At 45.5% G+C, this 72,089-nt stretch overlaps 2 long non-coding RNA genes across 2 annotated transcripts in view; both read left to right on the top strand.

The window, feature by feature from the left end:
• The window catches only part of LOC124240018 (uncharacterized), a 15,745-nt gene extending 1,790 nt beyond the window's left edge, over window positions 1–13,955 (top strand). Inside the window, exons 2-6 of the long non-coding RNA XR_006888752.1 lie at window positions 466–618; window positions 1,183–1,257; window positions 2,342–2,486; window positions 3,129–3,281; window positions 13,629–13,955. This is a non-coding gene — a long non-coding RNA (uncharacterized LOC124240018). The remainder of the gene's footprint in view (window positions 1–465; window positions 619–1,182; window positions 1,258–2,341; window positions 2,487–3,128; window positions 3,282–13,628) is intronic.
• Window positions 13,956–41,552: 27,597 nt separating this feature from the next.
• Window positions 41,553–47,480, top strand: LOC124240317 (uncharacterized). The gene is made up of 4 exons (XR_006888835.1): window positions 41,553–41,629; window positions 43,732–43,936; window positions 44,488–44,773; window positions 45,770–47,480. It is a non-coding gene; the product is annotated as an uncharacterized LOC124240317 (long non-coding RNA).
• The last annotated feature ends 24,609 nt before the right edge of the window (window positions 47,481–72,089 follow it).

The following is a 72,089-nucleotide window of genomic DNA, read 5'->3' as shown; positions in this document are numbered from 1 at the left end:
ATAAACAAACCTTTAAAAAGCATAAGAAAATATAGATACTTAGGGGGAAGCCATAGTGGTTGAGTTCACGCACTCTGCTTTGGGGGCCCAGGGTTCACAGGTTCCCATCCCCGGCCCAGACCTAGCACCGCTCGTCAAGCCACACTGTGGTGGCCTCCCACATAAAACAGAGGAAGATGGGCACAGATGTTAGCTCAGGGCCAATCTTCCTCACAAAAAATCAAAAAATAAAAAAAAATTCAATTCAATCAATCACGTTGGCCTTCTTCCACAACCTTTCCATCTTTTCCCCATGCAGCTCCCTCACCCTTCGCAACCTTTCTAACTTCCACAGTGAGAAACCCAGCAACTGTGAATGCCTGCCTGTGACAGGGGCTGGGTAAACTATGGTCCTTGGGCCAGTTCTGGCCTGGGGCCTGTTTTTGTACGGCCAGTCAGCTAAGAATGGTTTTTACGTTGTTAAAGGGCTGTAAAACAAGCAAACACACAAAGAAGACTCTGCGACAGAAACTAGATGTCCACTCGCCAGCCAGGTCTGATGTGTGAACCACCTCTACGGTAGGCTGGCTGGAGCCCTGCTGAAAGGTGGCTCTTCCATCCAGGCCACAGTGACGAGAGGTACAGCCGGCTGGGAAGTTGCCATGCCGACAGGGAATTCAGTTCTTAAAATAGTCGACTGTGCTTAGGCATTCTCAGGGTGGGTGGGTTTGGAGGGGAGGGGGTTAGGGAGAGGGGTGGGAGAGATGATAAACTAATGAGTCAGACCCAACTGGTGACAGCTGTTCCGTCATCCCTCTGGCAAAGCGAGGTGGGGAGGGGATAACTCTAAAACAAGGTATGAAAGAGACATTTTCCATTCAAAGAGTGGGGATGGCTCCATTTCCTCTCACTGTTTTCCTGCCTGACAGAAGGAAATCCCGGCTGCACCCCTCCTCCTCCCACCACCCTGCAGCCTCCTCCGTGCCGAGAACAGGGTGCCTGCCGTGATTCCGAGGGATCGGGTGTGCTGGGGATTGGTCTGTGCAGGGGCTGGGAGGAGCTCGTTCTCACACGCGGCTGCCTCGGGGCTTCACCCACGGGGTCGGGGATGGGGTGGGGGTGAGTCTCACCATCATCGTTATCAGCATCAGCATCATGGGGCCAAAATGAAAGTGTATCACGAAAAGTGTGTCTTTTATCCAGATAGACCAGTCAGTCAACAATCATTCTCTGAGAATCTCCTGTCACCTCTTTGTTGTGCCCTCAGTGCCTGGACAGGTGAGCTAAGTCCATTGTTTTTAATTGTGGTAAAATATATATAAATAAAATTTACCATTTTGACCATTTTTTAACTGTACGATTCAGTGGCATGAAGCACATTCACACTGTTGTGCAACCATCACCACCGTCCATCTCCAGAACCGATTTATTGTCCCATATTCTGAAACTCTACGCAGAGCTCCCCATTTTGTACTCCCCCCTCACCCCGCCCTGCCCCTGGCAACCACTACTCTTTCTGTCTCTACAAATTTGGCTATTCTAGGAATCTTATATAAGTGGGATTATACAATATTTGTTCTTTTGTGTTTGGCTTATTTCACTTAGTATATTTTCAGGGTTCCTCCATGTTGAAACGTATGTCAGAAGTTCATTCCTTTTTAAGACTGGATAATATTCCATCATATGTGTATACCACATTTTACTTATCCATTCATCCATCAATGGGCATTTGGGTTGTTTCCACCTTTTGGCTACTGTGGATAATGCTGCTAAGAACTTTGGTGTATAAATAGCTGCTTGACTCCCTCCTTTCAATTCTTTTGGTGGCTAAGTCCATTTTCAGAAAGAAGACAGATTGAGATCCCATCCAGGCTGCAGACAATGCTACAGCAACATTTTCTTATCTTTTCCATCCCATCTGTTCAGAATCCATCTCCTAGGAGGCCAGCAAGCCCCTTGTCTCCTGTCTTCCTCCTTCTTCCATGCTCCTGCCCTCTGCTATAACTGTCCATTACCATGAGGTCAAGGCCCTGGGGATCTCTGGCCTCAAATTTTTATCAAGGACGGTGGGGAGCTTTAAGCATGATAGTTCTTTCATGTTTTTCAGAGTTGAGCATCATTAAAGCAAAATTTTCTGGGTTTAATACAAATTATACCTTTTAACATGATTTTACTGTATTTTCATACTAAAGGACCCATTTCCCACCAGAGGCAGGGAAGGGAAGGACTCAGTGGATGGCATATCACTAGGAATTTTCTGGCTGGGAGTGAACACATGGCCTCAGTTGGCTCACTCAGGCTGAAGGGAAGGAATTTTATTTCATGGCTGGGTAAGATGTTCTTTTTTCTTTTTCTCTTGAAGTGTTCCACTTGATGCTGATCAAAAGGAAGATGAGCTGTGGATAAAGCTGACACCTGGAGAGGAAGGCAGAGCTGAGAGAACAGCAGAATATGATGCTGGAGCCCAGATCATGCAATGCCTGAAACTTACCCTACTCCAGTTATCCGTAAGGGAGCTAATAAATTGCCTTGGATTTTAAGCCCATTTGAAGGGGCTTTCTGATCCTCAGGGCTGGAAACAATCTCAGTGACTCAGTCTGCTTGGTGTTAGATTTTGGTAACAGGGGAAAGTCATCATGAGGTATAAGCGAGGCGAGTTGGGGGAGAGGGGGACGTGATCAGATCTGCATTTCAGAGCATCCCTCTGCTGCAGGGTGGGAATAGGCTAGTGGGGAGCCGGGGTGGTTGCAGTTAGGGGGACACTGGGCCGGCTCTGGTGAAAGGTTATGGAGAAGAGAGGGGAACAGATGCAGGAGATTTTAAGGAAGTTGGATAAGTTTGACAGAAGTTAGTAAGTTAGTAAAGTTGACCAGCCTTGATGGTTTGTGGGGAGGAGAGGGAGGTGTCACCAGGGACCTCAAGGTTTGTGGCTGAGCAGCTGGATGAATAGGGGTGCTACCCACCACGACACGGTTGTCATTGAGGGGAAGAGATTGAACACTGACAGAGTCAGGCTCCTGCAGCAACTGGACTCTGGTGGGAGAAACAACAGGCGACGTTATCTTGGTGCTAGCCGCGAACCAAACATGATTCAAGGTGCTTTACAGGTGCAAACTCGTTGACACAGTGACCTTTGTCTCATTTTACAGATGAGGAAACTGAGGCAGTGAGAGGTTAAGTAATTTGCCCAAGGCCACACAACGAGCCAAGAAATGATATTTGAACCCAAGTTGTTTGTGGCCATGAGGTTTCCAAGGAATGTATGTACCCAAGAAGGCTCTGACAAGCAAATGGCAGAGAAGGTAATGCTTTTATCCGGGGCCCGGCCTCCAACTCCAATGCAGAGAACTCTAGGAAGCTGGATTTTCACTCCTGACCCAGCTCCCCTTTCCTAAGTCACTTAACACCTAGATGGCTTCTGACTGAGCGCCTGGGAGGTGTGCTCCATTTCACGGCCCCTGTGCCCCAACAGCAGTCTCTGATCTTACCACTGCCATCAGTGGAACCTGACCCAGTGGATCCCTAGCAGGGCCAGGGTGAGAGGCTGCGTCTTTCTCCAGTGCCCGGGGCCAATCTGGCCCAGGCCTAGCCTGCCGCCAGCAGGGAGGAGGAGAGCCACTCAGAAAGGAAGGCATGGGTGAGTCTGCTCAGAGGGAAGGGCCAGGCTTTACTGGTCACCTGGAAAGAGGAGCAAGAAGAGAGAGCCACCCTCGTGCGCTCCATCTCCTTGGAAAGCACGTGAGCCCTGGAGTCAGATTAGTTCTCATCTGCACGTATGGGGTTGTAATTCTTCACCATGGCTTCCCTTAGTCAACACACAGGGCTAAGCAATGTCCTCAACAACATCCTTCCAGTCATACAGAGAGGAGTTTCCTAGAGCATTCCTCAGCATAGGGGACTGCAGGGGTCAAGTCAGCACTAAGTCTATGGGGGCACGAAGAAGGGCAGGACATAGCTCTGTGTGTGTGTGTGTCTTTGTCATCACCACCATCATCATCTTCCTCATCACCATCATCATAGCAGTTTCAGTTTACTAAGTGAATATACTGAGGGAGGCACTTCATATTTATCTTACTGTTTTATCTTGTAACCCAAATGTCAGATGGGGGTGTCTTTTCCCTGAGAGCTATGTGACATCACATGGATGCCACTGCCCACCCCAGACACATAGACTCCAAAGCCAGTGATATCCAAAAGCACCCCCCCCGATTTCTGCTAATTTTGGGGAGCAGGGAAGAGGTTTTCGTTTCTCATGGACGCCTCTGCGTCGTGGGCTCCCACTTGTAAGAGCAGTTTTGTTTGTTCTGCCATGTCATGGCTGGTATGAAACTCAGTGCTGCACTCGTTTCCGCAAAAACAGCCCCTCACGCAGACAGTTGTGGTGAGGTGGGCTCTGCTGTGATGTGAGCGTCAAGGGGGCGCATACTGCAGTCTTCTGCCCCTTTGTCGCATTGCTTTCCTTCCCCTCTTCCCAGCTCTGTACTTGATCCCCTCCCACTGGGTTACTGGGGGAGCGCCAATTTTTTTGCCCTTGGTGATGGAGAAAAATTCAACTTTCCCAGCTCCTTCTCTCAAACTCACACATCTGGCTCGAGAACAAAGGGCCTCCATGGAGTACAATCTACTCTCCTTACGAGGCAGGTGGGTTATAAACAGCCAGCTTTCCCTCCTTGCCATCCTAGGGCTACAGATCCTTGTCTTGTCTCCCACTACTGGATTATACATTCCTTGAAGGCGGGGACCACCTTGTCTTGTTCTCTGTGATGTCCTTGCACAGCTCTTGGCACGTGTGGGCACTTGTGAAAAAGTGATCAAAGTCTCTTCCTGTTCAGAAGCAGCGCAGCCACAAGCCATAAGCCAGATAAATCTAAAGTGCCTTCAGGAGGACAAGAGGTTTAAGAAACACTGATTCATTGATGGCTCCTTCGAGTAGGAGAGACTTGAAATGATATCATTAAGCAAATATTTGTTGAGCGTTTCCTGTGTCCAGCATGCTGTGTGTGGTGCTGGGGCGTGGCACTGGGACAAAGATGAAATCATCACTCTGCCCTCGAGGGTCTCACCATAAAGGGGAAGACACACACACACCCCACTGATTGCCAAGCAGTGGACCAAAGCGATTATCACTGAGTGTGGACCAAGGGATCCCAGAAGGAATGGATTCTGTTTTGGGGTAGGAGGGTGAGTTGAGTGATTTGGGATGGGAAGGTGGGTAGAGAGGGCTTTCCAGAGGATATGACACTACTGTGGGCATTTGAGGCAAAAGTGGAGAGGTGTGGGAGTGCCTGGATGCCTCCAAGAGTAAGGAGTGGACAGCACAGGCAGTGTGCCTGGAGCTGGGACGGAGTCGGGCACCAACCTGCACAGGACTGCCCTGCTTTGCCCAGGAGCCGTGCCGCTTTCCTGGAGGTGATGGTTGGGCAGCCAGCAAGCGTTGTAACTTGATTCCCTGTGTCCGTTCCTCCCTCCCTCCACGCCAGGGAAGAGCAGGGGGCGCGGGATGGGTGAAAATCTTTAAGATGTTTGCTTCCCTTAATCAGCCCCCCAGGCAGCTGACATTCTTCTTCCCTTGGAATCTAAGAGGGAGGAAGAGTGGACTGAAAATGAGAAAATGCTCATGTGAAGGAGTAGAAAGCAGCTGGAAGTACAACACTCATCTGGAGATGGAATGAATAAATGAGATAAAATCCTAAATAAATATCTTTCATGGTACTAATTGCGTTTTAAAACTGCCACCGGAGAACAGATAAAATGATGCTGTATTTCATTAGTGGCTCCCTTAATTCTATGCTATTTGCCAGCAAGTCCTATTAAAGTACTCTGTAATTAAAGAGCAGTTCTGGGTCCTGTAATTTAGAGCATTATTAAAATATGGCAAGGGACTGGAGGCAAGGAGATGGAAACAAACACCACTTTCATAAGGTCCTTGTGGGTCACACAGAATGTGACTTTCAAAGCTCAGCCTTTGGACTGCCCCTGCCAGAGGGAGCATCCACATCAGTTTTCCACCTGGGCGACCAGTTACGTTTTTATCCCACAGGAGAGTAGACGGAGAAGTGAATCAGTCCTTTTTCAAAAATGATTCTTTTATTGCAATATAATTCTCATAACATAAAATTACCACTTTAAAGGGTAGAATTCAGCGGTTTTGGTATATTCACAATGTTGTACAGCCATCACCTCTATTTAATTCCGGAAGATTTTCATCACCCCCAAAAGAAACCCGTACCTGTTAGCAGTCCGTCCCCATTCCCACCCACCCAGCCCCTAGGCAGCCACTAATTACTTTCTGCCTCTATGGATTTGCCTATTCTGGACATTTCATATAAAAGGAATCCTACAGTGTGTGGTCTTTTGTGACTGACTTTTATTTTTAATAATTTTTTTGTCCTTTCATTTTTTTTTAATTTGAGTTCATAATAGTTTACATCATTGTGAAATTTCATTTGTACATTGTTTCTTGTCTGTCACCACGTAGGTGCTCCCCTTCACCCCCTGTACCCACCCCCCTCCCCTCTTCCCCTGGTAACCACTGAACTGTTTTCATTGTCCATGTGTTTGTTTATATTCTACTCTGATTGAAATCATCTGGTGTTTGTCTTTCTCAGTCTGACTTATTTCACTTAGCATAATTCCCTCCAGGTCCATCCATGTTGTTGCAAATGGGATGATTTTTGTCTTTTTTTCTGGCTGAGTAGTATTCCATTGTATATGTATATACCACATCTTCTTTATCCAATCATCAGTCAATGGGCACTTGGGTTGCTTCCATGTCTTGGCTGTTGTGAATAGTGCTGCCATGAACATAGGGGTGCATGTGCTACTTTGGATTGTTGATTGCAAGTTGTTTCGGTTGATACCCAGTAGTGGAATAGCTGGGTCATATGGTATTTCTATTTTTAGTTTTTTGAGGAATCTCCATACTGTTTTCCATAGTGGCTGCACCAGTTCGAGTTCCCACCAGCAGTGTATGGGGGTTCCCTTCTCTCCACACCCTCTCCAACATTTGTTATTTTTAGTCTTAGTGATTATAGCCATTTTAACAGGCATAAGGTGGTATCTTAGTGTAGTTTTGATTTGCATTTCCCTGATGATTAGTGATGTTGAACATCTTTTCATGTGTTTATTGACCATCTGTATATCTTCTTTGGAAAAATGTCTGTTCATCTCCTCTGCCCATTTTTTGATCAGGCTGTTTGGTTTTTTTGTTGTTCAGTTGTGTGATTCCTTGTATATTATGGAGATTAACCTCTTATCAGATAAATGATTTGCAAATATTTTCTCCCACTTGGTGGGTTGTCTTTTTGTTTTGATCCTAGTTTCTTTCGCCTTGCAGAAGCTCTTTAGTCTGATGAACTCCCACTTGTTTATTTTTCTTTTGTTTCTCTTGTCTGAGAAGACATGGTATTCGAAAAGATCCTTTTTAGTTTGATGTCACAGAGTGTACCACCTATATTATCTTCCTGGAGTTCTATGGTTTCAGGACTTATCTTCAAGTCTTTGATCCATTTTGAGTTTATTTTTGTGCATGGCGTGAGATAATGGTCTGCTTTCATTCTTTTGCATGTGGCTGTCCAGTTTTCCTAACACCATTTATTGAAGAGACTGTCTTTTCTCCATTATGTCCTTGGCACCTTTGTCAAAGATTAGCTGTCTGTATGTGTGGTTTTATTTCTGGGCTTTCAGTTCTGTTCCATTGATCTATGTGCCTATTTTTGTGCCAGTACCATGCTGTTTTGATTACTGTAGCTTTGTAGCATATTTTGAAGTCAGGGATTGTGATGCCTCCAGCTTTGTTCTTTTTTCTCAGGATTGCTTTAGCAATTCGAGGTCTTTGGTTTCCCCATATGAATTTTAGGATTCTTTGTTCTGTTTCAGTGAAGAATGTCATTGGGATTCTGATTGAGATTGCACTGAATCTGTAGATTGCTTTAGGTAGTATGGACATTTTAACTATGTTTATTCTTCCAACTCGTGCATGGAATCTCTTTCCATCTCTTTATGTCATTATATATTTCTTTCAATAATGTCTTATAGTTTTCATTGTATAAGTCCTTCACTTCCTTAGTTAAATTTATTCCTAGGTACTTTATTCTTTTTGTTGCGATTGTTAGTGGAGTTGTATTCTTGAGTTCTCTTCCTGTAAGTTCGTTATTAGAGTACAGAAATGCAACTGATTTTTGTAAGTTTATTTTGTACCCCGCATCTTTACTGTAGTTGTTAATTAATTCTAATAGTTTTCCAATGGATTCTTTAGAATTTTCTATATATAAGATCGTGTCATCTGCAAACAGTGAGAGTTTCACTTCTTCACTCCCTATTTGGGTTACTTTTATTCCTTTCTCTTGCTTAATTGCTCTGGGCAAAACCTCCAGTACTATGTTGAATAAGAGTGGTGATAGTGGACATCCTTGTCTTATTACTGTTCTCAGAGGGATGGCGTTCAGTTTTTCCCCTTTGAATATGATGTCAGCTGTGGGTTTGTCATATATGGCCTTTATTATGTTGAGGTAATTTCCTTCTATCCCCATTTTCTTAAGAGTTTTTATCATAAATGGCTGTTGGATCTTGTCAAATGCTTCTCTGCATCTATTGAGATGATCGTGTGGTTTTTGTTCCTCATTTTGTTAATGTGGTTTATCACATTGATTGATTTGTGGATGTTGAACCATCCCTGTGTCCTTGGTATAAATCCCACTTGATCATGATGTATGATCCTTTTTATACATTGCTGTATTCGAGTTGCCAATATTTTGTTGAGGATTTTTGTATCTATGTTCATCAGCAATATTGGCCTGCAGTTTTCCTTTTTTGTGTTGTCCTTGTCAGGCTTTGGGATCAGAGTGGTGCTGGCCTCGTAGAATGTGTTAGGAAACATTCCATCTTCCCTGATTTTTTTGGAATAGTTTGAGAAGGATAGGTATTAAATCCTCTCTGAAAGCTTGGTAGCGTTCCCCAGGGAAGCCCTCTGGTCCTGGGCTTTTATTCTTTGGGATGCTTTTGATTACTGTTTCAATCTCTTTACCTGTGATTGGTCTATTCAGATTCTCTATTTCTTCTTGATTAAGCTTTGGGAGGTTGTAAGAGTCTAAGAATTTATTCATTTCCTCTAGATTGTCCATTTCGTTAGCATATAGTTTTTTGTAGTATTCTCTTATAATCCGTTGTGTTTCTGTGGTATCCATTGTTATTTCTCCTCTGTCATTTCTAATTTTATTTATCTGAGCTTTCTCTTCTTTTTTTCTTTGTAAGTGTGGCTAGGGGTTTTTCTATTTTATTTATCTTCTCAAAGAACCAGCTCTTTGTTTCATTGATCCTTTCTACTGCCTTTTTTGTTTCAATAGCTCTGATTTTTCTTTTGTTTCTCCTCTGGTTTTTATTATTTCTCTCCTTCTGCTACCTTTGGGCTTTGTTTGTTCTTCTTTTTCTGATTCAGTTAGTTGTAGTTTGAGATTGCTTATTTGGGATTTTTCTTGTTTGTTAAGGTAAGCATGTATTGTGATGAATTTCCCTCTTAATACAGCTTTTGCTGCATCCCATATGAGTTGGTATGGTATGTTTTTATTTTCATTTGTCTCCAGATATTTTTTTATTTCTCCTTTAATGTCTTCAATGACCCATTGCTTATTCAGTAGCATGTTGTTCAGTCTCCACATCTTTGTCCCTTTCTCAGCTTTTTTCTTGTAATTAATTTCTAGCTTTATAGCATTGTGATCAGAAAAGATGCTTGTTATTATTTTAATCTTCTTAAATTTATTGAGGCTTGCCTCGTTTCCCAACATATTGTCTATCCTTGAGAATGTTTCGTGTGCACTTGAGAAGAATGTGTATTCTGCTGTCTTTGGATGTAGTGTTCCATATATGTCTATTAAGTCCAACTGGTCTAGCTTTTCATTTAATTCCACAGTTTCCTTGTTGATTTTCTGTCTGGATGATCTATCCATTGAAGTGAGTGGAGCGTTGAGGTCCCCTACTATTATTGTGTTATTATTAACATCTTCTTTTAGGTTTGTTAATAGTTGCTTTATGTACTTTGTTGCTCCTGTGTTGGATGCATAGATATTTATAATTGTTATTTCTTCTTGGTGGAGTGTCCCTTTGATCATTATACACTGCCCCTCTTTGTCTCTCTTTACCTGTCTTACCTTGAAGTCTACTTTGTCTGATATAAGTATTGCATCACCTGCTTTCTTTTGTTTGCCATTAGCTTGCAGTATCTTCTATCCCTTCACTCTGAGCCTGTGTTTGTCATTGGAGCTGAGATGTGTTTCCTGGAGGCAGCATATTGTTGGGTCTTGTTCTTTAATCCATCTCACCACTCTGTGTCTTTTTATTGGAGAATTCAATCCATGTACGTTTAGGGTGATTATTGATATATGAGGGCTTAAAGCTGCCATTTTATCACTCGTTTTCTGGTTTTCCTACATTTCCTTTGTTTCTCGTCCTGTGTATTTTGGTCTACCAGTCAAGTTATGTAGATTTTTATGTTGTGTTTCTTTGTTTCTCCTTATTTATTATTCATGTCTCTGTTCTGCTTTTTTGTTTAGTGGTTACCCTGAGGTTTGTATTCAAAATCTCTTGGATAAGATAGTCCCTTTTCTGATGGCTTCTTATTTTCTTAGACTTAAACTGATTCAGTCCCTTTCCTCTTCCCCCCAAGCTGTTTTTCTCACATCTTATTCCATCTTGTGTTATGAGTTTGTGGTTAGAATGACAATATTATCTTTGTTTTTGGTGTTTTCCTTCTCTTTGTCTTTAATGGTATATTTGAATATTTGCTATCCTCCTCTGATTCTGACTACCTATTTATGTCCTTACTCCATGCTTTGTAACCCCTTTCTCCCTTTTTTTTCCTTCAAGTATGAGGGCCTTCTTGAGGATTTCTTGTGTGTGTGGGTGGTGGGTTCTCATGGCTACAAACTTCCTTAGCTTATGTTTGTCTTGGAAATTTTTTATTTCTGCATCATATCTGAAAAATATTTTCTCTGGATAGAGTATACTTGGCTGAAAGTTTTTTTCCTTCAAAGATTTGAATATGTCATTCCAGTCTCTCTGATCCTGTAAGATTTCTGCAGAGAAATCTGCTGAAACCTTGATGGAGTTTCCTTTGTAGGTCATTTTCTTCTGCCTTGCTGCCCTTAGTATTCTTTCTTTGTCATTCACTTTTACCAGTTTCACTACTACATGCCTTGCAATAGGTCTTTTTACATTGACATATTTAGGATATCTGATACCTCTTCCACATGGATTTCCTTCTCCTTCCCTAGGTTTGGGAAGTTCTCTGCTATTATTTCTTTGAGCAAGCTTTCTGCTCCATTGTCCTTCTCTTCTCCCTCTGGAATACCTATAATTCTTATGTTGCATTTCCTCATTGAGTCAGATATTTCTTGGAGACTTTCTTCATTTCTTTTTAGTCTTGGTTCTCTGTCCTGCTCTATCTGGAGCATTTCAACATGTCTATCTTTGATTATGCTGGAACACTCCTCTATGATGTCCACCCGAGTGTTCAGGGAATCCATATTTTGTTTTATTTCTTCCATTGTGTCTTTCATCGCTAATATTTCTGATTGGTTCTTCTTTATAGTTTCAATCTCTTTTGTGAAGTAGCCCCTGAACTTGTTGAATTGTTGTTCTACATTCTCTTAACTCATTGAGTTTTGTGGTGATATCTATTTTGAATTCTTTGTCATTTAGATTACATATTTCTGTGTCCTCAGGACTGATTTCTGGGTACTTGTCATTTTCTCTCTGGTCTGGAGATCTAATGTGATGTTCGACATTATATTATATTGCTAGAGGGGAGTGGCTCTGTTTTTTCGCATCCTGGTGTTGTTTGGTCAAAGTTATCACCTTTTGCCACTGGGTGGGGGTGAAGAGCTGCATATTCTGAGCTTTCTGCCTTCAGCAGAAATTCCAGAGGCTGGAGCTGCATTGGCTGCTGAGGGGAGGGGCACTATTTCCTGTGTGCTCTTGGGGTTTTCTCACTATCTGCTCTCCTGGGGTGTTGGCTTGATAAGGTCACCCCCCACGAAAGCTTTTGCCCTGGTAGAGGGCTTCCCTCTAGGCTGCAAGGGCCCTTGGGAGTCCTTGATGTTCTCGCAAATGAACATCCCCTCCCCCATTCCTTCCCTCTTGGAGGCCTCCTGTGGTCCCAGATTGCAGTCTTTGGGGGTGGGCAAAGTTTTCTCTTACCCCTTCCACCTCCTGTGAGGGGGGCTCCAGCCTCTCCGCCCTCTGTCATGTGGCTGTGTGGGTCTCTCTGACATTTTTTGTGTTGTGTTTGGATGTCCTCTGTTGGAGTATGGATGACCTTTTCATTGTATGTTGGAGGGGAGAGATTACTAGGAAAGGAAAGCTTGCCCCACCATGATGCTGATGTCACTCTCTGACTGACTTCTTTTACTTAGAATAATAGTTTCAAGGTTCATCCATGTTATAGCATGTATCAGTACTTCATTCTTTCTTTTTGGCTGAATAATGTTTCGTTGTCTGGATAGACCACTTTTGTTTTTCCATTCATCTGTTGATGGACATTTGGGTTATTTCCACTTTTTAGCTATTGTGAATAATTCTGCTGCGAACATTCATGTACAAGCTTTTGTGTGAACCTATGTTTTCAATTCTCTCAGGTACAGACCTAGGAGTAGAATTGCTGGGTCATATGGCAACTCCACATTTAACCTTCTGAGGAACCGCGAGACCATTTTCCACAGTACCTGCACCATTTTACATTCCCAAAATAACGCATGAGGGTTCCAGTTTCTCCACATCCTCACCAACACTTGTTATTGTCTGTTGCTTTTTAGTATGGCCATCCTAAAGGTGAGGAGTGGTATCTCATTGTGGCTAAATCTATCCTTTAGCCATGAAAATAGCCACCCTTTACCATTGCTCCTTGTGGTAAAGCATGCGGATTCTCTCTGCGTTAGGCCAGCAGGAGACAGGCTGTGGTCCTGCTTCCCCTGTTCCCTCTATCGGGAACTGGCCTGGAGACCTCCTCCTGACTGAGGACACTACAGCGGGTGGTATGTATGAGCCAAGTGGATCAAGTCCAAACCTGACTTCTGTCCCTTAGTAGCAAGCGTGACCCCAGGCAAGTTACTAAGACTTCCTACACCTCATCTCTGAAATGGGAATCATTTAAGGGGGTGCTACCATCTTTTGAGGACTCTAAGATACACTTCTTTCATGTCTCACCACCTCTGAAACGAGGATGTTTCCTCAAATGTGAGTCAGGCTGGCTGCAGTTGTGACATAGTTGTCACGGCCTGGGCCTACACATCAAAACTCGCCCAGCAGGCGTCAGCTGCCTGGGAGAAAACTCCAGACACAGTAGTGGAGCCTCTTTTTAGCAATGCTGCATCCCCAGTGCTCCTGGCGCACAGGACAATACTGTGGGGACAAACAGGGGCCTCGATGACTCTGAGTCAAAGGGTGATCAGAAGAGCAGACCCCAAATGTGAGGAAGTTTGGGGATACTATAGCCAATCTATTTCACTTTTTTTCTTTTTATCTATGCACAAGAGTGATGTGTGGCAAACATCTCTGTTTAAGTAAATCTGAAAGAGCTCTTTCAGTAAGTATAAAATAAAAATTCTAAGTGCTAAGAAACTCTTATGTCAATTAATTGGCACTTTTTTCTTTTTTAGGGGAGCATAAAATTATGACACGTGTTACAATCAGCGATGAAATACAGGCACCTACTTCCCATAATGAGAGGCTGTGAGAAGACCAGATGGGACAATGGGTCTGAAACACTCACCACAGGGCCTGGCAGAGAGCAGTGATGGTATCGATGTCGATGGTTAAAAATCTGATTAATAATAATGGACCTACTTGGCTGGTATTACGACATGTAACTGTTGCCCAGCTTTCTACGAGTAACCCCTCTTCTGACCCTTCACTGAATGATCCTGGAGGAGGAGAAACCATAATAAGTGCTTATTTCTTTTATAGCTCTCAGAAAGATCAATAAAATCAGCTGACCAATGAATGCAAAAATTTTTAAATGTTAATCAAAGACTCTTGGGGAAAAGGCTTGTTGTGTGCTATTTGCAAGACTGGAAGGTAACACACAGATGTTGGCCTCCTGGGGGACATTTACTCTGCATCATACAGGTCATTTGATGGTTTCTGGGCCCCCACGGGTCCATGTGGTTCAGCAGCTCTCCCTTCGAAGTCCAATAACTCTGCCCCTTGTTGTGTGGCCCTCTTCCCAACCCTGGGGTCAGTCACTTCATGTTGGTAGCTTGAAATTGGCCATGTCATGAATATTTACACCACAGAAATTGGCAAATACTATAAATCAGGACTTTTTTTTTTTTTTTTTTTTGGTGAGGAAGATTAGCCCTGAGCTAAAATCCATTGTCAATCTTCCTGTTTTTGCTTGAGGAAGATTGTGGCTGAGCTAACATCTGTGCCAATCTTCCTCTATTTTGTATGTGGGCTGCTGCCACAGCATGGCATCTTGATGAGCAGTTTGTAGGTCCGTGCCTGGATCTGAATCCGTGAACCCCGGGGCCGAAGAAGCAGAGTGTGCGAACTTAACCACTACACCACCAGGCTGGCCCCAGGACTTTTTTCTTTTTAGTTAATTTACTAGCACGTCACTGCATCAAATGTACTGAATTCCTGGGTACAAGGTTGTGTCTGTAAGCTCAGTCCCAAACCACAAGCCGAGGGCCACTCGCTGGATCAGCAGGATGTTTGGGCCTTTGAGGAGTTGTGGCACCACAGGCATCTGCCCCTCCTTCCCTGGACACATGTCCTGGCCATACTGGGGTGTCAGTGACCTGCTAGGAGGTTCTTCTTGCAGCAGTTTCAGCTGCAGTAACATCTGCCAGACAAGGGACAAACCGCTCCCTGGTTCCTATGTGGCTGGAGTCAGGCTGGCTGAGAGTTCAGCTTCTGAGGGCTGAGTTAGGGTGAGAGTGGGGCAGGAACAAAGGCACAGCAAAAGAGGAAAACGCTGCATATTTGACAACCGAAAAGAGGATGGAGACAGGCTTTCTCTTAATTCCTCAGGATAGGTGGACCATGGTGGGATTCCTAGACTTCCTGCTGCCCCAGCTCCCCAGGGAGAGCTCAGCAACTGCCAGCCCAGTTTCTCTCCCCTGCCCCTCAACTCTCCTTCAGAGGCTTAGCTGATGAGTAATAATGACCAAGCAAGAGAAGAATGGGGAAGGGGAAAGAAGAGCCAGGCTGCCCAGGGGAGAGAAGGCAGAGAGGAGGGAGGTGTGGGAGCAGCTATGGAGCAGGAGAGAAGATGGGAGGACGAAACGGCAGTACACCTCGTTTTTTTTTTTTGAGGAAGATTAGCCATGAACTCACATCTGTGCCCATCCCCATCTTCCTCCACTTTATATGTGGGACGCCTACCACAGCATGGCTTGCCAAGCGGTGCCATGTCCGCACCCGGGATCCGAACCAGCCAACTCCAGGCTGCCGAAGCAGAATGTGCGCACTTAACCACTGCGCCACCGGGCCAGCCCCCAGTACACCTCTTATTTGATTGTTTTTTGAATATATGCACAAGGTACACAATTGCAAAAATCTCCTTTGGTTTCCAGCACCCCGATCTTTTCCCTAGAAGTAACCTCTCTTCTCAGTTCTTCGCATATCCTTCCAGAAAGACTCCACGGCAGAGGTTCTCAAACTTCCCTGTGGATGAGGACCACCTGGAGAGCTTGTTAAAACAAGAATGTAACTGATTTCTGGAGTCTCTGTTCTGGTTCAGAGGGTCTGAGGATTTGCATTTCTAACAGGTTGTGCAGTGATGCTCATGTTGCTGGTCCAGGAGCCACACTTTGAGAACCACTGTTCTGGAGGTATTCATAGGAACCCTTTCTATCCGTCTCCCTTTTTCTCTGAATTAACTTAGTATCTGTTCCTGGCAATGGAAATGTCCCTCAGACACTATTGATATGGCACAATTCCTGCCTGTGGGCCTCCTCTCTGCTGGTTTCTTTACCTGGAATACCCTCATCCCTGACCTCCACATATCCAAGGCCCAGTTCAAAGGCTGCTTCCTCCAGGCAGTCCTTCTTTGTCCTTTCCCTATATGGAAGAAGTCTTCTGCTCCTTTAAACGCCCATAGGAGTGTTGTCTGTATCCCTCTAAGGACACTTGTTATTTATTAGAAAAGGATGTTAAAGGGCCAGCCCGTGGCATAGCAGTTAAGTTCGCATGTTCTGCTTCAGTGGCCTGGGGTTCGCTCGCTGGTTTAGATCGTGGTTGTGGACCTACACACTGTTCATCAAACCATGCTTTGGTGGGCATCCCACATAAAATAGAGGAAGATGGGCATGGATATGAGCTCAGGGCCATTCTTCCTCAGCAAAAAGAGGAGGATTGGCAGCAGATGTTAGCTCATGGCTAATCTTCCTCAAAACAAAAAAACCCAACAGGATGTTAAATGGGGCTCTTTCTGCTTTATTTTTTTATAATTTTTGTTAAAGAGACATCAGGCCCTAAAGTGAGTCTGAGAGATCATCAAATGAAGAATTCAGGTTTCAAGACCTTTGGACTTCCCCTGGCCATCTTGGGAGTGTGAAATGGTTGAGAGGATTTTTGGAGGGTTTCTCGGGAGAGGGCTGTGCTGTAAGCCTAGATCGGGGAAGGTAAGATTAAATGCTGGTGTCACTTCCTTTCCCTTGAGCCCAGAGGGACTGTGCTCCAATGGCCACTAGAGCCTAATGTGGGCTGTCTGCACTGGGGGCCCCTAGGGACTCACGACCCCCTGCGAGAGCTGAAGCGGCTTGGGGCCAGGCAGAGAGAGCCAAGGATCTACCCTCCACACAGAGCAGAGCAAGGGGACTGTCACTGTTTCTTGGGGACCAAGGAACGTCTCCAAGGCAGCCATTTTGAGGACATCTTAAATCCCATCCAATATGACAGGGTGGTAGGGGGCTGCGAGGCGATCTCAGCCGAAAGGAAGTGGAGGGTGACCCTGCAGATGCCATGGCTGCACCGTGGCAGAGTCCCAGGAACTGCGGGGAGGCCCCCGGCTTGGGCGCTCCCTCAGGAATGTTCAGAGCGCCCATGAGCACGAGTCACCCTACCCACCTGCCATCCAGAGGGCCCCAAGGTCTAGGGACAAGGGCACCGCCTTGAATTTTACCCTTTCTCCCTGTGGGCAGGGACTGTCAGCCTGCTGGTGGGAAAGTGGGGTGGGGAGGGGGGAAAAGTCACCCACCTCCTTCTCAGGCAGCCGGGGAGATAGAGGAAAATGTAATGCCAAATCAAATTCAAGGTTTCCATTATTCTATAGGACTGGACTTTCCACTGACAGGAGAATGTGGTTGTGCCTTAAAGGTGCTAAGGACGGTAAGACAGCCATTCCCCAGGGATGGCGAGACCATCCATAGCCCTGCCGGAGTTCTCAGCAGGGGCAGGCCAAATTGTCCCTCTGACTGTGTATGCATCACATTTGCTTAAAATGAGCCCCCCCCCCCATGTAATCATCTCTCTCACTATGACGCAAACTCTTTGATATCACAGCTTATAACATCTTTGTGGTCCTGTGGTGTCTAGCACCATCCCTGGCACATAGTGGGCACACACAGTGGCTATCTGCCCATTGATTCCTTTGTTCTTTCATTCAACATTTATTGAGAACCGATGCTCAGTGCTCGCCATGAGCGGGAGATGAAATGGATGTGCCCCTTGTCCAGGATGTCGCTGTCTGCAGAGGTGGCGGAAGAGAAGCTTCTGTAGAGCTCACACCCCTCCAGCGAGTCTGGGCAGGCAACACAAGCAAAGCAGTGAGCAAGTTTAAGACAAGAAGGGTGCTGGCAACTCTGGCAGAATGGGAAACGCACGGTGCCCTTCGGAGGGCACAGTGGCTCTTTATTGCTTTCTGAAAATGCAAGCCCGCTCTTGCCACATTGCCCACTTGTACAAAAGGGGGAAGAAATCTGGATTTTCATGTGAAATGTCCCCAACAAAACACGTCTGTGGGCTGGTTCAGGCCGAGGGTCGCCATTTGGGGCCCCTGTGCTGCTGTTGGCTCTCTCTCCCTGGAGTCTCGGGTAGAAAGAGGGGCTGCCGATCATTGAGAGCCACGTGCTCCTTCTTTAGGAATTAATTAGCCAGGGTTTGGAGAAGCTTTATACAAAGAACTTAGCTTTATTAAAATACTCCTTTGGACCAAAGAATAAATATTTTAAAAATCCCAACCCTAAGTGCTTAATCTGCAACAAATAAAAAGAACCCTCTGAAAAGAGCTTGCTTCCTGTTTCAGAAGAGTCCCCGTGGCCTCTGCAATCTGATTACAGAGCAGTGGCCTTGCCTGCCAGGGACGGGACAAGAAGCCACAGACAAACCAAGTCACAGTTTGAGAAGGATCAACCAGCAAGTTGCATCAACAATTTCATCACCTTGAAAATGCCTCCATCAGCTGGAGCTTCCGGGGCTGATTCCTCCTCCTGGGGCTGTCTGTGGTGCCCTGCCCACTGCTGGGACCGCGAGGCCCAGGAGCCAGGCTGTGCATGGAGCTGGAGAAGTTCTAGGAGACAGCACACAACAAGGCAGCCCAGGGGAGGCAGCTACCGGAAACACTTTCTCTCCAAGTTCCCTGTCCTGTTCTGGGGACAGACCCATGGATGGCACGCCATACAAGTATGATGTATGACTCCCTCTGGGTACAGATACAGTCACATTTCTTATTTCTACCATTAATAACTCCTTTAATAACACTACCTTTATTAGCAGGAAGTCTAGTCATCTACCTCTTGAGCTGTCCCTTTAAACTTTCCAAGAAGCGTAAATTCTTAGTCCAAGGAGGTCGATATTGCGTCTCAAGCCTACTCACCAGCACTGTTGTTTCAGTTGCCGCCACGAGGTGTCGCTGTTGGAAACTGTTTTTGCTCAGGTCAGCGTGCACTTGCCCTGTCTGTTGGGGATGCCCTTGCTGGTACAGGTCCTTTCCAGCCCACAGTAGTGCCACATGCCAGGCTTTAGGTTGGCAATGCTTTTAATCAATACACATACGCATTCCCAGAGTTGACACTGTGCCAGGGTGGCTGCCTCTGGATTGCCTCTATGCGCCTGTGTGGAGGTCACCATCCCAGATTCCCTATAACCTTTTGTGGCCTGGGGTGTCCTTTTCTTGCCATCAGACTTTAGTCAATGACACCCCAACAAGTTTTTGTAAGTTTAAATCTCAGGGAGCCAGGGGTAGGGGTCTTAGTTCCTTTCCTCCCCCCCACCCCTTCAGAACATTGCCTATCAAGGGGTCTTGGTGAGGGTCCCCCTAGCTAAGTCAAGCAAAAAGTCCTGTTATTCCTTTATTTGACAAAGACAGTGATCTGATACCTCGGGCAAGGGGCCTGTTTGCAAAATAGATACACAGTTTTAAGTAAAAGGTGGCAAACAGCAGCTCTTCATAAGAAAAAGGCTTGCCCCAACATGACTCTCCTTCTATCTCTCCAGAGGGGCGGCTGGTAGCTTCTCCTTCAGAATTAATCCAGACCTTGCCTCACTCTGTTCCCTGTTCCAAGTTGTCAAAGTGAAGAAGGGACAACTGAGACTCAAGGAAGAGAAGTAAATTGCCCAAGATCACCCGGGGAGTGGGAGAAGAGCCAAGACTGGACCCACGTCCATCTGGCTCTAAAGTGTGGGCATTTTCCACCGCTCTGCTTCCTGTTCCAGGAGGTTCTGTGGAAAGAAGGAAGATAGATCACCAGAAGTCAGGATGGTCCGGAAAGGCTTAAGAGAAGTGGAGGTGTGACCTGAGCACAGAAATAGGGCTTGGGCTTCTCCCCGGGGACTGGAGGGCGTCCCCCTGCATGGATCGTGTTTAGAAGGCACAGACAGCTTCCACCAGACAGCTGGAGAGGGTTCCCAGGGAGGCACTTAGTGATGGGGCAGCTCGAGAAGCACCAGAGGCTGCTGGTGGCCTATCCCTGTATCCATTCCACCCTATTCCTTAGTTAAAGGCTTCCCAGAATAACACTTCCTTGTCCCAGTCTCCCTTTCAGCTATGTGTGATCGTGTGACTTGGTTTGGGCCAATGAGATCTAAGTAGAAGTGTTTTATAGAAACTTCTGGAAAACCTTCTCAAAATAGAACAAGTTCCCCTTTGACCCTTCTTCCTCCCTTCCTCCATCCTGGTGCCTGGGAGATGTATGTAATGGCTGGTTCTCTAGCCATCATCTGAGACCATGAGGACAAGGGCCACACTTTGGAAAATGATGTAGTGATGAGCCTGTAACTCCTATAACAATGTGGACCTGCCATACCATCCCTGAACTGCCAATCTGTGATCTTCGTTTACGTACTAGGGAGGAACTTCTATCTTGTTTACATCATGGTTATTTGGGGTTTTCTATCACATGCAGCCAAGGCTGTTCCTAACTGCTGTAGCTTGCCTAAATCATTGGAGGATCCTTTTTTTTTTTTTAAAGATTTTATTTTTTTCCTTTTTCTCCCCAAAGCCCCGTGGTACATAGTTGTGTATGTTTTTAGTTGCGGATCCTTCTAGTTGTGGCATGTGGGACGCCGCCTCAGCATGGCTTGATGAGAGGTGCCATGTCCACGCCCAGGATTCGAACTGGTGAAACCCTGGACTGCTGAAGCAGAGTGCGTGAACTTAACCACTCAGCCACGGGGCCGGCCCCATGGAGGATCCTTGAATGCCAGGCCAAGGAGTCAGGTCTTTATCCTATGGGCCAGTGGGGAGCAGGAGAGTGACATGACAGATGCTGTTTTAGTAACATTCATTTGGCCACTAGGTACAGCATCCACTGGGGTGAAGAAAGTGCAGGGCTGCAGACGAGCTGGAAGATGTTTTTGTAGCACAGTTGTTGGGATGGTGAGGGAGTGGATGATATGTCCAATCTGGTTTCTCAGTTGGTCACTCTGAGATACCAGGCCGACCCCAAAAGTTCTGCTTCCTCAAAGACGCCATAGCTTTCTAGAAGGGCAGCAAAACCTTGGCACTGAAAGTCAGGTCCTGGCACAGCGGGTGAGCCGTCTTGGGCCAAGAGAAGGCAGTGGGCAGTGGCTAAGAGCACGTTTGGAGTCAGAGCTACATTGGTTCAAATTTTGGCCCTCTGCTTTAGTAATTGTACAAGTTAGGGCAAATTATTTAATCATTCTGGGCTTTAGTTTTCTCATCTATAAACTAAGGATAAAAAGATCTAGGATTGAGAGCTAAGCCATGTGCAAAGCTTAGCATGGTGTCTGACTGTGGCTGATTCACAGCTGAAATGGCCACACTTACGTGTTTATTTGGGTCTCAGTTATCCCAGTATTTTCATCAAAATGCACCTATTACAATTTGATGACTATAGACAATGAATACATTTTGGCTTGAAATTTTTGGGTAAGTTGGATATATTGGATAAGGTTGTCAATCTTTTATGTTCTTATTTTTAAAACAATAAATCATAGAAAAAAGTTCTTACTCTCTGGTCCTGTTCAGGGTTGGCCTTGTGTGGTATTTGACACAGCGAGTTGAATCGCCAGCGTGCAGTTTTCAGCTCTTGTGCTTTTAGACGACACAAGCACGGACGGCCCTGGGAGGATGCGCAGCCCCTCCTGGACACTTACAGAAACTCCTGCAGCTCCACTTTCTTGCTTCTCTCCCGACAGAGAACCTGATCTCCTGCTTCGCTGAGAAAACAGAAGCCATTAGGAAGGAACAACCTCAACTTTCTGCTTCCAAATCTCAAATCTCCTGCGCCCAAACCCTCCTCTGCCGTCCCCTTGTCCAAGTGGAGCAGGGTCCCTCCTGCCGCCAAGGCCAGGCCCCCCCAGCTGGGGCCTTCTCCTCTGCCTTCTCAGGACCCTTCACTAAACCATCGGCCCGGGTCACTCTTTGTTTTCAACCCCTTTCTCCCAGCTTCTTCCAACCGACCTTGGAAAAAGTTAAAAATTTGTTAAAAACAAAAAAGTGAAGAGTCTTTTTTCCACCTGTCTTAATGAGGAAGTAGATTTGACTGCTATAAAGACCTGACATACCGGGAGTTTAAACAATGAAAGTTTACTTGTCTCTCACATCAGCATGCGGGCCTAAGCAGCCCAGGGTTGGCATGGTAGCAGGCACCGTGGTGTCAGGGACCTCAGCCTCCTTGCTCGACCAGTCCCAGGGTGTGTCCCTTGTCTGCACATCCTGTGATAACTCACATTCCTGCCAGCAGAATGGGCGAGGAGCAACTGGGAGGACAAGGAGCCCTTCCTTACAAGGGTATGACTTCCATTCACATCCCCGTGGGCCAGTACTCAGCGACATGGCCACGCCTAGCTGCAAGGCAGGCTGGGAAATGGAGCTATTATTCTGCTTCTGAGATAAACACAGAGGCTCTATTACTACAGAAGAAGGGAGGATGGATACTGGGGTACGGTGAGCATCTTCTGCCACCACATGCCACATCCCCTCCAAGCATAGGGGATTTTCTCGTTCTCCGTCTAACTTTTCAAAGGAGTTGTCTGCACACATTCTCTCTCTTTCCTCCCTGTGTTGTCGTCCATAGGGATGAGGGTTTGCAAAAGTGTTTTAGATAAAGAAAGAGAGAATATTACACAAGTCCATTCCTTGAAGGTGGGCCATATTAGTGGTGGGGTGCACTACTTGAGAAGACCGTGCTTGGGAAAGCGAGGTCGGGGGAGCCGGGTCAAGCCATGACACAATTGTCCAGGAATGTGCTGAGCCAAAGAGCAGACTGGAAATCACCAGCAGGAGGGAAACCAGGCTGGAGGTCGAGAGAGAGGAGATCTTGTGTCACACTGAAGGAAAGATGCCAGGGCACAAATGGTGGCAAGACAACAAGGCTGGCAGCCAAGAGTGGCTGGGAGAAGAGCTGGGGAGGTCAGACAGGAGGCAGTGAGGGCGCACCTTTCAAATTCCTGATCTTCCAGTTCTTTGAGTATGTGGGTGATGGAGGTGTCCTTTTCATGTGGTACCAGCTGTGCTTTCCCAGAATGGAGTAGCTCCTTAAAGGAGTCACACAAAGTAGGGCAAAAGTCCTATGTAGAGTGATTCCTCTCTGCTTACATCTGCTGATACGTATGGTGTTTACAGGGTAACACATGCTTGGAGAGGTGAGATAAAATTTGTGAAAACATAGCATTTGATATCAATGTAAAACTACGTTGGGATTAACCTGGATAATTTTTAGAGTCTCACTCACCACCTAGGATCAAATCCTCCTCCTATAGTAATTAGCTCTGTGACTGTGGCCAAGCGACCTGCCTCTCTGTTCCGAATTTATAAAGTGAGGATAATAGCAGTACATTTAGTTTCAGGGAGGTTGGTTAAATGCAGCAGAAAGCCCAATCCAAACTGGCTTTAACTGTAAAAGGGGATTTGCAGGCTACGTAACTCAAAAAACCCTCCTCCAAGTCGGAGGCTGTGGAAGGGAAGAGGCAAGCTCAGGAAACGAGCTGGAGGAATCTGCTCTCTCCATGTGCACTGTTTTGATCCAGGACCCTCCCCCGGCAGTTGTGGCTTTCTGGGTGTCCTGAGATAACCTTCAAAGACAAAGACAGAGCCAGTCTGTTGTAACTCTGGAAGTTTGAACATACTCATAAAGGAAAAAGACACTATAGGTGACAGCAATGCCATGTCCATACTCATCTCCAAGAGGTACATCGTAACCCAGATTGGCAGCGGTTAAGAAACCCTTTCTCAGGGCTACAGAACGATTATTCATGGGTCCCAGTCACTTTTGCTTTCGTGGTCCCCTTCCTCCATAAAAAACGTTAAAAATTATATCTTATTACTGAGTTGGTGTAAAGGTGACAACACTAGTATTAAATTACTAATATTAAAACGTTTTATCCATCTTCAAAGTTTATTTTTTCCTCCTAATTAAAAAAAAGAAATTAAAGCATTCTTGTGGGCCCCTAAAAGTTTCATGGGCACTGGGCACTCACCCATTAGGCACCTTGCCTATTGTGCCTAATGGGCAAATTGGCCTGGCCTTTATCCCCAGTGCACAACAGGAGGAAAACTTTTGATATCCATCTTTCCGGGAATTTTGTCTTCTTTATGTCACCCATCTCAGCCCTTCTGGAGCTCAGTCTGCCACCTCACTTTTGAAAACTCCAAGTTGTCCAATGTTTCCATGGCTGAATGGGGAATCCAGATCCCCACCAGGGCCATAAAATTTTACAGGCAAAATGGAGGCCTGGCAGAGATGTCCTGAAACTGATTAGCTGGACTCCCACAAGGGTGGAAAGGAAAGTGTCTGGACAATGTCCAGACATTGAAGCTGTTCTGTCTTAAGGCAACTGTAACCCCCTGTCAGTGAATGCGGAATAGAGAGACCCCGAAAATGGTCCCAACTGCTTGCATACTTTCCTCCTTTTTGTCTTGATGTTAAGATTCTATAACTTTGAGTAGGTTCATTCTTTTTAAAAAATTTAAGCCATCAGTATAGGTTAGGTTATGCTGTGGTAACAAACGAGGCCCAAATCTCAGTACTTAAAGCAACAATGATTTGTTTCCTATTCATCCTACATGTCCCTCTTGGGGTGACTGGGGGCTCTCCTCCCTGGTCCTCTCTCAGGGGACCAAGCTGATGGAGTAGCCACCATGTGGAATGGTGACAGCAGCAGTGGCAGGAAGAAAGAAAATGACAAATTGTGAGTTGGCCCATAGAGTCTGTCACTTGGAAGTGACCCATTGTCACTTGCACTCTCTTTTCTTTGACCACCAAAACTCACATGGCCTCATTAGGAGAGGGGGGAAGTGCAATTCTATCGTGTTTCCAGAAGGGGGAGAATGAGAACATGGGTGGCCAGCCTTAGTGATCAGCTCAATACTTTAATCCTTTCATTTTCTATTGAATTCTCACAAAACCCATGCTCTGTTTTAGGGTTGAGGAAACAGCCTGGGTCCCTGCCATCCTTAGGGACAAGACATGCATCCACCTGCCAAGCTGCTGGTGACATCTTGTGGCCGCCAAGGAGCAGCTGACTCCTGGGGAGGAGCAGGTGACCCTCTCTCTCACCTCCAGGTGACAGTTACCAGGACTGGCCCAGCCTGCTGGGCTGAGGAAGCACCTGGGTTTGGGGAGGTAAGGTTATGATAGGTTTTATAACAGGGCCGAGGGCCCCCAGGGAGGGAGGAGAGAGACACGGGGTCTTTGAGGAGTGAAGGGAATGCGACCTCACTTTGCACTCCCAGCACGAAGCAGGACATGTGACGAGTGGCCCTCCACATGATGGGCTACTTTGTGGATGTGGTTGCGAGGTACAGATGATGACATTGCATCGTGTCCATAACACAAGCTTAGTGAACAAAGCAGGATACAAAAAGTGTGACTGGACTACAGTTTTAAACGAATGTGTGTGTAGCAGGTATGAATCTCAGCCCATATGAGCAAGAAATATTTAAGTCCTTTATTGCCTTTTAATCACTTTAATTCTGCCTCGGAGCCCTCGCTCGTCCTGGTGGGAATTTTCGCTCAGGGATTCTCAGGTTCCCCATTACCACAGTTGTGCTGGGGTCCCTTGTCCATAGCAGCAGAACACCGGCAATGCTTCTCTGAGTTTTGGTCGTATATAAGCACAGATCCCACTGCAGCCTCCCCCATCCACTCGGTCCCTGTGGGCTTTGGTGCCTGGCCTGGTGCAGGAATCTTGGAGACCCTGGAGACTTGCTCTTTAGACGCCCCCTGTGAAGCATCACCTCTGAAGTCTCGCCACCTCCCTCCTCACATACTCGGTTCTCCTTTCTCCCTTCGTTCCTAATTCTCTGCCGCCTCAAGACCTCTCTCCTCCTGCCCCTTCACGACACATCATCTCTTCTCTGGGTGTGTATGTTTTTCTGAAGGGAGTATGTTAGCTCTGCTATAATACTTGAATGAAGGGATTACTAGCAACACGGAAACTAGATGATTTGAAAATTTCCTGGCTACAAACTCCTGAAAATGCTAAGCTTTCAAGAAAAAAAAAAAAAAAAGGGAGGAAACCTCCACTGCTAAGTCTAAAGCCAAGACTTCATGTTGCTTCAGGATGCGAGAGGCACAGCGAGTGATGAAACCTGCAAACCAGCGGGTAAGTCTAGAAATAATAATAATTTATAAAACTAATTTAGGATATACAAAAATGAGATGAGACTAAAATACTAGATAACAATAATATATTAAATGGAGTATGGATGATCTGATTTAATGTTTCAATGTCACTGAATTGTTTAGGAGGGGAATACAGACATTTTGTAACATCAAATATGCATGTTCAAAAGTTGGAGTATCCAGGGGCTGGCTCCGTGGCTGAGTGGTTAAGTTTGCGCGCTCCATTTCGGCGGCCCAGGGTTTCGCAGGTTCAGATCCCGGGTGCGGACATGGCACCGCTCATCAGGCCACGCTGAGGTGGCGTCCCACATAGCACAACCAGAGGCACTCACAACTAGGATATGCAACTATGTACTGGGGGGCTTTGGGGAGAAGAAGAAGAAAAACCAAAAAAAAAAAAGAAGATTGGCAACAGTTGTTAGCTCAGGTGCCAATCTTGTACAAGAAAAACCCATATGTTAAAAAAAAAAAAAGAGTATCCGGTAAAATAACAAAAATTGAATGTACGTCTTCCATGGGGGATGGAAGTTAAACAAAGCCTGGATTTCCATCTGAAAAGGGAGATGGAGGAAAAATACAGGAATAATATATGAGTTAAGAGTCAGAAAAAAAAATCTGCCATATATATACAAGACATAAAGATATCCCCTCCCAGCGCCACAGTGATCATTTATGGGGAGTGAGGGTCCGGGTGAGTTATATCTTCTTTTTCATTCCAGTGATAATGGGAAGGCTCCAAAATGGCCTCCAATGGCCCCCACCTCCTGGTACTCACACATGTGTGGTCCTTCCCACAATGCAGCAGGGTCACTCTGTGTAACCAACAGATTGCAGCAAAAGTGATGGTACGGCACTGCATGTTGAGGTTACAAAAGGCTGCAGCTTCCATCTTGGGCTCTCTCTCTTGCTCTCTCCTCATTTGCTCTTGGGGGAAACCTTTGTCATGAGAAGCCATGTCAAGAGGCCCACGTGTGGCCTCCTGCCAGTAGCCACGTGCATAAGCTTGGAGGCGGATCCTTCCACCTCAGTCAAGCCCCCAGATAATGGCAGCCCAGCCGACTTCTTGGCTGCCACCTCCTTAGAGTCCCTGAGCCAGAGCTGCCTGGCTAACGGCTCCGGATAACTGTGAGATAACAACTGTTTGTGGTTTGAGCGGCTAGGTTTGACAGATAACTAGTGATGCAGAAATAGATAAGTAATACAATACTTTTTGTGCAGTTTTCAAATTCTATATAACATACATATATTGCTTTCCAAACAGAAAGTTTTTTAAATGATCAATCAAGTAAATCCTTCATTCCAGTGTGATAAAGGACAACCTGTTGAGTCGTATGGTTAACACGGGTGCCTGACGTGCCTATTCCACCTGAAGGCGGCCATGTCTTCGTGCAAAGACACCAGCTACACCAGCGGGGCCTGAACGGGAGCTGTCCTTAATTTTGGTTGTGCCAGGACCTCTGACCTTGCAAAGCATCCCATAAAAGGGAATGATTCTTTTTGTGTGATACAGATCTTGCACATATGGCTAAAAATCAGTTAATTTCTTTGGGAAGTTGGATAACTTTTATGCTTGTTTAACTGATTCATATGTTGGATAATCTAATAATTAACATTGGATTCCAACATATCACCCACGTTGTTGTGCTCACAGAGGAGTTTCTAAAGTTGGGAATATACGTTTTTCTTTTGAAGGCCAGCAGCCCTGGAGGAGAGTATGGAATGGTGGAAAGAATGCTGGAAGAGCTCTGTGGCTTTGGAATAAGTCACTTTGCCTCTCTGGGCCTCAGTTTCCTCATATATAAAATGGCCAGGTTGGGGGTATTAATCTCCAGTGACTCTAACTTGCCATGGAATTTTCTCTCTTCAGTGACAAGCTCTCTCAAAGCCAGCCTGAGCCCCCCTCCTGAGAGACTCTGCTCTGTCCAGTATAGGAGACACCAGCCACAGGGGCTATTTAAATTGAAATTAGGGGCCGGCCCCGTGGCCAAGTGGTTAACTTCACGTGCTCCGCTTCGGCGGCCCCGGGTTTCGCCAGTTCGGATCCCGGGCATGGACATGGCACCACTCATCAGGTCATGCTGAGGTGGCGTCCCACATGCCACAACTAGAAGGACCCCACAACTAAACATACACAACTATGTACCGGGGGGCTTTGGAGAGAAGAAGAAGAAGAAGAAAAGATTGGCAACAGATGTTCGCTCAGGTGCCAATCTTAAAAAAAAAAAAAGAAAAGTTTATTTAAAAAATAAATAAATAAATTGAAATTAACTAAAATTAAAATTTAGTTTCTCAGTTGCAGTTGCCACATTTCAGGTGCCCGATAGCCACACGTAGCTAGTGGCCAATGTGTTGGACAGCATAGAGTTACCACACTCCCATCATCACAGAAAGTTCTACTGGAAGCACTGCTCTAAGGTCTTGCCTCTCAGTGTGGTCCATGCACCAGCATCATCATCACCTGGGAGCCCTCAGAAATGCAGGATCTTGGGTCACCACCCAGATCTAATCAGAATCCCCAGGCACTGCCTGCACGTGTGAGCTTGAGAAGAGTGGCTACCAGGAGCATTGGCACCAAGGAGGTGGCTGGAAGGAAAGAGTGCCGCTTAGCTGTGTGGCCTCGGTATAGACCCCAGGGACACATAGCCTGGCTTTCTCATCAGCTGTGTGACCTTATCTACCACATAGGAAAAGCTGAGGCTATAACAAGAGAAAGCAATGATCACGGTGCTAACACACAGTAAATGCGCTCTAAATGGCCGTGTTGCTATGTTTGGATTTGATGAGGTTGAAGGTCCCTGCCCAGCAACCCCAAGCTGGATGCAGACTGTGGGCCCAAGATTGGCTCTTCCCCTCGCCACCACAGGGTGGTGCTGTGTCACCAACGTGCTCTCCTCTCCAACAGGCTTCCAGCTGGCTCCTCTACAGGAAGCCAGAATTTGCCCCGAGACTTCCAGGTCTCTGTTTCTGATTACTAAGCATGACTGAGCAGCCAGGACACCAATCCAAGCATTTATCTGACAGATAATGGGAAAACAGGCCTCCGCTTTGTGCCCGGCTGGAATGCAAAAGTGAGGTTGGCCCAAAGAGTTGAATAAGGACTGTGTGAAAGTTGTAGCGGAAGCGAGAGGCTCCTGTTGGAAAGCTGGGGGGAGGGAAGCCCAGGATTCTGTGAGTCAGCTTCTGAATGACCTGGGCTCCTCATCCTGCAGACTCAAGCTATGGCTCTTGGCCAGCCAAGTGTGCGTGTGCATGTGTGTGCATGTGTGCATGTGAGAGAGAGAGAAAGACAAGGATTAGGTGAGCAGGGTTGGGAAGGTGGAGGAATTTTTTAAGGAGTCAATTTCTAAAGTTTCTCAAACTTTAGCCTACATCACAATCACCTGTCAAAACACAGATTAAATCTGTTCAAACATGTGTCGCTGGGCTCCCCCTCCAGAGTTTCCAGGTCAGTGGGAGGTCTGGGGTGGCCTGATCATTTGCATTTCAAACGCGTTCCCAGGTAGGGCTGAGGCTGCTGCTCCAGGGACTGTCCTTTGAGAACCAGCACTCTAAAAGTGTCTGAAAAACTCACCTGAAACAAATGATATAATCCCAGTTCAGAAGAAGAATGTTACTCCAAAGGCAATTACACCAAATCTCCACTTTCATCACCCTGCGCCACGACATCCTCACCCCCCTCAGCAAGCTTTCCCTGCACCAGCAGGTCACGTCGGGGTACTTGTTAGTCAGACAGGCAGTGCGGGCGGGAAAGATGGCTGGGGAGCTGAGAGCCAGGGTCCGTTCTCAGGGGATGTTCATCCTCCTTTCCCAGCGAGGCTCATAACTCATAATCCTTGCTCTGTCCCAAGAGGGGTGATTAAGATTCTCAAAGCCCACTTAGCCCCACTTCGGGCAGAAAACCTGCAGAGACCACTCTCTTTGCCTGGTGCCACCAATCCAAGGCAGTGTCACTCCCCCCTAGAAATGGGTGGAAATGGCAGGGGCCTGGATTTTAACGGGAGGGTTGGACATCTCCAAGTGAGTTTAGGGCAATCAGTGATTCACATGGGCTGACTGGAGTTCTTGTCACGGGAGGGGGAGCCACAGGAATGGAGCCTGAGTCCCTCCTCGGAGTCCCTCCAGCACCAGGGCCCCTGCAAAGGTGGCACTGACCACGGATGGGCTGGTTGTGAGTTGTGAGCTTAGCTATTTCTTCAGAAAGGGTGTGTGGAGCGTCATGATGTGCCAGGCTCAACACCATGCTTTCCTGGGCTGGAAAGCTGAAGGCCCTATCTCATGGGCTTTTGCCCACCAGGAGCCCACATCCTCATTACCGAGAACACACGGGTAAGTAGAAGCGTATATGTATACTGGTCCCCTTGTCTCATGCCCCTCATGTAGCCGCTGGGCTCTGGACCTTCTCTGAATTTCTCTTGAAGGGGATAAGAATATACCACCCCAAAATATACCACTTTGGTGTAAGGTTTGTTTTTATCTGAAGACATTTAGCTCTCTGCCCTCCCTCTTTCTGTCTAAAAGCAGGGCCTAAATTTCCCTTTGTAAAGGTGTCCTCTCCCATAACAGGAGGAGGAGGATGACTATTAATCACCAGAGAGGAGAAGACTCTTATCAATGGAGAAGGTCCCAACTGGAGGCTGCATAATAAACCTTACTAAATAACTCTCGTCATCAATAGTTTTCCCCATATATTTATCTTCCCACAATTTATGCCCCAGGAAGCCCTATCCCTGCCCCCTCCTTTGTCTAGTTACTTCTCCACAATTTATCACCCTTTGTGAAATGGTATATAAGCCCCCAGGTCAAACATCTTCTTTGGAGGTTTCAATTCTTTTCTGTAAGTCCCCCCACATGTATGTAAAATAATCCTTTTCTCCTGTTAATCTGTCATCTTTCAGTTTGGTTTGCAGTCCCCAGGTACTGAACGTAAGAGGGTAGAGTAAAGGATTTTTAATTTCCCCTACACCCTAAGACAGTGTTTCCCAGAGTGTGAGGTGAGTTCCACTGGTGGCCTATGAGATGTTAGGGAGTCCAGAGGCTAATGTTTTTAATTTAAATAGTTTTAAAAATAGTTATCTTTTTAACTTTGATATCAAGATGAAATGAATTTGGTAAAAGTAAGTTGATTTAGAGAAAAATAAGTTACAGATAGTGTTTATCAGAAGTTTGGGAAACATGGCCCACGGAATCCACTCACGCAGTAGCACTGGTGAGTAACATACACTACACTGGGGATTTAATATTTCAGAAGATTAAAGAGGGGTCTTTATATGGCACAGCCCACACCCCATACAGCCATAAAATTCCATGGAAGACATTTGTGCTCTTCCCAAGTCCATTAATGGCCACACAGTCACTGGGTCTTTTAATTTTCTGTGTTTCTGCCACAAGAGCCCAAATTCCTGGCTCCATCTAGGGGCCCCACCCTATACCACCAACTCCAATTCTTTCCCTTTATTATGAGGAAGGACTTAGCTCTCTCCCAACTTCCCCCCCAAACTCTGTGACTGAGGAAAGCTTTATAGTTTATATGTAGGAATCCATGAATACCAGTGAAACTAGACTCTTACAACCTCCCAATACTGGATCAAGAAGAAATAGAGAATCTGAATAGACCAATCACAAGTAAAGAAATTGAAACGGTAATCAAAAACCTCCCCAAAAATAAAAGTCCAGGAGCAGACGGCTTCTCTGGAGAGTTCTACCAAACATTCAAAGAAGACTTAATACCTATTCTTCTTTTCTTCTATTCCAGAAAATTGAGGAAGATGGAACACTTCCTAACACATTCCACCAGGCCAACATCACCTTGATACCAAAACCAGACAAGGACAACACAAAGAAGGAAAATTACAGGCCAATATCGCCGATGAACATAGATGCAAAGATCCTCAACAAAATATTGGCAAACCAAATACAGCAATACATTAAAAAGATCATACACCAAGATCAAGTGGGATTTATACCAGGGACACAGGGATGGTTCAACATCCGCAAATCAGTCAACGTGATACACCACATTAACAAAATGAGGAACAAAAACCACACTATCATCTCAATAGATGCTGAGAAAGCATTTGAGAAGATCCAATATCCATTTATGATAAGAAGTCTCAATAAAATGGGTATAGAAGGAAAGTACCTCAACATAATAAAGGCCATATATGACAAACCCACAGCCAACATCATACTCAATGGGGAAAAACTGAAAGCCATCCCTCTGAGAACAGGAACAAGACAAGGGTGCCCACTCTCACCACTCTTATTCAACATAGTACTGGGGGGTTTGCCCAGAGCAATTAAGCAAGAAAAAGAAACAAAAGGAATCCAAATAGGGAAGGAAGAAGCGGAACTCTCAATGTTTGCAGATGATATGATCTTATATATAGAAAACCCTTAATAATCCATTGGGAAACTATTAGAAATAATCAACAACTACAGCAAAGTTGCAGGGTACAAAATCAACTTACAAAAATCAGTTGCATTTCTGTACTCCAATAACCAACTTACAGAAAGAGAACTCAAGAACACAATCCCATTCACAATCGCAACAAAAAGAATAAAATACCTTGGAATAAATTTAACCAAGGAGGTGAGAGACCTATACAATGAAAACTACAAGACTTTAGTGAAAGAAATTGATGACAACATAAAGAAATGGAGGACATTCCATGCACACGGTTCGGAAGAATAAACATAGTTAAAATGTCCATAGTACCTAAAGCAATCTACAGACTCAATGTAATCCCAATCAGAATCCCAATGACATTCTTCACGGAAATAGAACAAAGAATCCTAAAATTCATATAAGGCAACAAAAGACCCCAAATTGCTATAGCAATCCTGAGGAAAAAGAACAAAGCTGGAGGCATCACAATCCCTGACTTCAAAATGCACTACAAAGCTATAGTAATCAAAGCAGCATGGTCCTGGTACAAAAACAGGTGCACAGATCAATGGAACAGAGTTGAAAGCCAGAAATAAAACCACACACCTACAGACAGCTAATCTTCAACAAAGAAGCTGAGAACATACAAGGAAAGGAAAGGAAAGAGAGAAAGGAAAGTCTCTTCAATAAATGGTGTTGGGAAAACTGGACAGCCACGTGCAAAAGAATGAAAGTAGATCATTCTCTTACGCCATTCACAAAAATAAACTCAAAGTGGATCAAAGGCGTGAAGGTAAGACCTGAAACCATAAAACTTGACATCGGTCTTAAAAGAATCTTTTCAAACACCATGTCTCCACGGACAAGGGAAACAAAAGAAAAGATAAACAAGTGGGACTTCATCAGACTAAAGAGCTTCTACAGGGCAAGGGAAACCAGGATCAAAATGAAAAGACAACCTACCAACTGAGAAAAAAAATTTGCAAATCATATATCCAACAAGGGGTTAATCTCCATAACATATAAAGAACTCACACAACTCAACAACAAAAAAATCGAACAACCTGATGAAAAAGTGGGCAGAGGATATGAACGGACATTTTTCCAAAGAAGATATACAGTTGGCCAATAGGCACATGAAAAGATGCTCAACATCACTGATCCTCAAGGAAATGAAAATCAAAACAACACTAAGATATCACCTTATACCCATTAGAATGACTATAAAAACCAAGACAAAAAAATAACAAATGTTGGAGAGGTTTAGAGAAAAGTGGACCCTCATACACTGCTGGTGAGAATGCAAACTGGTGCAGCCACCATGGAAAACAGTATGGAGATTTCTCAAAAAATTAAAAATAGAAATACCATATAACCCAGCTATCCCACTACTGGGTATTTATCCAAAGAACTTGAAATCGACAATTCAAGGAGACTTATGCACCCCTATGTTCATTGCAGCATTATTCACTCTAGCTAAGACATGGAAGCAACCCGAATGCCCATTGACTGATGATTGGATAAAGAAGATATGGTATACACACACACACACACACACACACACACACACACAATGGAATACTACTCAGCCATAAAAAATGACAAAATCATCCCATTTGCCACAACATGGTTGGACCTTGAGGGTATTATGTTAAGTGAAATAAGCCAGAAGGAGAAAGACAAACACTGTGATTTCATTCATATATGGAAGATAAACAAACACATGCACAAAGAGAACTTTTTAGTGGTTACCAGGGGGAAGTGGGGTGGCGGGTGGGTACAAAGGGTAAAGGGGCACACCTATATGGTACTGCCAAATAATAATGTACAACTGAAATTTCACAATATTGTAAACTATCATAACCTCAATTAAAAAATTATTTCATTGGGATCCTGTAAAGGAAAGGAGAAGTATGTGTATGCTCTTTCATACGAAACCATAAGTGTGGGCTTTTTAATATTTTATGTGAAACTTTTATGTAAATGTTGAAAATTAAATTATATGCCCTCCTTCAAAAAAACATTCGTTTTATTAGTTAAGATAGTAATGCAAAATGGTTAAGCATACACCTGCTGTATGACCAAGTAATTCTAATAGGTCCATTCCATTTACCCAATGACCAGCCATTGGGTAAATAAATTTACTGTATTTACCCAAGATAAATGAAAATACATGCCCAGACAAAGACTTATATATGAGTATTCATAGTAGTTTTATTTGTAATGGCTAAAAACTGAAAGGAACTCAAATGTCCATCAACAGGTGAGTGAATAAACAAATTGAGGTGTAGCCATTCAATGAAATACTCTCAGCAATAAAAAAAGAATGAAGCCATCGACACAATGACATGGATGGATCACAAAACAGTTATACTGAGTGGAAGAAGCCAGACAAAAAGCGTACACACTGTATGATTCTATTTACATAAAATGCAAGCTAACCCACGGTGACAGAAAGCAGATCACTGGTTGACTGGGGGGCTTGGAGGTGGCAGGAAGAGTAGTGGAAGAAGAATTATAGGGGTATGAAAGTTTTGGGAGTGACGGATATATTCATTATCTCGATTGTGGCAATGGTTTCATGGATGTATATTTTATGTCAAATTTACCAAACTATACATTTTAAATACACGCAGCTTATTGTATATCAATCATACATCAATAAAGCCCTTAAAAATAGCAATGCAACTCAACAGTAACAAACAATAGAACAAAAATGTGTAAAAGATTTGAACGGACACTTGACCAAAAAAGATGGCAAATAAATTAAGCACATGAAACAATGCTCAACACCATTAGTCCATAGGGAAATGCAAATTAAAAGGTATCCCCACACACCTGTGAGAATGGCTACAATCAAAAACACTCCCCATAGCAAGTCCAAGTTCCGGAGTGGATGCAGAGCTGCTGCATCTCTGTATGAGGGGTGAAAATCGTACAGCCATTGTGGCAAGCAGTGTGACAATTTCCTATAATGTCAAACCTACACTTAGCATACAACCCAGCAATCTACTCCTAGGTATTTACCCAAAATAAATTATATTCATATAAAAACCTGTGCGTGAATGTTTATAGTGCTTTATTCATGACCATCAAAAACTGGGAACGACCCAAGTGTTTTTCAAGTGGTGAATGATAGACAAACTGCATGCATCACACAGTAGAAGACTTCTCAGCAATAAGAGGAATGAACGCGGATACAACACGCACGAACCTCGAAATAATTATGTCGCGCGAAAGCAGCCAGACTCAAAAGCCTGTATGCCATAAGACACCATTGATATGCCGTTCTGGAAAAGGCAAAACTCAGTGTGACAGAGAACAGCTCCCTGGTTCCAAGAGTTGGCATCGAGAGGGGCTTGACGGTAAGGGGACTTTTTTTAGGTGATGGAACTATATTCTGATTGTGGTGGTGGTTACACAATTCTATATACTTGTCAAAACCCATAGAATGGTATAACAAAAAGAGTAAATTTTGCTGTATGTAAGTTTAAAAATAAAGATTCATATTGTTTTAAAAATGTCGAATGATAGAGAAGTATGGGAGGGAAAATTATAAGGGCCTTTTACACAAACACAACACAGAGCCTCAGGAGCCAACCGTTGTTAGTAGTTTATGGAACGCCCTCTCAGATTATTTCCTACAAATACACATGAATTTATATAGAGATTTTGGTTTTACGAAATGGGATTATACCATCATCTGCTTTTTTTGTGCATCGTTGTGAGGGTGTTGGAGAAATAAAGCTTAAGTCCAACACGCAGCTTGATGTCAATAAAAACCATGGCACTATTTTCAAGGTTACATAAATGATTATTGCTACCCCCGTGCCACCTGTCTTGGGAGAAATTAGGCTAGATCACAGCCAAATAAGGAAACTCCTAAAGAAAATTTAGAGTTAAATACCCATTTCCCAGATTTGTTAGACTCTCCCTTGGGATGATAGTGGATCTGCTGTAGGGGGAGAGGCCCGGACCTCCTCCCGGACTCGGGGGTGTGGGGGTATCTTTGGGGAAGCCTGGTGGGCTGAGGAAGGGGCTGACTGTGGCCAGGGTGGATAGAGCCGATGCCAGTTTTCCAAGGTGAGAAAGAGATGTTTTTATTAACACAGCAAAAGTTTTAAATCTGTTCTTTGAGAACCTAAATGTGCTCCCTTTGTCTCAACACCATCTAAGCCGTGTTCTTACTGTTGGGAGTTGGCCTTGTGGGGAGATGGGTTCTGTACTGGGGCTCACAGGCTGGAACCACAGCTCCCAGCTGCACCAGCAGGGCCACCCTGGGCACGTCATGACCTTCCCCTGTCGGACTCACTGGCTCCTTGTGGAGGTCAGTAATTGCGTATGCAAATACGTAGCGATTGCAGCCGCTCAGCACAACTGGTTATTTGACTGCTGTCCTGTGTGAATCCCACCTCCTGCTTCCTGGGGAAGCCATTGATCTCAGATCTAAGAAAGATCAGATCCCTCTCTCGGGAGCTTTCCTGAGTGGCTACGAAACACGTTTTGCCAACAGCCTCCTCCTCCCCCTCCCCCGCAAGGCAGCTGGGGCCCAGCTCAACTTTTTCCAGTTCAGCACCAACAAGCAGCTGAAACTTGCTGTGAAATCTTGGCTAGCAGGGCCTGTATTGATTTTGTTCTGGAAGCGTTTCAAGTGGCTGCTGCCTCTGTGATCCCTGTAATGTCCAGTTACAAAACCCAGCGGCTTCTCTGAACAGCTGCTGAAGACTCATATCCTTCTGAAAAGAAACTCAGGCCCCTGGACCCCTAGGAGCAGACTCGTGTGGATCTCAGAACCCAAAAGTCTCAGAGCTCAGAACTAGACGTACTGAGGCAAGGCAGGTGGCCCAGCGGGGGCCCGAGGCTCCCTTCCTGCCCCTCCTCACTGCTAGCCAGGTGTGTGGCCTTCGGACCAGTCACTTCCCTCTCTGTGCTGTCTCCACTTGTCATTTTCTAACTTTCGTGGAAATAAGACCACGGTCTGAGAATATTTTGAAATGTGATTTTTGAGGTTTACTAAAAATTCTGTAGGCAGAGGTGAGGGAAATAGCCACCAACCCAAAGTGGTAACTACTTTTTCTGTTTTTAACTATCATTTTACAGGTCCTCAGTTCCATAAGAGGTCCCTCCTAGATCCCCCCACCCATACCCCTACTTCTGCAGAATGGTGTTAGGATTCACAGAGGAAAGAAGTCTTGTACTTACAAGTAAACACAATTTTGCTACACATTTGAAAAACAATTCAAGTAGATATTTTGAAAGCAGGTGGAGTATTAGTAAACAAGGTAAAATATATCCCTGAAAAGAGATTCTGTATAAAATAAGGAGATTTCAGTAAGCAAGGTAAAGCAAACATCTGAAAGAGATCAGAGATACATATAAATTTAAGTTTTACAAAGGGGTCATGATTATTAGAGAATTGCAAATTAAAACAATAAGATACCACAACACACCTATTAGAATGGTTGAAATCCAAAACACTGACAACACCAAATGCTGGCGAGGACGTGGGGCAGCAGGGTCTCTCATTCCTTGACGGTGGGAATGCAAGTGGTGCAGCCACTTTGGAAGACAGTTTGACGGTTTCTTACAAACGAAGCCTACTCTTACCATGTAATCCAGCATTCATGCTCCTTGGTATTTACCCAGATGAGCTGAAAACATATCCACACAAAACCTGCACACAAATGTTTATAGCAGCTTTATTTATCATTGCCCAAACTTGGAAGCACCTGAGATGTCCTTCAGTAGGCGATGGATACATAAACTGTGGTAAATCCAGACAAGGGAATATGATTCAGCTCTAAAGAGAAAGGAGCTATCAAGCCATGAGAACACATGGAGGAACTTTAAATGCATATTATTAAGTGAAAGAAGCCAATCTGAAAAGCCTACATTCTGTATGATTCCAACTACATGACATTCGGGAAAAGGCAAAATTATGGAGACAGTAAAAAGATCAGTGGTTGCTAGGGGTTAGCGGGCAGGGAGGGGTGATTAGGTAGAGCATGAAAGATTTTTAGAGTAGTGAAACTATGGTGTATAACACTACAATGGTGCATACGTGTCATTATATATTTGTCAAAACCCATAGAATGTACACCAAGAGTGAACCCTAGTGTAAACTACGGACTTCCGGTGATTATGATCTGTCACTGCGGGTCCATCAGTTGTAACAAATGTACCGCTCTGGTGGGGGATGTTGACAGTGGGGGAGGCTATGCCTGAGGGGGAACAGCAGCTATATGGGAAACCCCTGTACCTACCACTCAATTTTGCTGTAAACCTAAAACTGCTCTAAAAAATAAAGTCTATTTAAAAAAGGGAGGGGGACATAATATTGATCCAGAATTGTTACCGTTTTTAATATCTAACATAAAGTTCTTTTACTTATAGTGTCAGGGGGGCTTGCTTATTTCCATCATTACCATGTCTTTTTTGAAGATTTTTTATTTTTCCCTTTTTCTCCCCAAAGCCCCCTGGTACATAGTTGTGTATTTTTAGTTGTGGGTCCTTCTAGTTGTGGCATGTGGGACGCTGCCTCAGCATGGCCTGATGAGCGGTGCCGTGTCCGCACCCAGGATTCAAACTGGTGAAACCCTGGGCTGCCGAAGCGGGGTGCGAGAACTTAACCACTGGGCCACGGGGCCGGCCCCCATTACCATGTCTTGAAATAGTCTTTTAAAAAACTGTTTTGGGGCGAGCCCCACAGCCTAGTAATTAAGTTCAGCGTGCTCCTCTTTGGTGGCCTGGGTTCACAGGCTCAAATCCTGGTCACGGACCTACACCCCTCATCAGCCGTGCTGACCCACATATAAAATAGAGGAAGATTGGCATAGATGTTAGCTTGGGGCTAATCTTCCTCAGGAAAAAAATAAATACGTAAATAAAATCCTATTTTCATGCCTGCTTAAAATGCTAGTGTCTCAGTGTACCATGATTTACTTAATTATTTTCCAGATTTTGGATATTTATTTCCTTTGTGTGTGTGTGTTGCTCTTATAAATAGTACTGCATTTATAGCTAGTACTTACTGAGTGCTCACTATATGCCAGGCATATAACAGTGCTAAAACCTTTCACAATGCCCATGTGTATAGATACGGAAATTGAGGCCAAGAGAGGTCCAACAGCAGAGCCAGGATTTGACCCAAACAGTCTGGCTCCAGCACCTGTGCTCAGATCTTGTGTGCTGGGTTCAGATGTGTTGCTGGTTATTGATTCTGTTCTAGAAGAGGAATTTCCAGATGAAAAGAACACGAACATTCTTCCCACGGCACTTAATACGCGTGTTCCGGCTGCTCTCCAGAGAGCAGCACAGTTCACTCTCCTTCTACGGCTCGTCCCAAGCAAGGCCCACGTCGAATGTTGTATTTGTTCATATTTTCTCATCCCATAGGTTGAAAAATGAGACTTCATTACTGTTTGAATTTTCATTTCTTTGGTTTCGAGTGCACCTAAGTATTTTTCTTAGGTTTACTAGTCATTTGTATTTTTCTGTTTCAGCAAATAATCTGATGTGTGATTTGTCTTTATTTTCCACTAAGATTTTAATGTTTTTCTTAGAGACTTGAATAATTCCTTCTACATTAAGACTAGCAAAACTTTGCCTGTTAGATTTATTGCAATTATTTTTCTCAGTTTATGAACAGTTTCATTTTATTCAAGGCATTGTTTCACGTTCAGTCATTTTCTACTTTTGTAGAGTAAAGTCTGTTGATTTTTCCCCCATTGTGCTTTCTTTATTCCATTACTCCTTAGAAAGCACTGGGCCAAAAAAGAACAGTTTTCTGTGGAGTCAGGGCTGGTGAAGCAGGTCTGATTCCTTCCTCCTCCTCTGGATGCACAGGGCCTCCAAACCTCCATGCTAAACTCACACAAGGGTTTACTATTCTGAGAGGTTTCTGTGCTCCAGAGAAGCCCGGGCTCGGAAAATGATGGTGAGCCGAGGCTCCCTTGTAAGCCAGGGGCTTGTGAGTTGGGAGCTGCCTTTGTTCTAGAAGGGTTTCAACACGGATAGTGGAGATGAAAAGGCATCTCCATCCTCTGAGGACCTGGATGGGCAGGAAGGTCAACTACTGCCCTAGCTACAGGAGAAGCTGGGAGAGACGGCCTGACCTCAGCAGCGGTCTTTGCATTCCATCAAGTGATCTTTGCCTCCCACTCACGTTGGATGGGATTTCCCAACCCCAGGAAGGGAGTTCAGAGGCTGGGCAGCCAAAAATTCAACAAACCGTCCCCAGCCCATCCGTCTCGGAGGCTGTGCTCACTGACCGGAGGTGGAAGGCATTCAAGGGGCAACAGTTGGGCTCCAACCCAGAGTAACAGGGTCTCCAGGAGGCAGCAAAGGGACTGTCAGAGGAAGCTTTATCCTGGTGATTTCTAATCAGGGACAACTTTGGCAATGTCTGAGGATGTTTTGGGTTGTCACAACTCAGGAGAGGGGAGCTACTGGCATTCGGTGAATAGAAGCCACAGGTACCGTTCAACACCCTGCAATGCACAGACTCCCCCCCGCAAAACAAAGGATTATCTGACCCAAAATGTCAATAGTGCCAAGGTTGAGAAACTTGCTGTACCCAGAGGTCCTCACAGGTCACATCAGCTCACCAGGCATGTCGTTCACAGAGGACAACAGCCAGGCGCTTGGCCAGAATTCAGGGCCCAACTCCACTCCCACGGTGGGCCGGGACAGGAGAAATGAACAGTGTTTGGAAAGGGTAAGGGAGGACCCCATCTCAAGTGACTGGAGCTCCTGGGCAGGTTATAATGTCTGAGACTCAGGAACAAGACAGCATAGCAATTTGCTTGCTAACGTAACCAAATACAGGATGCTGGAACAGGCCAATGCTAGAGAGGCTGGAGTTGGCTGGGACGAGAGGTAAGGGCCTGTGACTTCAGCTCTGGGGAGGAGAGAGACAAGGGGTGGGACGAGAGAGAGGACCCAGGTGGGATTGCCAGTTTCCAGTCAGACCTTAAAACCAGCCCCCGTTCTGTCCCTGAGTCTGGTCTCAAACTGGAATCTCCTTCAACACATCATGGTGGGTGGGGCCTGGAGAACAAATCCAGATCTCCAGAGGCGCAAGCGTTTGCACAATTGGGAAACAAGACAAATACCTATTTGTTTTTGTAACACAGCAGGCAGAAATTAGAGCTCAGCCTAATCATGTTTGGTGGGATACTGTTTAAAAAGTATGGAGAAGCCTGGTATGGACTTGATTTCTCTCAGTTCTCTCTGGTTTCTGGTAGGTACCCAGACAGTGCTACTTTTCATGGCCTACCTTAGGTTTATAAAAGGCTTTTTCAAAAACACTTTCAGGGTCTTAGCAATGTTTTGCAGCTCAGCACCCCCGTGAGGTGGTGGTTAGCATTCCCATTTGACAGGCAAGGAAACCAAGGTGTGGCAGGCCAGGCAGCTCACCCATGGCTGCCGGGCTGGCAGGTGACTGTGCTGCCTGTCACATGGGCCCCTGTGTTCTCCTTCTATAGGAAACATTTATGTCAGTTCCAAGGGGCTTTTTAGGACACTCAGGCACTGTGGTCTGGGCACATTTCCTTTTTGTTTTTTGCTGAGGAAGATTTGCCCTGAGCTAACATCTGTTGCCAATCTTCCTCTTATTTTTTGATTGAGGAAGATTTACCCTGAGCTAATGTCTGTGCCAATGTTCCTCTATTTTGTATGTTAGCTGCTGCCTCAGCATGGCCACTGATGAGCAGTGTACGTCTGTGCCCGGGAACTGAACCCAGGCCACCAAAGCAGAGTGAGCCAAACTTAACCACTAGGCCACAGGCCAGCCCCTACTTTTCCTTTTTTGTTGTTCTACTTTGTGGTGAGCCTGTTCTCCTCCTCCTGGCCGCCCTCTCCCACTTGGGTTTGGCACACTTTCCCCTTCGGGGAAAAACAAGCTCTTAGCAGCCATCTACTTACAATTTGTCTCACGTGGCCAGGAGCTCCTCAGCAGCTGTTGCTCTTTGTGAAAAGCTGGATTAGACCAAAGGAGGAGTTTGCCTTAGGTGCAAGGATTCAAGTGTGGGGAGAAAGCCCCAGAAATTGACTTCCATTTAAGGAATCATAGACTGTCCTAAACTTCATCTTATTAAATTGATGTTAATTGCTGTTGGGGACATCTATTTGTTTCTTTTTTCTCTTTTTGAGATATATGTCTTGTAATCCTAGGTTTATTGTTAAACAAATGTATAATTATTGTTTGAAATTATTAATAATCCATTCAGGACTGTTCAAGGGGCAAATATTTTAGCATTGGAAAATCTTTATGTATGTCTTAAGAGTTTACTATTCTGAAAGAGAGTGCTGAAAAGACGGATGATTTTGGTTAAAGTGGGATATAGGAATTTGGGGATTCAGAGGTGGTAAGATTCCTGGTGCTGAGGGGGTCCAGGGCACAGGAAGCTCGGATGATAGAAATCAGGACGTGGAGGGAGGTGTCACTGGATGGCTTGAGTCTCAAAAGAGATATTCGTTTCTTTTTACTTTCTTTGAAGAAAAACACTGAAATGTAAATCTATTTAGACTATTTCCTATTTTTTAATTCATATGTTATTTTTACTCAATGAAATTTTACTCAATGAAATCTATCAATCTTCTCCTTTATGGTTTTGGGTGATGCTTTAGGGTGATCAACCATCCCGATTTGCCTGACTCTGTTCCAGTTTTAGCACTGAAAGCCCCAGCTCCTGGGAAACCCCTCCACCCCGGGCAAATCGGGACAGTTGGTCACCCTAGAAGCCATGGCGTCTCTCTTGCTTCGACAATTACAGATTGCCTCCCACACAGTTCTCTCCTTTCATTCTCGTCTCTCTCCCCCTCCTCAACTCATTCTGAAACCCAGCTCTGATGGTTCTACTCCTTATTATCGGCAAGGCAAAAGAACAAACCTCACAGACTGGTAGGAACCTACATCCTCAATCCTAATTCCTGCGACTCCCTTCAGGTACCCAACGTTCTAGCCAAACTGATTTAAATATAACTCCCTAGACACTCCCCAGCCCAGGCATGTGTTCAAGGTCTTTCCTTCCTGGGATTGTCTCTCCCTACTCAGCCTGCCTATATCCCATTCTCTCTTTCAGACTCTTCTCTGATGCAACCTGGTCCAGGAAGACTTTTGTGATCTGAAGTCTTCCTCCTTAGATATTCATAGCACTTTGAGCTCTTCTATTAAATTATAACAAAATTTCAAGTGACAGAACATCTGATACAAACTGGGTCTAACAAACAATTAAGCAAAAAGCAGTCTATGGGTAGATCTCCATTCAGACATGGTTGGGTTATAGGGACTGAATCAAACCATCTGGATTCTGTATCTTTTCTTCCATCTCTCACCTCCAGGTGACCTCTCTCCTCAGGCAGGATCTCCCTTCATGGTGTAAGACAGCACCAGCAGCATCTTGGCCTTCATTATTCCAAGGAGTGGGAAAGGAGTGAGAGTCATTGTCTCAACCTCCCCAGAAGAAGTCCTGAGATGCCCTCTGATTGGGCCACCTTATTACATCACTGTCACCAGGAGGATGTGTAGGGCCATACGGATGCACAGGTGGTGGTGGTTCTCATTTTATAGATGAATTAAAAATAAGGTCTGGAAAGGTTATGGAAGTTGCCCAAGGCCACACATTAATTGCATGGTAGCATCTGGATCCAAACCTATGTTTGCTGGGCTCCAGAGTTTTGCTCTGAATCAGTATGCTGAATCACCCTCTGTCAGAGTCCATGTAGGAGCTCATAGACTCTCAGCCAGGGCTCCTGTCTCTAGGGAGGAATACTTCCATGTGTGCGAGAAGGGGTGGGAGGGGGGTTAAGGGAGGATTCAAGATGACAACAGAATTTTATATTTGGAAAGTGTATTTTTAGAACAAAAGTACAGAAAATAAAATTCAATGAAATATTCTTAGTAAATGGATATACCTAGATGAGAGGTACTTCTCAATGTATCATAATCTTGGGTGGGGAGTGACCTCGAGATTTTTATGTTGATCTAAAGAAGACACAGTTTTTTAAAAGTTAAGAAACATAGCTCTCTACAGTCCTTGCCAGGTTTTATTTCAATCATTGTATGTGTTTGCCTTCATTCTCTGTTTTACCACCCAGGGCTGCACGTGTTCTCCTAATCTTTCGCAGGGAGGCCTGGTCTACCAGGGGCACTGGCTGGGGACTTCCTGAGAGCCCGGTCTCTGGAGGCAGCAGTATGTGGGCTGTGATACGGGCAGCCTCTCCTCCCAGCCTGGTTTCCTGCCTCTTTGTCCAACCCTGCTGTGACAGGAAGCACACAGTGCAAAACTGGTCAAAGAGACCTACCTCTGAGTCCCTGCAGGAGACAAGAGCATTTTCATCTGAAAAGGTCACATTAAGGAAGGAAGACCATGCAAATCAGTGGGTGAGTGTTTCCATGGCAAAGAGGAACCAAGGCAGTCCCTGTCTCGGGCATGGGGCACCACTTCTTGGCAGTGATAGAAGCATGAATCATGGTCTTGTGTTTTGGCTCACTGGTCAATGGGTGGCTCACCGATCTGTTTATTTGCAGGCCTAGATTTTTCTGTGTAAAAGTGAGACTATTCTGGCCTTGGCCTGAACTGGTGCTTGCTACCCATAAATCCTACCTGATTCTGTGAACTAGGTGGGGGTCATTAGTGTGGCCACCAAATACATTTAGTACTCCTCCTGGCACATGATGGATGGTCCTTCCCCGCACCTTGAAGTCGGGTGTGGCTCCATCACTTGCCTTGGTGAGGAGAGTGGAGGGAACCGAGGTGCCAGACAGGAGCTTCAAGAGCCGGCACACGACTGGCCAATCTCTCTCACTCTGGCAAAGCCCCTGGCAACACGCGAGACGGGGCAGCTTTGTCAGCCTGGGACTCTGAGGGACTGTTCGGAGCAGAGATCCTTGGTGAACCCTGAGGGACATGAGGCGTGAGTGAGAAAGAAAGCTTTGTTCCTTTAGGCCACTGTGACATTGAGACTCTTTGTTACCACAGCATAATCTAGTGAATCCTGATTGATACAAACTCCTACTCAAGCCAAGACTGGCACCACCACACCCCTCAGGAATTAATTATACACTGTTTTCCTTTAATTTGCCATTATTCCACGCATTGTAGGCTTGCCCCTACAACTGGACTGCCCAGTTGTTTGAAACCAAGCCCCACATCTCAGGCTTCTACGTCCTTCACGATAGTTGAATGTAATGGTTAAGTGTACTGGCTTTGGAGTCAAGCAGAACTGGGTCCAAATCCCAGATCCAGTCAGTGTGACCTCGCATATGTGATATAACCCAGCGGAGCCTCAGATTCCTTATCTCTAAAATGGGGATAACACAGTCTGCCTCCTGGAATTACTGGGTGATGGGAGCTATTTTATCTCCTGCGCTTTGCAGGGGGCCTGGCCTGCAGCAAGAGCTGACTGATTTAATTGTGACGGTGCTGAACACACAGGAGGCGCTGAGATGCTGCCTGACTGGTGCCTCCTTATGATTAACAGGGCCTTCCACCTTTGGGCCGGGATCCTTAGCAACTTGTAAGTCCTCCCTTACAACTGACAAGTCCTCACATATTTGCTGACGAAGATTCACCCTGAGCTAACATCGGTGCCAATCTTCCTCCATTTTGTATGTGGGTCGCCACCACAGCATGGCTGACAAGTGGTGTAGGTCTGCGCCCAAGATCTGAACCTGCAAACCGGGTTGCCTAAGTGGAGTGCGCTGAAATTAACCACCAGGCAACAGGGCCGGCTGCTCAGTCATATCCTTTTAACATAACAGCATCAATCAAAGCCACAATGAGCTACCACATCATGCCTAGTAGGATGGCCACAACCAAAAAGGTAATAACAAATGGTGATGAGGATGAGGAGAAACTGGAACCCTCCTACACTGCTATAGTAATGTAAAATAGTGCAGTAGTTTTGGTAAACAGTAAGGCAGTTCTGCAATAAGTTAAACACAGAGTTACTACATGACCCAACAATTAAACTCCTAGGTATGTTCATGGCAGAATTATTCATAATAGCCAAGAGGTAGAAACAACTCAAAAGTCCACCAACCAATCAATGGATAAACGAAAGGTGGTACACCTTACGATCAAATATTATTTGGCCATAAAATATAAGGAAGTATTGAAACGTGCTACAATGTAGATAAACTGTGAAAACATTATGCTCAGTGAAAGAAGCCAGACACAAAAGATCACATATTGTACGACTCCATTTATATGAAATGTTCAGAATAGGCAGGTCCACGGAGGCAGAAAGCCAGTTGCCAAGGCCTGGGGGTAATGGCTAAAGGCAGTGGGCTTTCTTCCTAGGGTGATGAAAACATTCTGTGATGGTTGCAGAACTCTGTGAATATACTAAAAGCCACTAAACTGTATACTTAAAAGGGGTGAATTGTATAGCGTGTGAATTTTATCTCAATTAAAAAATAACCTCATCATCAGAAACACAGGTGGGCCCCTGGCTGTGTGGAAGGCTGTTCTGGCTGTGGGACATTTAGATCTTCATGCAGTACACATGGTTAGAAGCTTGCAACTAAAGGCAGCAATGAATCCTGCAGACATGGGTGACTTCTCCAGAAGAACCTGCCTGTCAGAGATGGCAGCTTGGAGTGTCTCAGGAAAGGTCTGCCGGGAGCAGCCCCGTCCTGGCCTTTCCATGCACCTGGGACTGGGATCCAGAGTCCCCTTGACTGAAAGTCTAGGCAAACCACTCATGGCTTGGCCAGAAGGTTCTGAAGCCAGCTTCTTGTGTAGGCTAAAGAGGAAGGCAGGTGGGCTATTGGAAGTGGGAGGATGGCAGGCAGGACAAAGCCAAACCAGCTGACACGTTAGCCACACTGAGGTTGTCTCTGAAAGTCAGTGGTGGCCACTCTACGAATAAGCCATTCAGTGTTGAGTGGCAAACTCACCCCAACGCTGCATATTTCACAGTGCTATACCCTGGGGTGGCAGGCAATGCTAGTGGCCAGCTGTTCTCAAAGTGTGCTCCTTGGTCACCAGCATCAACTGGGAGACTGGTGACGGAGGAGGGGAAGGGACAAAATCTGAGGTGGTGGTGGTTGTTTTTTGGTGAGGAAGACTGGCCCTGAGCTAACATCTGTGGCGATCTTCCTCTGTTTTGTATATGGGATGCCGCCACAGCATGGCTTGATGAGCAGTGCATAGGTTCACACCAAGGATCCAAACCTGCGAACCCTGGGAAGTTCCGAAGCAGAGCACTACACCACCGGGCCAGCCCCCAAAATCTGAGTTTTAACAAGCTGTCCAGGAGATTCTGAGCCTTGCTAAAGTTCGAAACCACTGGCTTATCATCAGTTCTCATCTTCTTCCTCACTAACAGAACCCTGGTTTTGTTTGGGGTGACAGAAGCATGGACTGTCCTGCAGGCGGGGTGACCATGACACGTAGTTCTGCATAGTGAGATGCAAATTAAAGTCACTGAGTCGGGTTCTGAGAAAGCTCTGCTGGCCCGTGGGTTTTTTCCATTGTCCTTCTTCCTCTTCCTCCCTGGACCATGGACAGAAGGCTGGAGGGCCTGTAACCAACTTGAGAGCAGGAGTACGAGGGCCACACGCTCAGGGCAGGGGCGGGGCAGAAAGATGAAGGAGCTGGGGCCACCGAGAACATGAGGGGACCCTGAGCCTGCCCTCACCACATACTTCTAGTCTAGCCCTGTGAGGCTGGGAACTTTAAACCACGAATTGTGTAAGCCACTATCTCCCAGGTTCCTGTTATTTGCAATTGAGCACAGTCTCTAACTGTTTGGGGACAAGGAGTGCTGAAAACACAGGTGTGTCCTGGCTGGAGAAGAAGGGTGAGACTTCTCTTGTTGAAACGAACAAGCGATCGCCCCTGGTGGCAGTGCCCTGTCCCTTGACTCAGCCTTGGCCGCTACATCCTGGCAGCTGGCAACTCTCACGTGTGATGAGAAATGTGGACCCGGGTGGTTCCGGGGTCAGTTCAGTGCCTCCATAGTACTCATCCAGGCCTGTGGCTTTTTCTTTTAATTCATTAATTCAATAAAGATTTGTTGAAGTCCTACGAGGTGCCAGTGCTGGCGGCAGGGGGAGGGGGCGGGAATCCCCTTTCTACCCGTCTAGTGTTCTCATGGCCAGACTAATAATAAAACGGACACAAGACCAGATTAACCGGAGACAATTCCAGTTTAATATGTAGGCATTGGAGATCACAGAGAAATGATGCTCAGAGAGTGAACAAAGCAGCAGTGTTTATATCTTTTACACACGGAAACAATAAATTTGTGAGGAATGACAGGACGAAGAAACTTAGGTTTGGGGTGTGTTAATAGTGAGCAATTTAAGCGGAGTTTTGGCTTGGGGTAGTAAATTAGCAAGGTTTGTTTCTGCAGGCTTCTCAGCCCTGAGTCCCTGGCTCTGGGGATAAGGACGCAGGGAGAGCACCTTTCAGAGGGGAGATTTTCTTCCTGCTTTCGGGGGGAACAGAGACAGGAGGGACAGAATGCCCTTCTTCCTTCTCAAGTAACTTTAATTCAAAATAATCACATGCTATTGAGGGATGTTTTGGGGTGGCCTGCCCTGGGCCCCAATACCAGGCACTGTTCTAGGTTCTGAGGAATTAAACAGGGTGCTGCTCTCAGGAAGCTCACATTTCTGCGTGTGTGTGTGTGAATAAACACATAAAAAAATAATTCCATAAAGCGTGAGGTGCCGGTATGTGCTCCGAAGAACAATGAAGCGGGAAAGAGAACAGAGCAATGAAGGGGGGGTGCTCTTAGAAAGAGGGTGGTCAGAGAGTGCCTCTCTGATGAGGTGACATCTAAACAGAGAACTGAAGGAAATGAGGGAACACGCCAGGCATCTGAGCTGAGAGCATCCCAGCCTAGCAGAACAGCCAGCGCAGAGGCTCTGAGGCTGGAATGTGCTGGAAAGATTCAAGGATCAGCAGGGATGCCAGACGCTGGCATGGAGAAAGGGGGAGGGGAGAAGGATGAGATCAGAGAGGCAGCAGGGAGCCAGATCATGCTGGGCTTTATGGACCAGGGAAAGGACTTGGAATTTTATTCTTGGAGAGGCAGAAAGCCATTAGAGGGCTTTGAGCAGATGAGCAATGAGACCTGACTTAGAAACAGGATCACCCAACTACCGACATCCTCTGCTCTGCCATCCTCGGTGTATTGGCTTAGCCCTGAAACTTGTGTCCTTGTGGTCACAGGATGGGTGCCCTGGCTCCAAGTGTTACATGTAAACACCACTCATGTCCAGGCTGCTGAGAGCAGCAGATAAAGCCAGATAACACTAGAGATTAACGTCACTACGAATCCACTGATCTCAATCTTATCCAGTCCCTCAATATTGCCTGAAAAACCACCTGTATTTCCCTGCCAGATTTTGCCCTTTCTCCAGAGCACCTATTTCCCGTCATCGTCATTCTCTTCAAACCTCCAACACCATTTGCTCTCCTCTCTGTAGATGGCAGACTTACTTTACAGAGAAGATAGAAAGCATCAGATGGAAATCCCCTCGACTGGCACCAAACCTGTACTTATGTCACATGTGCCCCTTCCCATGTCCTTTGCCTTGCCTCCGGGAGGGAGGCACCCTCCACTGGTGTATGGGCGGTCCACCCTGGCCCCCTCCTCATCCCATCCCTCCAGCACGTGCTCAGGGATGTGCTCTCTTGCTTACCTCTCCTTGTCTCCTGTGTTTTCAACTTCTGCCTCCTCGACTGGCTCCTTCCCATTGTCTCCTTGGTCTTAAAGAGAAACAACATACGTGAAGCAAAAGAACCTACACACAGAATGTCAAGTGATGTAGGGTTCCATTTATATCAAATTTTCAGAATAGATGAATCCATAGAAACAGAAAGCGGACTAGAGTTTGCCAGTGGCTGAGGGGAGGTGGGAATGGGAAGTGACTACTTACTGGTAAAGGGGTCTCCTCTGTGGGTGACGAAAATGTTTGGAATCAGATAGAGACGATGGCTGCACAATATCGTGAATGTACTCAATGCCACTGAATTGTACACTCTAAAACGGTTAACTTTATGTTAATATGAATTTCACCCAATAAAAGAAAAAGAACAAAAAGAAACAAAAAAAGACTCTGAATCTCATGCTACCTTCAGACACCTCAAACCCAACATGTTTAAAACCCATCAACTCCGCCGGCCCCTCTGTCCTCTGTTTCAGTCGATGGCGTCTACACCACCGTGTGTGTCTGTGCGAGTTGTGCTGTAGACAAGAGTCCTCAGCCGGTAGAGAGTGTGGGAGACGGGCTCCGGCTTGTTCCACTCACAGACCCTCACCTTGGCAATGGCTGCATCTCCGCAGAGGGCCCTTCCCTAAATTCTTACAAAGGTATCTGTACTAGTCAGGGTTCTCCAGAGAAACAGAACCAACAGGATGTTGAAATATGAATGTTGAAATGTTGAACTATGTAGAAAGAGATTTATAATCAGGAATTGGCTCACACGGTTGTGGAGGGTGAGAAGTCTCAAGATCTGTAGTCAGAACGCTGGAGACACAGAAGAGCCAGTCGTGTAGCTCCACTCCAAGTCTGCAGGGAACCAAGGGAGCTGATGGTGCAAGCCCCAGTCTGAAAGCAGGCAGGCTCGAGACCCAAGAAGAACCAATGTTTCAGCGGGAGTCCAAAGGCAGGAAAAGACTAATGTCCCAGCTCAATCAGTCAGACAGCAGGAGTTCCCTCTTCCTTGCAGGAGGGTCAGACCTTTTGTTTTGTTCAGGCCTTCAACTGATTGGATGAGGCCCCTCCAAATTAGGGAGAGCAATCTGCTTCACTCAGTCTACCAATTCAAACGTCCATCTCATCCAGAAACATCGTCACAGACACACCCAGAATAACATCTGACCAGACATCTGGGCACCCCATGGCCCAGTGAAGTTGTATGAAAATAATCATCATAGTACCTTACAGTCTAGCAGTGGGCCGAGAGTGGAACCAAATGGCTTCACCATTCCCCTGCCAGTCAAAAACCTGGGCCTCATCCTTGGCCTCTCTGTGAGCACACAGAACCATCACTCCCACTGTCCAGTCAGTTACTAGGTCCTGTCGGTTGTCTCTGTCCTCCTCTCTCCAACTCCAACACCACCACCCTGGCCCGGGCCGCCATCCTCTCTCATCTGTGATGGTGGGGAACACTGATTTCCTATCCTTCTGCTTCTAAGACTAACACCCATCCGCCCCCACCCATTTACTGTCCCCTTGGGTGACAGGCGTCCATTGGGTGGAGCTAAACAATGAAAAGACCCCAGTAAGAGCTGGGGTTCAGCCTCTTCTTTCTCTCCTCACCCTGCACCAGAGTGAGGTAGTGACTCTGCAGGGGAGGCCCAAACTCACACCTGGGTGGGCCATCTCAAGGTTGAGATTGAGGGAGCAACTGGCTGGGAGTGCTAGGAAGCCCACTCAGCCCTCACGACCAAGGCAAGTTCTCTAACAGCTTTCTCAGGAGTAAAGGGGATGTCCTCCCTCCCCCAGGAGGCCTCCTGTGTGTGTTTCTCAAACTGCTTCAGAACAAGGATGGAGAAAAGCAGGGCACTAGGCTTTGATCTCCCTAACCCCCAACAGCCTGGACCACTGCTCCCGGCTTCTGACAGGTTTTGATTTCCATCAGAGACATTTATCAACAGCTCGCTGGGGCCCAGGCCCTGTTCTATTCCTTCCTGCATCTACCGGGGACACAGGAAGGAATAAAGAGTGGGAGCCCGAGACCCTGCTCTCATCAAGCCCACTTTGTAGTAGGTAAATGGACAACAAACATGTTTTCCAAAACGGATCCATAGTATAAGCGTGGAGAGTATAAGTATTATAAAGAAAATAAAGCAGGAGAAGGGTGTGGAATAATGAAGGGGGTGGGCGGGTGGGGATATTTTAGACAGAAAGATGAGGAAAGGCTCCTTGTGTGGAGGCGACATATGAGCAGAGTCCTGAATGCACACGAGGGAGTGAGTCATGCAGATATCTGAGGGGAGATCTTTCCAGCCAGGGGAGCGCATTCCAGACACCAGGAGGGAGGCAGGCTGCTGGGGACTAAGAATCCCAGCTCTGGGCAGGTGGCCCTCATGTGTGCTCCTGTCCCAACTCCTGTGTCACTAGCAGAGTGCACGTGTACTGGTTAAGGCACATGGGTCAACTTGTCTGCCTGCCCTCCAGATGGTAATCTGAGGCCAGGGGCCCTGCTTCCCAGGCTAATAGGATAGTACTGTATCCCCTGAGCCTGGCACAACGTCAGCGCTCAGTGAGTACTGACAGCAAATGCATAATTACGGTAACAGCTGTCAGTTAATTGAGCATTTACGGTGGGCCTGGCTGTTTGCTAAAGGTTTTACTGGTATTTTCTGACTCAATATTCCTAATAGCAAAGTAGGTAGCATTATTGTCCCCAGTGTATAGGGTTACACTGGGCCTCGTTGCCCTTTCTCTGCAGGCACGAGGAAACTGAGGCACAGAGAGTTTAAGTCACTCACCACAGCTATACAGCTGGAAATGTACAAAAAGTGTGTAAAAAGGGGTTAGGTTTTGAACCTGGCCACGCTGACACTTGGCCTTGCCCTCAATGGCCTTTCCCATTTCTAAGACGAGGTGGTGCTGGAAAAGTACACCTAGGGGCTCAGCCCAGAGGCAGGGCGCACCCTCAGCTCAGCTCTAAGGTGGGGTTCTAACCAGAGGCTTCTGCAACAGCAGGGTCAGGAGCGACCCTTAGAAGACCCCCTGTCCCTCGCATACAGCAGACTGAGCCGCAGGGCTGGGGTGATTTCAAGGCCACCTCACCATTTGCTCTTTCCTGCTCCATAGCCCAAGCTGAAACTTGACAGTGAGGATTGCAAAAGCCATTTGATCAGAGGCCCGGCACTGCCCGGCTGAGAAAACATGTTGTTATAAAGACGGTTAGTAAAGAGAGTATGCGGTTCACGGCCCGGCGCTGCCACACCCGGCTGGAGCCCTACCGCCTGACTTCAGCGTCCCGGCCACACTGGCGAGCCGGGCAGCTTGCTCATTGCCTTAGCATTGTCGTTCTGCTTGCTGTGATGCCAACTGGCTTCCGTGTGCCCACCACTCCCTGCCACCTTGGCAGTTTCTCTGGTGCTCCTGGCGGTGCCAGGCACTAGGCCATGGTACAAATGACCCAGAGTCATTGCGGCGAGATGGACTGCATCCAGCCCCATCATTTTACAGAAGTGGAAACTGAGTCCTAGAGAGACAGAATGACTTGCCCAAGGTCCTGGGGCTAGTTGGTAGCAGAGCTAAGGGGAAACAAATGCCCAGAGAGATGCTGTGACTTGCCCAAGGTCCCGGCGCTAGTTGTTGGCAGAGCCTAAGGAAGACCATGGTCCATGGTTTCTTCCCCCTTGTCTGACTGTTGCCTCCTATCCAGCTCCTTCTCCGGTGACCCTCCATGCTGCTTTCCTCTCCAGACCTGGGAGACCGTGCTTGCCAAAGTCCCAGCACTAGTCCTGCCCACCACCTCTCATGCCCAACCACAGCAGTGACCTCCTTGATGCCTCTCAGCCTCCACTCCTGCCCCCTCCAATCCATTCCCCACCCTTAAACCAGAATGACCTCTCCAAAAACCAAGTCAGGTTGTGCCACTATCCTGTGAAAAGGCCCCGGTAACTCCTGCTCACCCCATGGATGGATCCTTAGCATGGCCTCTGGTCCTCTCCAGCCCAGCCCTGACCTGACTCTGCAGGTTTGTTCCCAGTACATCCCTTAGGCACGCCTGACATTCCAGTCACACAGCTCACCTAACTCAAAGCTTCTGTGAGGATTAAAGACTCTCTGATTGTGCACAGCCCCTGGAGCACGGTGAGAGCTCAGTGAACATTAGCAGCCCTGTAGGCTGGGCGCGTCCCCAACAGCTGGCCTCTAGAGCCCACCTGTGCTGGCTGATGGGCAAGTTCTGCTCTACTCCCTGAGCCAGGAGACATGCCCTTAGCTGTGACCCTGGCCAGGCCTGCACTCCCCAGATCCAGGGTACACGCCCCAAGAAAAGGTGTAAAATGAAGAACATCTGCCCTGCCCACTATTTCTCAGGAATTTTTCTTTTTTTTGGATAAAAAAATTGCGGTAGTGCATATGGAATGACCACACAATTTATTATTATTTCCCATCCCCTGAGAGTAGGGGAGCCACTGTCCCCTTGGGTCCCTACAGCCGCAGCTGCAGGTCTCCACTCAGGACTGGGGAAGGATGCCAGCAATATCCACCCGTGGCACCAGGGGCATGATTGGCAGCCGGTGCTCTTTGTGTGCTAACTACTTATTACCATGTGGGGCTATTTGTAGTTTGATGAGCAAAACCACAAGGGGCCTAATTTCACAAATGCATTGTATTACCTCCAGAGGTGAGCAAGTGGTCCCACAGCCTCACGGGCTGGCCTCTGTGAGCCTTCACGATGAAGGGAGATTCCAACCTGCACCAAGAACCTGACAACTGTCAGTTCATTAGGATGTCTACCCACCTATCCATCCACCCATCCACCCACCCTCCTTCCATCTATCCATCTATCCATTTATCCATCCATCTATCCACCCATCTATCCATTTATCCAAAGGACATTAATTTTGCCCCTCTCTCTTATGTATTGCCAAATAAGACACTGTAGTAGAACACTATGGACTGAATGTTTGTGTCCCCCTGCAGAAGTCATATGTTGAAACCCTAATCCCCAATGTGATGGTATTTGGGGGTGGGGCTTTTGGGGGGGTAATTAGGTTTTGATGGAGTCATGAGGGTGGGGCCCCTATGGTGGGATTAGTGCCTTTAGAAGAGGAGGATGGTGGCCATCTGCAAACCTGGAAGAGGACCTTCAGTGACAGCTTCTTCTGGCACCTTGATTTTGGACTTCCCAGCCTCCAAAATTGTGAGAAGTAAATATTGGTTGTTTAAGCCACCCCGTCTATGGTATTTCATTATAGCAGCCCAAACCGACTAAGACAAAGAATAAGAAAAATCAGAAAAGCAAACTAGCTCTCCCAAACTCATGTTTATCCTTCCTTCCTTCCTTCCGCCGTCTTTCCTTCCCACATTTTTTATACCTGGAGGATGTCTAGGGAGTTGCTAAGATGATAAGTCACAAATAAGGTAAACTCAGGGCTTTTCATCTTTATTGTAGTTAATGAACTTATGAAATATTTCAAACATATGGAAATTATAGAGGCTAATGTAAGAGTCATCTAACTACCCATCTCCCACTGCAATGAACATTAATCTTTGCCATATTTGCTTTGAGGTTGTTTTCTTTTTAGGAAACAGATGTCACAGATCCAGTGGCATTGCCTCCCTCGATGCCACCGCCCCTCCCTTCTCTAACAGCTCTCCCCAGCAGGTATGTAGTGTTTGGGCAGGTTTGGGTTTTTGCTACCTAGGTATAATCCCATAAACAATACCTAATACTGATTTTTATAGTTTTTGATTTTATACACATGATATCATACCATAGGCATCCTTTTGCAACTTGCTTTTTAATTTTGTTGGATTTTTAAAAATCGATGCTGGTTGTAACAAGTCAAGCACTACAGACGTGGATAAAGGAAAGGTAATCATCTCCATCTGCCTCTCCAGTCCCACCGCCCGAGGTAACCACTGTTAACAGGGGAAAAACGTCTTTCTGAACCTTTGCTTCTGCTCGCACAAACACACAGCGGCTCAATGCTGAGGGAAAAGCCGGGGAAGGTTCAAGACAGGCGGGGGCAACCAGGGGCGGCCACGTGGACAGATTGCCTGTCCCGTGCTGCAGTGGTGAGAGGAAGGGCAGGCAGGGGCTGCAGAGGGAGGTGTGTAACTTCCCTGGCCGTTAACCCACAGCCTGCCAGTTTCGCAACCCACACCCCTCTCATGACAGGCCCCGCGGCCTGAAAAGTGTCCAGGGTCAGTTGACGAGCAGTGTCCTCAGGCTGGGACATGGAGAGGGTCTGCCACTGGTCAGCTGGGTGACCATGGCAAGCCGTGTAACCTTGGTAACGAAAGGACCACACAACTTCTACAGTTCTTTCTGACTGACAATTGTCATCCAGATTGTTTTAGCCAAGAGCTAACCTGCTGGTGGGTCCAAGATGTTGGAGAACCCTTTGGGAGGCCAGGCTGCCTTTAGTTGTGACTGAGAAGAGGTTCACAGATATGTTTTCTGACCGCTCCGTGAACCTGGAATGAGGCATAGATTGCCATGAAAGTTTCCAAGGTTTTTTTTGTAAAAAACTTTCTAAAAGTGAATAAGACCAGACATGTTATGCTTAGAGCTGGATTGGAATGTTTTTTATTTTCCTTGCCAAAAAGAGAGCCAATAATTAGAGCTCAAGTTTTTTTTTTTTTTTTTCCAAATGAGTTTTGTATCACTGCAAAGCAGAAGGGGACCTGAATGTGAGATTGCATGGGGCTCCATCACGGAGGCTTGCTTGGCCTTCGACCCTTGAGGCTACATGGGCTTGAAGAGAAGTATAAACCTTGCCGGGGCTTAGAAACCAAGCTCTGACATTGACCCTAAGGATCCCTCCGGTTGTTGAATTCTCTAGTTCTATGTTTCTTCTCTTTCCCATTCATTCAGTCAACAAATAATATTCTTTTTGATTGTCTACTCTGTATCCGTCATTGTACCAAGAGTTGGGGATATCAATGAAAAATCAGACAAACCTCACCCTCGTGGATTTCAGAACACCTTAAAAACAATCTCAGAACACAAAGACTCCCACTCTTTGTCAATATTCCAATAATTCATTCACTCATCTTTCAAATCAAAGTGAATTGATTCCCACAACACCCTCATGCCAGAGGATGGGACAGAAATTCCTAGCCCCATTTTCCAAACAGCCAGACCAAGAAGTAATAAACATGAGAGAGGAGCATCAGCATGAACATTGCAGCCTTTAAGGAAACATCAACAGAGGGGAAAGGCCCAGATCTCCCTTCCTGAGGCCTCTATCAATCTCCTCTCCTGGGCTGGGAAAACCTGAATGTGCACATCTTCTGATTTAACGTCAAGAAGAAAGCTTTGTTTCCAGACGTGACTCAAGAATCTGGTGATGAATTCTGAAAAATGATACTGGGGTAAGAGAGGTGAGGATGACTCCTCAGGCAAATAAATGCTCCCTACCTTGCTCCAGTTCTCCAAAATGTTTAAAACCCCATTTGGCATCCTAAAAGTTGAAAATGGCTCTCTCTCTTCATTCTTTTCTTTCTCTCCTTTTACCTGGCCCAGTGTTGACCCCAAGTGTCCCACCTGCAGCCCCCACCCAGGGTGGGGTACTAACACCTCCTCGTGACCCAGCAGAGGGCCTGGTGGCCATGCATTCCTTTCCATGGATGCCATTCAATAGCCAAGCCAGGCACTCCCTAAATTGCCCAGTGGGACTTTTATACAGGGCACTTAATAACTTACCCATGCCTCTGGTTCTCCCAGCTCCAGGCTCTGGGCCAAGTTCTTCAAATGTTTTCATCAGCAGTGAAAGGGCTTCTTAACCTTGAGGCAGAAGGCAGCGCTTTCCTCTCTTTTCCTTGCGGGTCTGTGGAGTCCCTTTCAGGCTGCTGCTCTCTCCCAGCACAGCCCACCCATCAGAAGGTGTCCACGTCCTGAATGTGGGCCTGCTGAGTGGCAAGGTGCCTCCCAACCAACTCCCCAGGCAGCCTCAAGTTGGCAGCACAGGCATAATGGATTATCTGAATCTCATCTGAGCCTAAGAATATGCTGGAGATTTTAGAACAGCAAGTGTCCATGTGTCATTAGTTAAAATGGGGAAAACGATCATCCATGCCCAACCTATCCAAAAACGCCAACCAATAGCCTCTCAATCACGAAAACACTCAAACACAGAGAACAATCTGCCAATGATCTCTGAATAATATAAATCAGTGCTTCCCAAAGTGTGATCCTAGACCAGCAAGCAGCAGGGCCACATGGGAACTTAAAAATACAAATTTCCAGACCTCATCCTAAACCTACTAAGTCAGAAATTCTGGAATGGGGTCCAGCAATCTGAGTTTTAGCAAGACCTCCAGGGGATTCTGATGCTTGCTAAGGTGTAAGAACCACTGATATAAAGCAGTGAATAATTACCTAATTATTTAACATTTAATGAATTTATTAGTGGGTACCTTTGTATGCAAAACATAATGATACTGGTTCAGATTATTGGATATGAATTACATTTTCCCTCTCCATCACAACAATGTAATATAAATAAATAATGAGTTATTTGTTAAAGATCCAAAATGAATACATAGAATGCACAGAAATAAATCTACATACACAGTAGAAAGAATATGCACATGGGTTATGCCTTATGTTTTCACTTCTCATAATATACTTTATCATTTCTCAACTTCTCTTCTTCTAAGTTATGGGGTTTTTTAAGCCTCATAGGCTCAAATACTTAATTCATAGGCTTTTCAGCTTTCTTACATCATCACAATCTATATGAACAATGTAGACAGGAGGCGTGCTTCTACCAGGAGAATGAGATGTGTCTAGGGCATACCTTCCACCCTGGATTTCAACAACCTCAATGTTGTTGTTGGAGCAACAACAATTCTATGATGGAATGATTTTTGACTCACATAGTGAATTTTGAGTAAAAGTGTTGCCAAGTCTTTATAGCAAACATTTGGAGAGTGAGAGTTCCAATGGTGATGGATATCTAATGACGGAGAAACAATGGGTCTCCCTCTTTGAGGAAACTTCTCCGTTGGATAGACGGACGCTGGCCTCAATTCTGGATGCACCCATCTCCAGTGAGCTCATTTCAGGAGCTAACTCTCACTCCCTGGAAGAATTAGAGACCCTCCCAACCCATGTGTTCACAAAACTCTCCCGGCAGTTGGGTCACCTGGCCTCATTTCTGATGCAAACATCACAAGCGCTTCCTCAGTACAGGTCCACAGGGAAACGCTGGGCAAGGGTTTATCTTTCACTTTCACTTGGGCGCTTAAATGAAGAACTGGGAGCAGAAATAAGTCAATTTGCTGAATCATTACAGAGGCCTGTAGTGTCTGAATGTGGAAGGGCAGAGACAATTCAGAATGGGGACACTAACTTCTGTGGGCTTACAATTTAGAGGAGTTGTAATAGAAATTCTGAAGACCCAAGTCTTTTGTTTCCTGGGGAAGGCTGTACCCACGATGTAACACCTCTCATTTATTATGTGTTAAAACAAATAATTACTATGATTTAATACTTTACCCTTACAGATAATCATCATAAGGAATGCATTGCATTCTTAGGATGTTTTTACTCTGTCAAAAAAACTCCTGTGCTCACCACTTCCCACAGGAAGCTGCAGAGTGAGGGGTGCTCACCCTGACACTGCTGCTGTCAGGCGGCCTCTGGGGGTGAAGTTCTCTGGAGGGGGTCTTCCCATTCCAAGTCTGTGGTCTGGGATCTGGTTGGACACCTTCCTCTCCTTTCTGGGGTGGGAAAACTGTGAGGGGCTGTGCAAATGTGTGGCTTTGGCAGCTTCTCCTGATGAAGAAATCAATGGTGCCAGTTTTTTAGGCTCATCGAGGAATGTGTGGTATCCACTTTCCCACCTGCCCCCTACTCCCATGTCTATGTCCTAGAAGTAGGAACTTTTCTTGCTTTGTGGGATAATAAATAGGCCTTTATCTTCTAAAGTTCAGGCTCAGGTTGCAGAGGGGTGAGACGAGGCTAAAGATTAAAGGGCAGATATGATCTGCCAAGAGGAAAAAAAAAGGACTCTGGAGATAGAGGATCCTGGAACACAGTAGTGAGGCCAGCATGCACCCCCTGTAGATCTCTGGGGGCCTCAAGACCTCAGGGAGGTTCTTTGTGAGCCCCATAAGTCATGAAGGGTTTCTCTGAACCCACTCAGGGAAGCAGGTGGTGGGACCAGCTCAGCAGCCTATCCTGCAGCAAAGGGAACAACTGCACTGCTGGCCATCCCCCTGGGCCAGGGATCTGGTTTCTCACAGCTCTTGGCGTCATGTAAACTCCAGGATCTCCAATGGGTCCCATGGAGATGAGGGCCAGCTCCAGTAATGGCCACACAGGACTTCCCATCCGCTGGCAGGTGGGAGCTCACAGTTGAATGGATTAATTTGATTTTTTTAAAGAAGAAATACAATGTTTCTTGCACTTGAATGTTGCAAAGCAAATTTATACTTATTAGACTAGACCATGCATAAATGCTACCCTGCAACTCCCTGGCAACTCAGAGCCATTGCAGGAAGGGCCACAGGGAAGGGACACATGGAGGCTCAGAGAACACAGTCCTCTGAGGAGGCGAAGAGACTCTCTCCTTGGCCAAGAATTTACAAAGAGGGAGACATACAGGGTACAGGCAAAATAGAAAGGACTCCGCTTATCACAGGATAAGGGAGCCTGCCAGTGCCACGTGGGATCTGGGAATTCAGAGAAAGCGAGGCAAGCAGTCAGGGCTGTGGACTACGGACTTACAGTCTACTGTGCTCCCCTCAGGGCTAGAGCTCCACGGAGGACTAGGCTGGAAACAAAACACTCCAAGAAGGCTACCCACTTCTTCAGCCATTACAGTGAGGTAACAGGCTCTCCCAAGATGGAGAATCTGGCTGTATAGGAGGAGGAAGTGACACTGACTCACCTACTAACCATATAATTCACATCATTGTATATTCTTTTATGTTCACTAAACTGAATGTGACTGTGTGACAAGAGCTTGAGGGAAGAACATCTGGCTTAGTGTGATGGGTATTCCCAAATACTAAGACACTGTCTAAGGTATATGCTCACCTACTCCTCTCTAGGAATCAACCATGTTTGTACCACCCCTTGCCCACTGCTGATTGGACCAGGGGAGGTCACCTGACCAAGGATGGGCCAATCAGCTTCCCTTTCTTAGGAATATGGAATTGGGAGTGAGAGACTGCAAGTTAATCTCAACGTGGGATTCTAACATGCCAAGTAAACTTGGGAGCCATAGAGAGAGAAAGGCAATGAGCATATTTCACTTTGTGGGCCAGAGAGACAGAGACACCAGGCTGTAGAAAGGATGAGGGTGAAGCAGAATCACGATGAAAAGCAGAGACAAGGAAGAGTCCCACTGGCCTTCCAGGTCCTGATTCTAGTCCGCCCTGAGACCTCTTAGCACTCCTGCCTTTGGGTTCTGAGATATACCCCGGCATCCTTAAAATTCTCCTTTTCTGCTCAAGCTAGCTATTATTGGTTCTGTAGTTTACAACCACAGAGTCCTAACCAACCACCAGGAATAATACATACCAAACCAAGAAAGTCAGTGATCAGCGTACTGGCTTTTTTTTTTACTGTGGTAAAATATACATAACATAAAATTTATTACTTTAGCTATTTTAAGCTGTTCTACAACCATCACCACCATCCATCTCCAGAACTTCTGGCCATTTTCTTAACCAGGTCTTTCATGATGCAAGGGTTGACCACTACAGTTCGAAGCACGAGCCGAGGTGGTGATATATGCCAGTGCTGGAGATGGCTCTGCGATTCCTTCGTATTAGTTATATTCCTAATTTGAGTTTATCATCAGGTGACTTGCTTCTTCCTCATCATTTCAGAGTTTAGAAAAAAATTGTGGGTACTTGAGGTTCCAGTTAACCCAATGTTTATTATAAAAATTTTGGCTGTTTGATAAAATTCGTTGACAATTGCTTTGATTTAATATCCTTTTGCTAAACATTGCAAATGGCTTTCCACCTGGATCTACACCCACATGATCTCCGTTTTATACAACACCTTCCTTCAAGGAGTTTATAAGCAGTCCCTTAATTTTATGCTCCTTATAACTATGCCAAAATATACAAAATTTGTATATTTCCAGGGATTTCAAAATAATATACAAAAATAATATTTAAATATTCTCAGGGATTAAGAAGTATAATATCCCTTGTCTTTTGCACATAATTTTGAAGATAGATTCCCACTGTGTGCAATGGTTAATTATATATGTCAACTTGGCTGGGCCATGGTGCCCAGATATGTGCTCAGGTATTATTCTGGATGTTTCTGTGAGGGTATTGTTGGATGAGATTAACACTGAAATCTGTGGACCTTAAGTAAAGCAGATTTGCCCCAGCTGTGGATGCGTCTCATCCAACCACTGAAGGCCTGAATAGAATAAATGATGAAGCTTCACTGGGCAAGAGGGCGTTCCATTAGCAGATGGCCTTCAGACTTGAACTGCACGGTTTGGACTTGCCAGTCTCCATAATCTCATGAGCCAATTCCTTAAAATAAATCTCTCTATATTTATACACACATCCTATTGGTTCTGTTTCTCTGGAGAACCCTGACTAATACAACATGTTATACTTTTTTTTTTCCACTTTGCTCTTTTCCTTCACAGTTAAACACAAAAGTCAGCTACTATAAATAAAACAAATATCCAAATTGAGGTTACCTATTCCTAGCATTCAGAATGCCTAATGATTTCTATCTTTGCCTTAACTGAATCAAGTCTGAGCTCTGCATTTTTTATCACCAGGGTGAGCATTTTCATTTTTCCACTTTATATTTGTTTTCTAAAATAACCACTGAGATGTAATAAAATTTTAAAAATTGTCCCGAAACTTCCACAGTGACAAAAAATGATGCAACTGCAGAAGAGAGCAGTTGGCTGGCAAGCAGCTCTGCCGTGTGATAGCTGGAAATGTTCATTTCTGTCAGCTGATGCATGAGGGTCTGAAATTGGCATATAACTCTCAGTTTGGAAGTGTCAGAATATAAAAGGGAAGTTTCGGTTGTTTTAAAGCCCAACCATTGAAGTTGAGAACAAGCTATGCTATGTGGCAGTGAAATATAATAAGTTCACAGCTAACTCTAAAGCCAAATTTGACAAGCGCCTGTAAAGGAGACAAGGCAGGACAGTGAGAGGGTGGAACAAGGACACATCAGGTCTGCTTTCATGGGGAGGGGTCCTAGGGAGGGCCCTTGGTCTGGGCATTAAAGGATGGGGAAAATTTTGACACATAGATAGGAATTATTGGGGTTTTAAGAAGTCAAAGAAATAATATCCTTTTTCCCTCCCTCCTGTTTTGAACTATTTGAGATGCAGACACAAGAGTCTGCAGATGGAAATTAAAATATCACTCATTATCTATAAAGCCATCAAGATAACACGGCTAAGGTCTGTGGCCAAGTGGGTTTATGAAGACTTACTCTCTGAATTAGACACACTCCCCAGTCCGGGACCCAGTTGGGTGAAAGCTTTGTCCTGCACAGCAGAGGTGCCGACCAGAAAACAGGCCTATCCCAAGAAAGGAAGAGGCTGCGGCCGTATGCCCAGATCTTTCTCTCAGAGCCACCTACCAGATGCCACTTCTGAGAGGAAGATTGAGAGAGAAGAGGGAGAAAGGCCAGGAGTGTTGGTCTAGGTAGATGCTTGCACAGGAAACGTGAGGGGTGGGGAACAAATGTCCCCCATAACCGTATCCAGCTATTTGTTCTCCCAGTGTGTTGAGTTTTTCCGTCAAGTCTGCTGTCAACTAGGGATGTGGCAATCTCTCTCAGGAAAGAGGAAGAGGCAAGCTTCCTAGACGGTCTTGCTCCCACCCTCTGGGACTGAGATCCTCTCAGGACTGCCACTGGGCAGTGTACATTTTACCCCCAGGAGGCTCTGGAATGGGTCAGACGAATACGTTAAGTCAACTGTGTTCCAGTTTTGTGTTGCTGCACAATAAACCACTCCAAATTTAGTGTCGAACAGCAACAGTCAATTAGTATTCTCTCTCACAGTTCTAGAGTTGACAGGGCTCAGCAGGCAGTTCTCACTTGGGTTCTCTCAAGCCCTCGTCTCTCAGACAGTAGCTGGGGCCAAAGTATCGCAGTCTTCCTCACTCACCTGTCTGACATCTGCCCCAGAAAGACTCACACAGCTGGGGCTCCTTGGGCTTCTCTCTGTCTCTGTGCGACCTCCTCACATGGTCTCTCTTGCAAGGGGCCTTCGGCATAGCTCAGGGCTCCAAGGGTGCATGTCAAAATGAACAGAGAACCAGGCAGAGGTGGTATCCTCTTCTACGACCGAGTCTCAGAAGTCACCCAGCAACACTTCTGCTGTCCTCTGTTGGGCAAGGCGGCTGAAAGAGCAGTCACAAAGCAGAACACAAAAAGTTTAAGATGTGCGGACACAAACTCCCCCTCTTCATGGGAGAGTGGCCAGGTTCTAAAAGAGCACGTGGGACTGGAAATAGTGTTATGGCGCCATTTTCTTTCTTTCCTTTGTTCAAAAATTGTGGTAAAATATACATAACAAAAAGTTACCGTTTTAATGACTTTCAAGTATACAATTTAGTGGTTAAGTTCATTCACATTATTACGGAACCATAGCTACCATCTGTATTCAGAACTTTGTCTTCTTCCCCAAACGGAAACTCCGCCTCTATTAATCAATAACTCTCCATTCCCTCCCCCTCCTAGCCCACGGTACCTCTATTCTACTTGCTGTCTGTATAAATTTAACTATTCTGGGTACCTCATATAAGTGGAATCATACAATAGTTGTCCTTTTGTGTCTGGTTTAGTTCACTGTGGGGCCATTTTTATAAAATGCAATTTGCCATATGCTCCAAAGTCAAGTTGTACCCCCAGCTTGAAAATTCACTGCTTATTCTAACTCCCATCAATTCCTTGATGCCTGGATAAAGCTGGGTTCTTCAGTTCCTCCAGGATCAGATGTCTCTCCAAGAATGGACCTCAGAAGTTAATAAGACACAGGAGATTATTTCAGCACCACCTATAACACTTTGGCTTTTAACAATGTTCCCAGGGATCAGTCCCATGGCCGATTGGTTAAAGTTCCACGTGCTCTGCTTTGGCAGCGCAAGTTTGCAAGTTCTGATCCTGGGCACGGACCTACTCTGCTCATCAGCCATGCTGTGGGGATATCCCACATAGAAAAAAAGAGAGAAAGATGTGGCTGGCCCCATGGCCCAGTGGTTAAGTTCTCATGCTCCATTTTGGCGGCCCAGAGTTTCACCAGTTCAGATCCTGGGCACGGACATTGCACCGCTCGTCAGCCCATGTTGAGGCAGCGTCCCACATGCCACAACTAGAAGGACCCACAACTAGAATATACAACTATGTACTGGGGGGATTTGGGAAGAAAAAAGCAGGGAAAAAAATTTAAAAAAAAAAAAGAGAGAGAGGAAGATTGGCACAAACGTTAGCTTAGGGCTAATGTTCCTCAAGCAAGAAAAGAGGGAGATTGGCAACAGATGTCAGCTCAAGGCAAATCTTCCTCACCAAAAAAAAAAAATTGTTTCCAGAGAGAATGATGTTCCCAGAACCCAATATTTAGTAGAATTTAGACTCAACTACTTTGTCAAAGTCTAGGGCAGAAACTCAAGGTGTTCTGAGGGAAGGAAGATAAACAGGGAGAAGGCCTTCTTGGGTCAGCCTTGTCAGAATGACACTCAGTCGTCCTGAGCACTGATACTCCATGGCTTGCAGTAGTAAGACAGTTTGTAAAATTATTACCTTTAGATACCTGTAATCAAGTGTCTATGGAACACAAGGCTCTGGGTGATGCAGTATTTGATGCCATAGATCATTTTAACGAAATAAAGAGTGTAATGCTTCTAACTGTGTTGGGGAACACAGGGAAAGAAAATGATGAGCTTAAGACTTCAAATTCCCACCTCAAGGTCTACGTTAAGGACCTGAAAGTGCCAATGACTGGCCTGAAAGAGGTCCTAGTCTCCTGTAGCCACAGGGAAACTAAATCCAAGGTCTAATCCCAGGGTGGCTGAGTTACAACACAAAGGGAATTCCCAACCATGTAATACCTCTTTTGTTAAAGCAAGGGCTTTGATTGGAATGGAATGAGCCCTGAGAACTGGGATGGGGATATATGAGCAAATTCTAATGAAGCTGGGGACCTTAAGCCCCAAAATCTGTTGAGCCTTCTTTGCCAGTAGGAGCAGCACTTCTACCATCTGAGCATGTTGATCCTCCTGGTAATGATCCCTTAATGATCCTCCAAAGGAACTACCCCCACCACCTCTCCTTCTAGACCCATAACTAGACTCAAGTTCCCAAACATCCCATAAGATGAGGTACAAATTATGATCCATGAGGAGGTGTGATATCACACCAAGAGAATTGTATGATTTTGCCCCTTTATATAGACAGAAACTTGGGGGATATGTGCGGGAATGGATCTTAAGGATGTGGGATCAGAGTGGAAGGAGTATAAAATTGGGTCAGGTTGAATTTATTGATGTAGGCTCAATATACAGAGATTCCAGATTCAATGTTTGCTTGAGGGGTTAGGAGTAACTAGCAATTCATTTGTTTGATTGGTTGACCGAAACCTGGACCAAAATATGGTCTACACTAAATTAGTGGAAATGCCAGAACTTCCTTAGAATGGTGCAGAGCAGGGGTAGGCAAAGTTTTTGTAAAAGTGCACATAGCAAATATTTTAGGCTTTGGAGCCAAGAGGTAGAATTGAGGGTATTATGTAGGTACTTATATAACCAGAGAGAAAATTTCTGCCTCAGCCCTCCCAGTTTGTGCGGAGTGGGTCCTCTTGGGTGGTGAGCAGCTTTGTGCCCATTTGCCAACTCAACACAGACATTTTAGAAGGAAGACCTGCTGGCCCAAGGGGGAGGGACCTGGCAGTGGGGAAGGGCACGGGGTTGATGCACTGTCAGTCTTACTCCGCTCCAATAACACCCAGATTCCTGCCTCTCAGAGAGCCTGGCCTTGTTACCTGGAGTACCTCATTGGAAGCAAGGTTACTTGCCCAGCCATCAGCTCTCAGACTGAGATTTGACTGCTTGTTGCCCAGCAATTACCAATTGTAGAGTCCCTAACATGTTGGTGGTGACCAGTGGGCCCTGGGCAGCAGCAAGTTGTGGCCACTGGCCAAGGAGGCAGGCTCTGGGAGTAGAGTGGGGAACAGGTGTAGGGGAGATGCAGCACTGGCTGCCTCTAGCAGTCCCCACTGGTACAGGGCTGGATCTGGCCCACAGGCTGTACTTACTGGTGTTCATAAGCTCCCAGGCAAATTCTGCACATAGGTAGGAGTGGTTAAGAGTTTAGATCCGGAGTCAGATGGGCTAGATTTGAATCCTGGTTCCACCATCTACCAGCTGTGTGATTTGAACAAGTTACTTAATCTCTCCAACACTCAGTTTTCTTACCAGTAAAATGATGATCATAAAGGTGTCTATTCCATAGGATTGTTGGGAAAATTCAGTAATATAAAACTTGGTGTCTTGTATATTGTAAGGCCCCATGGAAGCTAGTCAATATTATTAATAGCTTTGATATGTGAGTCATGTTGGAAAAATTGTTAAGGATTTGTTGTTTTAGGGGACTCCACATCAACATGAAATAACGAATGTGGTAAGATAACTAAATAACAAAGAAAAGTAGGTGAGACGGGCCTTTATTCAAATCTCCTTAAATTATTATTGGTAACAACTGGATAATAGTTGCAAAAGTTAAGAAATGGTTCAGTAGAGATTCCTCAGAGATGCTAAGAACCAAAATACCAACAATGAAACACACAAAGTTATGGGCTAAAAACGCCATCAGCATTTTGCTCAGTAAGGAACTATAAGGCCTAGTCAACATAACACTCCACTTGGAATCACATCCCATCATCAGATAAGCCTGATATTGTTAATGATAATGCTTTATATGCAAGGAACAAAATATGAAGACTCTCTCCATCCCCGCACAAAGCCCCCCACCACTGGGCAGGCCTCCGTATGCCTGGGCCAGGCAGCCACGCAAGCGTCTGGAAGGCTCACAGAGCACAGAGCACTGCGGGTGAAGCAAGGACTTGACTAAGCCTTGAACCCCAGACTTGACTGAATCCACTGATGTGCGAAACCCAAAACCCAACCCCAGCACTGCCATGCCTCATTTGCCTCTCGTCTGGGGAGGGGATGTGATGTGAGATGTAATTGGAGGAATCAAGTTTATACCTTGTAAAGCCCTAAAGCTTAGAAAGAAAGTTCAATGATTTTGGATGACTTTTTTTCCCTAAAATGTCTTGCCTCTTTTCTGGCCATCTTAAATATGCCATAAGAAACCTATTCAATCCCCTGTTGACATGGATGCATTGTCACCTTGAACATCCATGCCATCAGTACAGGAGGTGAGACTATTAAGGTTATTTTCCCTTATGCTAACTGGCCCCGGAATACTGTTAGTTCAGACCCCCTTTTCCTTTGTTTATGCTTACCCTCTTACCGTTTCCTCCTTTGTTGACACTCACCAGTTGTTATTCTCTAACCTAAGCGATACCCTGGCTTTTACTCCATCCCATTCCCATTTTTCAATAAAAAGGTGACATCCTCTTTTATTCCTCTTCATTAAAGATATATTTGCAGGATCACAACAGACTCCTGGATCCTGAAGTAGATGTAAGTTTTGATCCCAACCCCCATTCTCAGAACAGCTGTGTGACACGTGTGTTAGCTGTTTAGTATTTCCTTTTTTGTCAAGTTTTGACAAATGTTCGGAATTGAACCATTTCACACCACCTCCTGTGCCACCACCCTGACCTGAGTGCTCGCCTCCTCTCACTTGAGTAATTACGAAGGCCTCCCAACAGGTCTTGCAGCTCCTATTCCAGTATCCCTGGTACAGTCTTATTCTTTACCCAGCAGATCACTTCAAACCAGTCAAATCAGAACACAAACCCTTCAGCAGCTCTCCACGTCACTCACAATAAAGGCCAACGTCTTCATAATGACCTACGAGGCCCGGCACAATGTGGTTCTCTCGACACCTCTCTGACCACAGCTCCCATTACTCTCCCCTGGATTTGCTTCCCTCCAACCACAATGGCCTCCTCACTTTCCCTGAACACACCAGGTACATTTCCAACTTAGGGCTTCTGCTGTGGCTGTTCTCTGTGCCTGGAATATTCTTTGCCAAGATACCCACCTGGGTAACCTCATCTCCTCCAAGTTTTTGTTCAAATCTCACTTTCGCAATGAGGCCTATTGATTTAATACTGGCCCACCTCTGGGTCTCCTGAGCGTTTTCACTCTGTTCTTCTTTTTCTTTTTTCCATAGCATTTTCCACCCTCTAACCTATTACGCAGTCTACTTCTTTATTAGGCTTATTGTATACTGACTCTCTTAGCTAAAATGTAAGCTTCACGAGGACAGATATTTTTGTGTTTTGTTTTCCTCACTGTTGTACCCCAGGTGCCCAGTATAATGCACATAATAGACACCCAATAAATAGTTATTGAAATGATTGGTTGAATTAGTGAAGACATGAATTACTATTTGGGGCTAGAATACAGGATCACAGTTTTCTTTCTAGGATTTCTCTTTCTAGTATTTGTTGGGCGAAGCTGAATTGTTGCTGCCTGGTTTTGACTGATGGTATCAGGTGCTAACTAAACCTGACTGTGGGGTGTTGTGTTTGCATTAGCATAAAGAACGTTTTCTGCAAGCACTATCGAAACTCATGATTGCTTTTCCATGAATGTGCTATATTTTAGTTACACCTCTTAAGTATCATTTTGCTTATCAAGTTTTGCATGAAATATTTTGCTTTTCTTTTCAATGCTTGAGTTGTCACAATCTGGCCAACGGGAGTCCCAGAGATCATTGCAAGCATTTTTGCTTTTTCACGATGAGACTTTCTAACCTATTTTGCTTTCTGTACCGCAAACAGAGAGTCATAGAGTCAGCTACTCTCCCAGGAGCCTTGCTTCCTTTCAGTAGAAAATAGTTTTAGAGACCAAAATCAAGCTGCCACAGGGATTGTTCCCTAGGAACGCAGGTAGAGGCAGCATCGCCACCAGACCACTTTATTGACAGACAGACATGGTGTATCTTTAAAAGATTCCATTAGTCAGGATCCAGCCAGGAAAAAAGAAATCACACCAGGAACTTCCACCGGAAGAGATATAATACAGGCAATTGATTACCAAGGTGGTTAGATAGCTGGGGGGAAAAGCAAAAAGGAATGCTGAGGTAACCCAGAGGTTAATAACTGAGAGATTAATAACCCAGCAGCTACCACTGGGCTGGGGAGCAAAAGGGAAGAGGTGGTATTACTAGAAACCAGGAGGCTGATGCCCAGACCTCTCTCCACATGCGAGTGTTCCATCCTCCATGAGGGGCACAGCTGGGTGAGGGCTCAACTGCTGGGGAAGGCGTGGCCCGGCTGATGCTGGCACCTCCGAGGGGCTGTGCAAGGCTGATGCTGAGACTGCAGACAGAAGCTGGTAGCTGGAGCTAGAGCTGTCTGCTACTGCCAGCCGTTTCCCAGCAGGAGGTAGGAGCAGGAAAGAAGCCCTCCCTCCTTTCTTCTGCCCTCCCTTTTCCCACCAGTGCCTCCCAGGACCATGGGAAGCCAGCTGGCAAGGGAATGAGGGAAATGTGGCTCAGCCCCAACATCACAGAGCAGAGAAGGGCGGCCTGGAGGGGGCCACAGTAGGTGGTTAACCAGAACAAAGGTCATGAGGTCACCCAGACTTTCCAATTAAACTCCAACTTCCTTAAATTCTTCTCTAAAAAAAATTTTGTTCTGGTATAAAGTATTGCCTGAGTTACCAGTTTCTCCATGGGTCATATAATTTCTTATCAATTTTAATATAATATCAAATATATATGTACATACATTCATGTGAACCTATGTATTTAAATATCAATATAACATCAATGGACACTATTACTTAGTAGTATGCATTTATATTTTACTCAGAGTCTGACCTGGGCTAGAATTACATTCCCTTTCTCTCTCTCTTTCTTTTATTGTGGTAAAATATACATAATACAAAATTAACCATTTTAACCACTTGTAAGTGCACAGTTCAGTAGTGTTAAGTATATCCACATTGTTGTGCAACCAATCTCCAGAACTCTTCATCTTGCAAAACCGAAAATCTATACCCATTAAACAACAACTCCACATCCCCCTCCTCCCAGCCCCTAGCAACCACCCTTCTAGATTCTGTCTGGACAAATTTGCCTACTCTAGGTACCTCCTACAAGTGCCATCATACACTACCTGTCCTTTTGTGACTGGCTTATTTCACTTAGCATAATGTCTTCAAGCTTCATCCCCGTTGGAACATGTATTAGAATTTTCTTCCTTTTTAAGGCTTTTTAATATTCAGTTGTATATGTATACCACATTTTGCTTACCCATTCTTTCGTCAATGGACACTTGGGTTACTTCCACCCTTTTGGCTATCATGAAGAATGCTGCTACAAATATGGATGTACATTTCCCTTCTCTCTTACAATCCTTCTATAGCTTTTTGACCCTCATTCAACAGGAGTGGTTCTTAACAATGTCAGACCTAGCACCTTCTTTCATCCCAAAATGAAGTTCATAAGTAATATAGCCTAACTACCACTTAATTTCGGGAAAATCAATATAATAAAATGACATATGTCTCACCATGAGCAAATACCTGGGAATGACCCCAGGGGATATAATGAAATAATCAAACATTTGTGCACAGCACACGGTGGCCACAGCCGCAAATGTAGATTGTCTCAGGAGCATCGTATTGGTGATTCACACACCACAAGTAGTGTTGCTCGTAGCATGATTTCCTAATATGGGAAACCAACACTTAGTAAAGTTTGAAACACAGCAATCTTTTTTCAGTGTCCACAATTGTAATCTTAGAAATTCAGCGCATGTTCACATTGGGCAAAAAAATATTTGATGTTTCTGTGTAAGATAGAATTAGGTTCTCGGCTGAGATCATTTTGAACAGATTATTCCCCTTGTGGATCTCAGATAGGATACTGAAACTTCCT

Source organism: Equus quagga, chromosome 5 (assembly GCF_021613505.1).
Source record: "Equus quagga isolate Etosha38 chromosome 5, UCLA_HA_Equagga_1.0, whole genome shotgun sequence".
Lineage (NCBI taxonomy): Eukaryota > Metazoa > Chordata > Mammalia > Perissodactyla > Equidae > Equus > Equus quagga.
Note: the sequence above shows the minus strand (reverse complement) of the source record. Positions and strands in the feature narration are given on the sequence as shown.